The 72,089-nt window shown below is 38.4% G+C and overlaps 1 protein-coding gene across 1 annotated transcript; it reads right to left on the bottom strand.

Moving 5' to 3' along the window:
- Positions 1 to 24,421: 24,421 nt before the first annotated feature.
- On the bottom strand, positions 24,422 to 33,083 carry LOC107803210 (uncharacterized). Its single transcript, XM_016626851.2, has 11 exons — positions 32,530 to 33,083; positions 30,654 to 30,701; positions 30,416 to 30,571; positions 30,212 to 30,258; positions 28,557 to 28,713; positions 28,410 to 28,471; positions 28,075 to 28,264; positions 27,299 to 27,388; positions 26,620 to 26,759; positions 26,403 to 26,529; positions 24,422 to 25,697 (listed from the first exon to the last, which is right to left on the bottom strand). The coding sequence occupies exons 1-11, from the start codon at positions 33,001 to 33,003 to the stop codon at positions 24,687 to 24,689; spliced, it is 2,502 nt and encodes an 833-aa protein (XP_016482337.1). The 5' UTR covers positions 33,004 to 33,083; the 3' UTR covers positions 24,422 to 24,686.
- Between the last annotated feature and the right edge of the window lie 39,006 nt (positions 33,084 to 72,089).

Below are 72,089 nucleotides of genomic sequence, written 5' to 3'. Positions count from 1 at the left end.
GCTTTTGGCCGATTTTGGACTTTTGATTCAAGATTTGATCTTTTTCGATCGGGATTGGTTCCTTTAGCATTGTTTGACGTATTTGAGTTATTTTTGGTTAGTTTCAAGCCGTTCGGAGGTCGGAACGCGCGTGATGGCATCTTTGGAGCACCGCTTGGCTTGCTCGACATTGGTATTGGCTTGTTCGAGGTAAGTAACTCTTCTAATCTTAGTGCTAAGGGTATGAAACCCTGAAATACGTGTTATGTGATTGGTATTGAGGTGACACACATGCAAGGTGACGGGTGTATGGGCGTGCACCATATGAATTGGGACTCTGTTATTTCTATGGCACTATATAGTGGTCCTACTTTGTTGATATCTATGTTTTCATCATGTGATAAAATAGTTAAGATATCAATCATGCTAGATATCATGTTTAGGCATTTTGCCGATATTGTTTGGACCCATAGTGGTCATTTTTTACTGTCATCTTACTGATTTCATTGATATTTCGTACTCAGTCATATTCTTGCATTCATATCATATCTCAGTCTCAGTTATTTATTGATACATCATATCATTGTTGTCGGACTAGTTTCATGGCATTGTGAGCCCGTGAGTGAGACTGGAGAGTGATGACTGAGTAAGGCCGAAGGCCTGAGTGAGATTGATATTTTGCGATCGGGATGCATGCCGCAGCATGTTATATTGCTATTTTGGGATCGGACTGCACGTCGCAGCATGTTATATTGATATTTTGGGATCGGGCTGCACGCTGCAGCATGTTATATAGATTATATTTTATGGGATCGGGATGCACGCCGCAACGATATAGTGCTTGGGCTGAAAGGAGCCTCTCTGGAGTTTGCACACCCCCAGTGATCGCAGTCAACTATAAATATGGACCGGGCTGCATGCCGCAGCGGGTTTGGTACAACGCAGAGTGTTTGAGTGTGCTGAGCATAGTGAGAGAGAATGCGAGACAATGAGATTAGGTACTCTGAGAGTTTGCGTACATAAGCTCATCATCGAGATGCATTGCATTTGACATGCATACTTGAGATACATGCATAGAGGTACATTTCCTTCTGCTACCCAGTTTTGGGGACATTTATGATTTTACCTGTATCTTGACATGTAGGCATAGAGAAGTACCTTCCTCATGCTATCTGAAAATGAAACATCTTACTATTTGTTGAAAGGAGTTTTGGAAAAAATCACAGTTTTCAAACTTACTCGTATATTGGCTTTCCGGTAAAAGATTTGGATTTTCACTGATATACTTGAAAAGAAATGCCTATTTTTCTGGAACTGTGAACGAATTGAGCCTTTTATTTCTGAGATACTCGTTTGTTACTTGAACTATGTTGTTATGAACTATTGTGGAATATTGGTGTTGGACCCGACCCCCTTTTTTGTTAGCTCGTCACTACTTTCAACCTAAGGTTAGGTTTGTTACTTATTGAGTACATGGGGTCGGTTTTACTCATACTACACTTCTGTACGTTGCGTGCAGATGTTGGCTGCTGATGTTGTTGTGTTCGATGGGAGCTGGATTGAAGATGTACCTGCGTCCCGGCTGTAGCTGCCTCTTTTTCGTGGTAGCTTTAGATCTGTAAAACTCTGTGTATGTACTATTCAAATACACTATGTATTTATTTCATTTTCACTTTGTAAACTCTATTCTTAGAAGCTCATGATTTGTACTACCAGTTCTTGGGAGAAATATATAAGATTCAGATAATTCCTTTTGTTCAATTGTCTTATTAATATTATTGAAATTGGATGGTTATTAGTTGGCTTACCTAGCGGGTTGGGTTAGGTACCATCATGACTAGTGGATTTGGGGTTGTGACACTTTCACACATGGAAATTCCCACATTAATTCAGTCATATATGATTTTGACTTCTCAAGCCATGAAATGATATCAAATGTACAATTAAACTTGGAGTATTATCACACACGATTATGCCGAGGTCGTCCAGAATAATATATACACTGCCGATGGTCGAGTGACATGAATCATAAATGCATCTATCTATTGTCGAGGCGTTCGACCCGCTCCACAAGAAGAGAGGATACTTTATAAGCATTTGACTTAAACGTGATTAAAGGCTAATACACAATGTAATATAAATTCCATTAACGATCTTTCACCATTCCTCTAACAAGTTCTAATACAATTTAGGTACTTTAATTAACAAGTAGGGTGCAAACATTTCAAATAATTCCCCCCACCATTAGAAGCAAACATTAATTTAAATCACCTATGGGGTAAATTCCATCTTACAATGTTAGACAAGAGACTTACCTCGTATCAAATCTCACTTTTCGACCTCAAATTCCCTCTAAAGCCTTAAATCGGTGCCAAACAAATCCAAAACTAGCCAAATGTTGTATAAATCAATTAATATATGTTCAAAAGTTCATATTCTAACTATTAGGGTGATTACCCAACCCCAATTAAAAGATTCCTAAAATTCATACTCACATTGGATAAAAATTACTTACCTCCAAATAGCTAGTGAAAACACCTCTCTAAGAGCTCCAAAAATTGCCCAAAGAATGCAATAAATGAACTCAAAATAGCTGAGTCCCGACTTAAATGAAAGTTCTGTCCAACAGGACTTTCGCACCTGCGGTCCCTGGGCCACACATGCGGTACCGCTTCTGAGGAACTAGGTCCGCTTCTACGGAATTTCACAGGCCCAGTATTGGCCGCTTCTTTGGATAGAAACTCGCTTCTGCGGACGCCAAGTGCATCTGCGGCCTTTGCTCACCTGCGTCTCTTCATCGTAGAAGCGAGGCCGCTTCTGCGCACACCTCTTCGCTTCTGCGGACCACTAGCCAAATGTTCCATGTCCGCTTCTGTGGCCAAATGCATGCATCTGCGGGCTCGCATGTGCGTCCAAAAGCTCACAGGTGCGGGCACACCAGATCTGGTGCACCAGCAGTCCTTTTGAGTCCAAGCTCAATCCGCGCATTGCCCGGATGACACCGGAGGCCCCCGAGGCCTCGCCTAAACATACCAACAAGTCCATAAATATGAGACGGACTAGCTCGAACCCTCGGAGTCCGGAAAATAATACCAAAACTAAGAATCACACCCCAAACCAAATTGAATAAACTTGTGAACTTCAAGTTCTTCCAACTTACTCCGAACGTGCCGAAACATACATAAACTACTCAGAATGACTTCAAATTTTGCGTGCAAGTCTCAAATCACCATACGGAACTATTCCCAGGCTCAGAATCCCAAATGGACCTCGATAACACCCAAATCTACTCCAAACCAAATTTAAAGAACTTTTAAACCTTCAAAAGGCAAACTTTCAACCTTAAGCGTTGAAACGCTCCTCGGTAATCCAAAACCCGATCCGAACATACGCCCAACTCCAAAATCATCATACGAACCTATTGGAACCGTCAAATCCCGGTTCTGAGGTCGTTTACTCAAAATGTTGACCAAAGTCAAACTTAACCTTTTAAAAGCCAACTAGGGAACTAAGCATTCTGATTTCAACCCGAACCCTTTTAAATCCCGAACTAACTATCCCCGCAAGTCATAAAATAGTAAAATTACATACGGGGAGTCTTATTTATGGGAACGGGGACCTATGAAGCAAAACGACCGGTCGGGTCATTACATTCTCCACCTCTTAAACAAACATTCGTCCTCGAACGAGTCTAGAATCATACCTGGAGTGCTGAACAAGTGTGGATATATGCTCCGCATGTCCTCCTAGGTCTCCCAAGTCACCTCCTCAACTAGTTTGACCCCTCCACTGAACCTTTACTGTAGAAATTTTCTTGGACCTCAACTGGCAAACCTGTGTGTCAATAATGGCAACTGGCTCCTCCTCATAACCTAGGCTCTCATCTAACTAAACTATGCCATAGTCCAACACATGCGATTGGTCAGTATGATACCTCTGGAGCATAGACACGTGGAAAACCGGGTGAACTCCCGATATACTGGGAGGCAAAGCAAGCTCATAAGCAACCTCCCCAACTCGTCTCAACACCTCGAACGGACTTTTAAACCTTGGGCTCAACTTGCCCTTCTTTACGAACCTCATGATCCCCTTCATTGGCGAGACCTTCAAGAGAATCTTCTCACCCACCATAAAAGATAAATCACGCGCCTTATGATCCACGTAACTCTTTTGTCTGGACTATGCTGTGCGAAATCGCTCTTGGATCAACTTTACCTTTTCCAAGGCATCCCTTACCAAATCAGTACCATATAACTTCGCCTCGTCGGGCTCAAACCATCCGATGGGCGAACGACATTGCCAACCATATAAAGCCTCAAATGGAGCCATCTCGATGTTGAACTGATAACTGTTGTTGTAATCAAACTCGGCCAAAGGCAAGAATCGGTCCCACTGCCCTCCGAAGTCCATCACACATGCTCTGAGCATATCCTCCAAAATCTGAATTGTCCGCTCTGACTGCCCGTTGGTCTGCTGATGAAAGGCTGTGCTAAGCTCTACACGGGTCCCCAACTCACTCTGTACTGCTCTCCAAAAATGCGAAGTAAACTGAGGGCCTCTATCTGATATAATGGAGACAGGCACACCATGTAACCGAACAATCCTCTGAATATATATATGTGGGCTAACCTCTCTAAAGAATACGTGGTCACAACCAGAATGAAGTGTGCTAACTTGGTCCACCTATCGACAATGACCCAAACTGCATCAAACTTCCGCAAGGTCCGTGGCAACCCAACTACAAAATCCATAGTAATGCGCTATCATTTCCACTTAGGTATAGTCATTTGCTGAAGTAGGCCACCCGGCCTCTGGCCTCTGATGCTCATACATGACCTGCTGGCAATTTAGGCACCTCGCCACATACTCAACTATGTCCTTCTTCATTCGCTGCCACCAATAATGCTGTCTCAGGTCGTGATACATCTTCGTAGCACCTGGATGAATAGAATACCAAGAACCGTGTACCTCCTCTAGGATCTTCTCCCTCAAGCCATCAACATTAGGAACACATAGGCGACCCTGGAGTCACAGAACACCATCATCGCCGATAGTAACTTCCTTGGCACCACCCTATAGTACCGTCTCTCTGAGAACCAACAAGTGTGGATCATCAAACTCGCGATTTCTCAAGCCATGAAATTATATCAAATGTACAATTAAACTCCGAGTATTATCACGTACGATTATGTCGAGGTCGTATGGCCCAATCCTGAATAATGTGTACACTGCCGAGGGTTGAGCGGCACGAACCATAGATGCATTTATCTACTGTCGAGGCGTTCGGCTCGCTCCACAAGAAGAGAGGATACTTTATAAGTATTTGACTTAAACGTTATTAAAGGCTAATACACAATGTAATACAAATTCCATTAACGGTCTTACACCATTACTCTAATAGGTTCTAATATAATTTAGACACTTTAATTAAAAAGTAGGGTGCAAACATTTCAAATAATTCATGATTTAAGTCCTAAAACTACCCGGACATAAGCATAATTAGTAGCTACGCACGGACCCTCGTCACCTCGTACGTACGTAGCCCCACCATTAGAAGCAAACATTAATTCAAATCACCTATGTGGTAAATTCTCTCTTACAAGGTTAGACAAGAGACTTACCTCGTCACAAAGCTCACTTTTCGGCATCAAATTTCATCTAAAGCCTCAACTTGGTGCCGAACAAATACGAAACTAGCCAAATATTGTATAAATCAATCAATATATATTCAAAAGTTCATATTCTAACTATTATAGTGATTACCCAACCCCAATTGAAGGATTCCTAAAATTCAGCCCCAGGCCCACGTGCCTGGATTCCAGAAATATTTGAAAAAATTTGTTACTCATAACCTCACGAACTCAAATATATAAGTTTTACTCCATTCCATAACTATTTTCGTGGTTAAGTTCTATTTTTATCAAAACCTAGATTTTTCACCTAAACCCACAATTTTCACAAATTTACATGTTAAAATCTACCCATAATCTATATATTTAACTCACATTTGATAGAAATTACTTACTTCCAAATAGCTAGTGAAAACCCCTCTCTAAGAGCTCCAAATATTGCCCAAAGAATGCAATGAATGAACTCAAAATAGCTAAGTCCTAACTTAAATAAAGGTTCTGCCCAACATGACTTTCGCACATGCGGTCCTTGTGTCGCACCTGCGGTACCGCTTCTGCAAAAATAGGTACGCTTCAACGGAATTCCACAGGCACAGTGTTCGCCGCTTCTGCGGACGGGAACCCGCTTCTGCGGATGCCAAGCACATCTGCGGCATTTGCGCACCTGCGTCTCTTCATCGCAGAAGCGAGGCCGCTTCTGCGCACACCTCTTCGCTTTTGCGGACCACTAGCCAAATGTTCCAAGGCTGCATTACAATTGAGAGTAAATATTATGATTTTCTGTAATGGTTGCTCCTTTAATGCTGCAATCTTTAACTGGTACATGCTTTCAAATTCTCCTCACCGATTTTAATATCTTCGGAACTCATACTATATCGGTCACATGCTTATATACCTTGTTAATTATTTGCTGACTCATATCCTACTCACATTTACCGTCACGTGTCAACTCGATGAGCATCCATCTGTCATTCGTTAATTTTACCCCATACAACTACCTCGACGAGTAGTGTGTGTGTGTGTGTGTGTGTGTGTGTGTGTGTATGTGTGTGTGTGTGTGTTGCAATGTGGTTAAGCCAAGTGACAAGCTAAAAACAAGTCATTGGGTATAGGACAAAGCTAATACTTAAGACTTAGAAAAAGAAACATAATTAATGGAAGTAATTGAATGAAGTTATCTACACTAACAACATTTTAAATTTTAATTGTTAAAAAACTTCATTTATCTGGAGCTAAGTTTGGAGATTAACATTTGGTTAATTATTTGGATTAGAGGTAAAGCATTAAATGGCTTAAAGTTAATCTTAACATAATAAAAAAATATATAAAGAGAAGAATAGAGGTAATGTGAGGGTATTTATATAACATTCAAAATATTATTGATAAATTCAAATAATACCTGAACCTTTTGGCAATAAAATATAAGTGAATAAATTAAATCTTCAGGAGTAAGAAAAATCTACATTGCTCTTTTTTATATTCGTTAAGGATATTTCATCGAATGGTAAAATAATAAAAAGCCACATGAAAATATGAAGAAAAATCTACATTGCTCTTTTTTATATTCGTTAAGGATATTTCATCGAATGGTAAAATAATAAAAAGCCACATGAAAATATGAAATAACTAAGTAAAGAATAATGCAATAATAACAAGTAATGAACAACAAGAGGAAAGAATAAAATTCAATAAAAAAAAATAGAAGGATGAAACTTATTTAAATTAGAGATAAAAAAAAATCAATTATGATGAGAATAGTCATACAATAGATATAAAGTTAATTATTATTGATCAAAAAGAATAATAAGGATATGGATTTTATGGTAAGATAATTAATCCTCAAAACCAAGAAATTATATTTAAGAAGTGCACATTAATGGGACCATACCAATATTAAATTATGGGCTTATTAGTAAAATAATAAAGAGATTCTTTCTGGAATATAGGGGCTGTCCTTATTTGGTGGGTAAAAACGACATAATGAAGAGTAATTGTCTTGTTTTTTGTCAGTATGCTTATTTTTGCAGATTTTAAGGACTGTGAAGAGTCAGAGGAAAGACAGGAACACATTACATAATTCAAAAAAAACATGGGTCAAAATGGATGACACCTGATTAATTGATGAAATTCTATGTTTTTTTTCATGTCTTTCTGAATTCTTAATCCTCTTATAATGGAGTTGTAAGCACATGTCTACTGGGAGCATGGATGTGGGGCCACTTCAAACAAACCCTAATTTTTTTTATAGTCCATAGCCCAGTGGTGAAAATTTAAGAATTGGCCAGCTATATTGTACCGAATTACTATGGATTTTTATTTGACCCAACTAGGAGGGCTCGTCTGAAAATTGATAAATGATATTGTATAGCCGCTTTTAAAATAATAGCCAAAAATTATATATATATATATATATATATATATATATATATATATATTTTTTTTTTTTTTTTTTATTTCTTTGTGTGTATATTTTTGTATGTTATATATAATAAATATATAAATTTTATATACTTTTGTGGCTATCGAATGTAAATAGTTTCGACCGCAACCTAAAAATGATCTTTGTCCCTGAAAATACAGTTGGATTGGAACACAAGCAGTTGAACGAGAAAAATTTGGAACATGTTCATGTTGTCGACCGAGGAACAAGTAAAGTTAGGCACATTCAGCTTAAACTTACAATTGTCTTCTATTATAATTTAAATTTTAAACTGACTGAAAAGAAAAAAACTAAGCGTAATCCTATAGGAAATGAAATGTAATGTAACGACCTGGTCGGTCGTTTTGAGTATTATAGCCCCGTTCCTCTATTTACTGTTCAATTTGTACTTTACAGTTGTTATGTGACTTGCCGGGATAATTGGTTCGTGTCCGGTGAGGTTTCAGAATGAATTGAGACACTTAGTCTCAAGGAAAAACTTAAGTTGAAAAGGTTGACCGGATGTTGACTTATGTATAAACGACCTCCGCAATAGAGTTTTGATGATTTCAATAGCTCCGTATGGTGATTTTGGACTTAGGAGTGTACCCGGAAAATTATTTAGAAGTCCGTAATTAAATTAGGCTTGAAATGGCTAAAATAGAAATTTAAGTTTGGAAGTTTGACCAGGGAGTTGACTTTTTTATATCGGGTTCGGAATCCGATTCTGAAAATTAAAATAGGTATGTTATGTCATTTATGACTTGTGTGCAAAATTTGAGGTCAATCGCACTTGATTTGATAGGTTTCAGCATCGAATGTAGAGGTTGGAATTTCTTAGTTTCATTAAGCTTGATTGGGGTATGATTCGTATTTTTAGCGTTGTGTGATGTGATTTGAGGCTTCAACTAAATTCGTATGATATTTTAGGACTTGTTGGTGTATTTGAGTGGGGTCCCGGGGGCCTCGGGTGAGTTTCGGATGGTTAACAGATTGGGATTTGGTCTTGGAAGATGGCTGAAGTTCAGATATCTGGTGCTTTTGGTTTCCTTCTACGCGTTCGCGAAGGGTTTCGCGCGTTCGCGTAGAGGAGTTGGAGATCACTGGGATTTTTGCCCATGCGTTTGCGATGTTGGTCACGCGTTCGCGAAGCTTTGGAGCACTAGGTCTACGCGTTCGCGAGAGGGTCTACACGTTTGCGTAGAGGGACAAGCAATTGGGGCATCAGGATTTTAGCCTACGCAATCACGTAGTGATGCACGCGTTTGCGAAGGGTCAGGCAGGGAAAGCTCCGCGTTCATGATCGTCCCCTCACGTTCGCGTAAGAGAAATTTTGGGTAGTGATGTTTTGTGCTTTGCGAACGCGAGGAAGCGTCCGCGTTCGCGAAGAAGAAACACATGGACAGAATGTTTAAGTTCTGAAAATGAGATTTGTAACAATTTGGAGCTCGGGGAGAGGCGATTTTCGGGAGATTTTCAAGGAAAACAAGGAGGTAAGTGTTCTTAACTCAATTTTGGTCAAATTACCCGAATCTATTGCTATTTTTAGCATTTAATTGGTGTTTTGAGTTAGGAAGATTGTGAAAACCCTTAAGCTTAGATTGAAGATTTGAGGATCGAGTTGATGTCGGAATTTGGAAAAATATGTATGGTTGGACTTATGGTTGAATGAGCGTTCATATTTTGTAAGTTTTGTCGGGTTCCGAGGCGTGGGCCTCACGGGCGATTTTTGAGTGCAATTTCGAATTTTGTTGGAAAATTAATATTTTTATATGGAATTAATTCCTATAATTTGTATTGACTAAATCGAATTAATTGTGACTAGATTCGAGACATTCAGAGGCCGATTCACGAGGCAAAGGCATAGTGGATTAAAGAATTATACGATTTGAGGTAAGTAATACTTCTAAACTTGGTTCTAAGGGTATAAATCCTTGAATTACGTGGTATGTGAATTGTATGAAGGTGACGCACATGCTAGGTGGCGGGCGTGTGGGCGTGCACCATAGAAATTGTGACTTAAATAAATTCTATGGAGTTGTAAAAATTGAAGAATTATGTCATTATCCGCATATCTTCCACGTGTTAGAGAAATTGAGTTGAGGCTCGTATTAAAGATCATGTTTAGGTTACATGCCGATATTTTGGGACCCATAGGGTCGTATTGCTGTTGAATTAATTATTTTAAAATGTACATTTCATACTCAGTCATGTTCAACTGACAGCCTTATTTATTTATAATTGTGATGAATTCCCTAGACATGAATCTTGTCCGAATCATTCATATTTTGGGATAAATCTATCCCTGGGCTGGATTGGCCTTATACAGTACTGAGTGACTGACTGTCAGTTGATGTGTGTGTGTGTGTATATATATATGGGGGATGGATCTTTCCTGGACTGGATTGGCCCTGGGTTGGATTGGCCATATACAATACTGAGTGACTGCGTAATTTTTGATCGTGAGTACATGAGATTTTTCACTGAGGTACATCACATACAGCACGTACATTGGCATGTAGATATAGAGATGTCATATTCCTCGTATCATTCAGAATTGATCTATTTTACTTGTATTGAGTTTAAATGTTGAACTTGAAAGTATGCCTACATTTCTGTACTGTTATTTCTATACTGGACTGTACCTGTTGAGCTCGTCACTACTTTCAGTCCAAAAGTTAGTCTTGTTACTTATTGAGTTGATTGTACTCATACTACACATTGTACCTCGTGTGCAAATCCAAGTACTTCCGGACACGGCGTTTGCTAGTTTTTCGGAGCTTTATGTGTTGGAGACTATCGAGGTAGCTGTTTGACGTCTGCAGACCTTGACTCCCTTTCCTTTCAGTTATTGTACTGCTCTATATTTTCAGACAATATTTTTATCAGTCATATTTTGTTATCATTTAGATGCTCATGTACTCAGTGACACCAGATTTTGGGAGTGTATTTGAATCAATATTTGTGAGATTTTCTGTCAAATCTAAATATTATATTTTTCAAACTTAAGAGATTTTTGTGATTTATTGAGGTTAACGGCTTGCCTAGTATTGAGATAGGTGACATCACGACAATTTTGGGTCGTGACAGTAAATGAACAGTCCAATCAGCTTAATAGAAATTCACCATCTTTGAAATATTATTTTCTTGATCTGATAAATCAGTTAAATTTGATCCGTATGTCGCTTATATTGGATTAATTACAATGCCAAAATATATAATGATGGTATTTTTGTATCATCATCTGTTATCTACTTCTGTAGATTTGGAAAAGAAAGAAAAGGAATATCATTTTTTGTTGAAATAAGAAGATATGTTAGAATATTTGGTTTTCCGTCATATATATAATATTATCTCCACAGATTTCATCAAAATCATTATAATTAGTAAAATATTTTATTAATCATCATAAAGTTGAATACATAGAGTTTAAATCTTGAGTCTTCCTCCTAAACACGCGGGTTTATCTTCACAACAGAACATGCAATCACAAGTTTGATCACAAATATATATATATATATATATATATATATATATATATATTGTAGCATGATTCCCTTAAATAATAGATGTCTTTTTTGTTGAATTCAATAAGTTTTGCTAGGTGTCTATAAGATTTTCATTAATTAAACACAACAACAACAACAACAACAACAACAACAACAACAACAACAATAACAACAACAACAACAACAACAACAACAACAACAACAGCTTATCCAGGGTATCCTCGGCTCAGGTAAGCACCGTATCAACAGTATTTTTATTAATTAAATAGATCACATAAATGAGTATGAAACTTACCGAGAAGGCGAGAACAGTAAAGAGGGCAAATATAAATAAAGCTATGCTTGAGAAGTGATTCATGATTCCTTATTAAAACATCAAGAAATTCAATACTAAGATTGGGTCAATGGGGCTTTTGATGTCAGGATTAAGCTGTTGTAAACAATATATAGGAACAAATGAGAAACGAATATAAGAAATAAAAGGAAAGAAAATGTAACTTAAAAGGATAATATAGGCAACACGTTAATTTCAGATTAAGTGATGATTAACTTTCCAAGATTATAAATGAACATAAGTTAATTACAAGATTCTTAATTAATTTTTAACTGAATTAGAGATATACTAAAATGGCTAACTGAGATTATGTTACGACCCAATTCTCCCTCCTTAAGACGTCGTGACGGCACCTAATCGCTACAACTAGGTAAGCCTAACAATTTCGGAATAACGGAAATAAAAGCAGTATTTAATAACTAAACTTCAACAGATAACTATATACTGATAAAATTCCGCTCGGCATATTCAAGTAAACCAACACTCGAGTATAAACAATATTCCCAAAACCCGGTAGTCACGAGTCACAAGCTCTAAGAATTTGTCTAACTATTTCTATACATCACTATCTAAAAGAAATAAAGGAGGAAACAACGTGAGGGATAGAGGGAGACTCCGAGGTCTGCGGACACTGGCAAAATATACCTTGAAGTCTCCGGAGCAGCAGCAAGTACGCAATTAATAGCGAGGCTGGTATGAGGTACCTGGATCTGCACACAATATGTGCAGAAGAGTAGCATGAGTACACCACAACGGTACCCAGTATGTGCCAAGCCTAACTTCGGTAGGGTAGTGACGAGATCAGGTCCAGGCCCTACTGGGATAAAATAATAAGACATTTGATATAACAACATGATGAAAGACTGAGAATTTAACAAAAAGAATTCACGGAGAAATATCAACACAGCACATAGAAGTGAACAACAGGGGCGCTATCGAGATAACGTCTCGTAGTCCCAAAAGTAAATATACAAGGGGATCTCCCGAGGTACCGCCTCGTAGTCCCAAAAGTAAATGTGCAGGGGGATCTCCCGAGGTACCGCCTCGTAATCCCAAAAGTAAATATGCAAGGGGATCTCTCGAAGTAACGCCTCGTTGTCCCAAAAGTAAACACACGGCTCGAAATCAATGGCAACAACAATTAACAGCAAGAAATCCTACTGTTAAGACTAAATACGAATTCGGGAAAAATAGGAAAGCAACTAAGCATGCTGCACATATTGCAAATAGGTATTTAAGACATGTAGACATGTGATATTAAGTTAAACAGGATAACTACACATGCTGGGATAACTCATTAAAGACATAACAAGTTACTGCGCAATGTAAAATCGGATTTTTACAACAATTAGCCCGTGTACGCACTCGTCACCTCACGTACACGGCACTCACATATCATAGAAGTGTCACAACAATACCAAATCCTAAGGGAATTTCCCCCACACAAGGTTAGGCAAGCCACTTACCTCGAGCCAAGCTCAATCAACCAACAAGAACGCCATTTTCTCGACTTTCCGACTCTGAATAGCCCAAATCTAGCCAAAAATAATTATATACTATAAATACAACTATAATAAACTAATCTAATTAATGAAATCAAAATTTTAATAAGAATTTTAAAAATCACCTCAAAAAGTTCACCTGGGCCCGCGTCTCGGAATCGGGTAAAAATTATAAAATACGAATACTCATTCAACCACGAGTTTACTCGTACCAAAATTACTCAAATCCGATACCAAAATCTCAATCAAAACCCAAAAGTTTGGTTGAAGAACTTCTTCCACTTTTTTTCCAAATTTCTCAACTCAAACATTAAATTAGAAGGTGAAATTAATGATAGATTAGTGGAATATAACCAAAAACAAGTGAAGAATCATTACCCAATCGATGTCTCTGAAAATTTCTCAAATTATCGCCTCAATCCGAGCTTTCAAAGTCCCAAAGTGAAAATGAGATCAAACCTTCGTAATTTTTCCTTTTTTGCCCAGTGATCTCGCTTCTGCGAGGGATCCACCGTATCTGCAGAAAAATCATCGCAGGTGCGGACTTCACTTAAGCCCTCAAGGTTATCATCTGCGAACAAGGGCCGCACCTGCGTGCCCGCTTCTGCGCTCCATCTTCCGCTCCTGCGAGTCCGCTTCTGTGAGACTCTGACCGCATCTGCGGTCCTAACTGGACAGGCCCATAATCGCTTCTGCGGTGTCGCACTTGCACCCCAAAGTGCACAGGTGCGATTACACCAGATGCAGCAAACTTCAGCCAATCCAACACAACTCCAAATGATCTCTTTACCATCTGAAATCAACCCGAGGCCCCAGGGACCTCAACCAAACATACCAACAAGTCTTAAAACATCATACGAACTTAGTCGAGGTATCAAACAACATCAAAAATACGAATCGCACATAGATTTAAGCCTAATGAACTTTAAAACTTCCAACTTCAACAACCGATGCCGAAACCTATCAAATCACGTCCGATTGACCTCAAATTTTGCACACAAGTCATATTCGACATTACGGACCTACTCCAACTTCCGAAATCAAAATTCGACCCTAATATCAAAAAGTCCACTTTCGGTCAAACTTTCCCAAAAAATTCAACTTTCGTCATTTCAAGCCTAATTCAGCTACAGACCTCTAATACACGATCCGGATATGCTCCTAAGTCCAAAATCACACAATGGGGCTAACGGAACCGACGAAACTCCATTACGGAGTCGTCTTCACACAGTTCCAACTACGGTCAACTTCCTAGAACTTAAGCTTTCATTTCATGGACTAAGTGTCCTATTTCACCCCAAAACAAAAAAAAATCCTCCCGGCAAGTCAGATAAATATAAAATGATACAGGGAAAGCGATAATTAGGGGATCCATGCTACTACTCTCAAAATGACCGGCCGGGTCGTTACAGATTAACTTTCACATGGAAATAAAATGTTAACAAGTAGTAACTAATTTAATTATATATTACATAAGTCATTTTACAGCAGAAAATCATGAAACAAATAAGCGCAAAATAGTTTAGTTTCAAAAAATGCAAGGATGAGATAACCGATGGCTACCTTGACGAGTAGGGTAAAAATTTATATACATAAAAGGAGAGTAGTTTGCAATATGGTTAAGCCAAGTGACAAGCTAAAAATAAGGCACTTGACAATTTTAGGATAAGACTAATACTTAAGCCTTAGAAAAGGAAACATAAATACTTTGAATTTGAATTGTAAAATAGAACCTCATTTTTGCTGGAGCTGAGTTTGGAGATTAACATTCAAAGGTTAATTATTTAAATTAGAGGTAATAGCTTATTTATATATATATATATATATATATATATATATATATATATATATATAGAGAGAGAGAGAGAGTGAGGGTATTAAATAATACTCAAAAATATTATTAATAAATTTAAATAATACCTAAATATTTTGGCAATAAAATCAAAGTGAATAAATCAAATTTTCAGGTGTAAGAAAAAGTTATATTACTCTTTTTTATATTAGTCAGGGACGTTTTGTCGAAAGGTAAACTAATAAAAAGCCAACATGAAAAAGTAAAATAACTAAGTAAAGAATAATGCAATAGCAACAAATAATGAACAAAACAGAAAAAAATAAAATTCAATAAAAAATAGAAGGATGAGACTTATTTAAATTAGAGATGAAAAATTGTGTTTTCAATTGTGATGAGAATAGTAATACAATAGATAATACCATATAACTGAAATTTTAATAAATTAGCAACCATAAAATACTGAACAATAAAATAATTTCAAGTAATGAGTAAATAACCTTACTCACACAAAAAAAAAATTATAATAAAATATATAGATAAGACTTATTTGAATTTGAGATAAGAAAGCATCTTTTGAATGATGATGAGAAAATTCATACAATGAATAATGCAACATAACCAAAATATAATAGACAAAATTAAAATAAAAAAATATAAAACAATGAAAGCATTTCATGTGATAGAGAGCTCTGTGTGTGTTATATTAAATGGAGAACAATTGACAAAAATATTAAGTCAAGTGACAAGCCAATAAAATGTCATAATAGCAAATGAAATAATTAATAGATTATGTAATAAAGAAAAATGAGGAACTAAAAAGTTTTTTAATAACAATATGAATCTTTTTCTAATTTCATAAGATTCTTTTGTTGGGCATGTTTCACGGGCACCCAGAAGGGAATTGGATTTAATTCAAGCAATGTGATATAATATACTCAAACAAGTTAGATCATATAATATGATTAATATTTTTTAATATTTTTCGCGCATCATGCGGGTTCTAATACTAGTTTAATCAAATAAAAAAGATTAGGGTATTCAAATTTTGGCATGGTATAACAATATACCCATATAATTGGGAGAAAATAACCCTAGTTATAGATATTGGCATCAAATAGCCAATAAATGTATATCATAATAATAATATGCATATCACAACTTTTTTTTTCTTCTTTGTCTATATCAACATGTATATTAAAATTTTATTTTCATTCTTTGTATATAAATAATATTATTCTTTGTATATCGATAATATAAAATTATATATATAGTTATTGCTGCCTTTATATCAATGTATATCACAATAAAAATATTGTATTATTTGTATATCACAGTGTATAGCACATCAGACATGTGTATACCAAAATAGATATCATAAGTTTATTTTTCTTCTTTGTGTATATCAAAAATTAATTTTCTTTGTATACCAGAATATTATTTACTCCCGCAATTATATTTATTATTTTTATATTTTAGAACTTGCTTAAACATGCTGTATCAAAAATAATTCCTTTTTTGATCAATAATTAACAATTATATTATTTGTATATCACAGTGTATAACATAATAATAATGTGTATATCAAACAAATTTATTAAAATTTTATTTTTCTTCTTTGTATAACACATTTCAGATTGAAAACTCAAGTTCAAGACGACTCCACATGTGTATCCCCTATTGTAACCCGTGTATATCTCTATGTACATCAGTGATATCTCATGTATATTATGTGTGTCTGTATATATCCATAAAAATTTATGTTATATATACGATATACAATGTGATATACATAGGCGTCCATAAATAAATTGTGTTGTATACACGATATACAAAGTGATATACACAGACGTTCTTAAAAATTTGTGTGTGATATACACTGATGTACACGATATACAACGTGATATACACATGTCGCAGTTGGATTTTTAGGTCTTATTTTTTTACCTGAAACCAGTCTAAATCACTTCTAATCTTGCTCAAATTTTGTATATAGCCTTGTTTAGGAATTTTCAACCAATTTCAATCACACCCACTCATTCAATCCAAACAAAAAAAGGAAGAGAGGAGAAAAACGAAGTTGAAATGTATTTTTTCTCTCTTAGTTTTTGCTAATCTTGCTCAAATTTTGTATATAGACTCGTTTAGGTATTTTTAACTAATTTCAATCACACTCACTCATTCAATCCAACCAAAAAAAGAAGAGAGAAGAAAAAAGAAGTTAAAATATATATTTTTCTCTCTTAGTTTTTGCTTCTGATTTTCTCTGATGTGAGATCAACCTTACCTTTTCATCCCACTGATTTTTTTGCACAATTTGCAAGAATTTTTGCTAAACTATGAGAGAAAAGAGAAGAGATAGAAGAAGAAATACAAGGAGAAAAAAAGGGGTGGGAAGCCAAAATAAGCGTGTAGTGTTTTTTTTAGAGAGAATATAAAAGAGAGTAGTTTTTTTAAGATTTGGCTATATAATACTAATTGTTTGGGGCTATCTTTGCCAAACCTAATATAAGGCTGAAAAATTGTCAATTCTTGTTATGTGTTGTTATAGGATGCTAATTTTTCTTAAATATAATGTAAAAGCCTAGAACAATGGAAAGGGCCTAGGAATTTACTCCCTCCGTCTGATCAAAGTAGATCCTTATCAAATGGCAAATGCACACTTGAGTAGAAATGACATCGGGTAGCCACTTTAATGAGCTGTTATTTAGAAACTAGCTAATACATCCTGAATTTCAGTTCAATTTATAGGGTCACAAATGTCTTGAAATTAAGATTTTTAATTTAAAATTTTAGGATAAAATAAGTACTGGTTAATCTCTAAACAACATCCCTAAGAATGATTGTTTGTACACTATGCCCAACGCACACTCCATGGCCCTTTCTTAACGACTGGAGTGGAGTTTCAAGCAATTATTAGATGAATATAATGAGGAGTTCTGGGGGTAAAGTACACAAATAGCCTCAAAGTACACACTACTTTTAATTTTTGACCTTATCAGCGCGAGTCAAAAGTTAAAGAACACCCCAAAAAGTATCATATTTCTGCCAATTTTTTAAGTTCTGGTGAGGTAACATTTTATGAACTGTATCTTGAGAAGGATGTATGGAAGGAGCAGCAGATAACCTTTATGATTTGAGAAAATGATAAGAAGGTATTGTTCTTCAAACATGAACTACCTTTGTATCCAAAAAAGCCAATTTTTGTGATCTTTCCCATGGACAAAGCGGCAGAGTTATCTTCGTCCTGTCCTAAATTTGCATAATCAAATAATCATTCGTGTGGTTCTGCTTATTCCTATGAGTGTATATCCAAAGTCTTAGCTTGCTGACACTAGAATTAAGTGTTGCAGCTAGTGTTGTAATATGAAAGTACAATTAAATGTGCACTTGCCAAGCACTTATACTGATCAATGAAAGGTAGGATGAAAAGATGGGGTCATAACCTCCATTTTTCGTGCTAAAAATAAGTCATACTCAAAAGAAATCAACCCTTGGTCATTCTTTAATGTGGAAAAAATATGTTAAAAATAACATTCTGACCAAAATAGGAAAAACCTTTGTTAGGATCGGGAACCCGGATAGTGCGGAATATAGGCAAACAACGGTATAATATCAATAGCAAAGACAATGGAAGTTGATAACAACGACAATTAAAGTAGATAAAGAAGACACAAATTTAACGTGGTTCGGTCAAAGTGACATACGTCCACAAGCGGAGAGGAGCAATTTACTATAACAATAAGAGTACAAAAGAGAGTACAAAATTAGAATAAACACTCTAATTAATCCCAAATACCCTAAAAGAATAACCTCACAAGATCACTCCAAAGAAAGGGTTCACACAAGTGCTTCCCAACACTAACTCTCATACAAAACAATCTTAATAAAGGAAGAAAGGAAGAAACAAGAATTGAAGACAAGTCTTGTTGGTGTGTATAAAATAAACTAATTGCCTTCCCTTTTATAGGCAAATAAGCCTTGGCCTCTTAGGTGTAAAAGAAGAGATACAACTTGTGCAAATGATGTCCAACACACAATGCAATATTTTTGGGTCCCAAAGAATATTGCCAACAAAGTCTACACTTTGCAAAGATACTTATGTTTATGTGATATGGACTCCATTAGCCAAAATAATGGCCATATTACAAATCTCTACCTTGCCCTAATTTTGGATGATATAGTAAATTTTTTCCAACTTCTCCGCAAAATCCCCAATGGGCATATGTCAAAATTTAATGCCATCAAAATCAGACAAGTTGTCTGATACCGAAACTATAGTAAGGCCTATAAAAGTGGATCCCAATAAAGTATACAACGAACCAGATCTGTGTGCTTTCATGATCACAAGAGCACCATGAGAAACTTCAGAACTCCACCTTTACCTGTGTACTTGCACCCAGGAGATTCTAGAGTGCCCAAAGAGATGAGATTTTTCTTCAAGTCAGGAACATGTCTAACATCAGTGAGAATTCTCACCACACCATCGTGCATTTTGATTCGGACTGTACCTTTTCCAAAAACTTTGCAGACAGCATTGTTGCCCATCAAGACAACTCCACCTCCAATAGATTCATATGTGGTAAATAAATACCGATTGTGACACATATGATAAGAACAACCCGGATCTAAAATCCACTCATTGTTAGATTTGAAACTATTATTAGTTGCTAAAAAAATAGTTCCCTCAGTCTCATCAGCAGCTATACTTGCTTCGGCAGTGTCAGTATTTTTGTGCTCATTTTTCCTTTCCTTATGCTTTTCTTTATTTTTCAGCTTATAGCATTCAGAGATATTATGACATTTTTTATGACAATAGCGACACTCTAAATTATTGTATCTGGATATGGAGTTGGATTTGCTCCTAACAAACAAGTCAACTTCCGCTTGAGTTCCACTAGCTTCCCCGGTAATATCACTATCTATTTGTTCTTTTAATTTTAAGATAGATTTAATATCCTTATAAGAGATATTATCATTTGTATAAAGCATAGTATCTCTTATATTCTTAAAAGACGGGGGTAGAGAACAAAGCAGTAACACGGCTTGATACTCATCTTTAATTTCAGCATCTATATTACTCAAATCCATAAGAATGGAATCAAATATGTTAAGATGAGAGAGAATAGAGGTACCCTCACCCATACGAATTGTATAAAGCTTTTGCTTCAGGTAAAGTCTATTTTCCATCGTCCTCTTCATATATAAGGTTTTCAATTTTTCCCACATGCCTTTGGCTGTGGTTTCTACATAAACTTCACGTAAAACCTCATTTGAGCGATTTAAAATGATACATGCTTTTGCCCTTTTGTCTATGATGGCAAACTCCTCATCCGTCATTTTATCCGGCTTCTTCTCCTTTTCTTGCAACGCCAAGTCTAAGCCATCCTGAATTAGGATAACTTCCATCTTTAATTGCCACATTTTGAATTTTGCACTTCGGTCAAATTTCTCAACATAGGTCTTTGTTAGAGTCATTTTGTCTATTGAAACTAACCCGGTTAGATCCGGCTCTGATACCAATTTGTTAGGATCGGGAACCCGGGTAGTGCAGAATTTAGCCAAACAACGGTATAATGACAATAACAAAGACAATGGAAGTTGATAACAATGAAAATTAAAGCATATAAATAAGACACCAATTTAACGTGGTTCGGTCAAAGTGACATACGTTCACAAACGGAGAGGAGCAATTTACTATAACAATAAGAGTACAAAAAAAAGTACAAAATTAGAATAAACACTCTAATTAATCCCAAATACCCTAAAAGAATAACCTCACAAGATCACTCCAAAGAAAGGGTTCACACAAGTGCTTCCCAACACTAACTCTCATACAAAACAATCTTAATAAAGGAAAAAACAAGAATTGAAGACAAGTCTTGTTGGTGTGTATAAAATAAACTAATTGCCTTCATTTTTATACGCTAATAAGTCTTGGCCTCTTAGGTGTAAAAGAAGATATACAACTTATGCAAATGATATCCAACACACAATGCAATATTTTTGGGTCCCAAAGAATATTACCAACAAAATCTACACTTTGCAAAGATGCGTATACTTATGTGATATTGACTCCATTAGCCAAAATAATGGCCATATTGCAATCTTTAGCATAATATGTTAGAGTTCAAAGCTTTTACCGTTGAAACTTCAACATAGTATGTGTGAAGGGTAATGTGGCAAATAAGTATAAATAGTTTAGAATAGTCGTAAAAATTAGCTGAGTTCGCTGCTTTTTGGGCTGGCTATTAGAGTTTAGCTATAGTTTAAATTATAATGGCAAAGTAATCATTGGTCCAGTTAAATTGATATTTTTGCCCCCAATTAAAACGCGGAACGCAACTCCAACAATTATTACTGGAGTTCGAAGCTTTGACAAGTGAAACCCAGTCAAATATGTTGAAATACAAAGAATTAATGAATTTTTGAACCTTTACTAGTGCAAAATCCAGAAAAATCCAGGAACGGTTCATTGATTTTGAATTCACATTATACTTCAGCAATTTCTAACCTTTAAATACAAAATGTAGGATAGATTAACCTTTACTAGTATAAAATCCAGAAAAATTTAGGAATAGTTCATGATTTTTGAATTCACATTATATTTCAACAATTGAGAGCTATTGCTTTAGGTCATTCAAACTCTAGGAACAATTCCTGAATTTTAAACTTATAAATATACAATGTCCAGTAGTCATTCATAGAGTTCTTCCGTGATCTAGATAAGGATATTTTTGTCCAGATTTGTATTTCCGCATTAATGAGTGAATATTTTGTTCCCACCATCATTTCTAAAATACTGGATTCATTCGGTATAGAGAGGGCTATTTTGTCCTAACTTTTCAATTTATCTGTCCTAACAACGTTTGAAGCCTAACATCCTTGCAAGCTTTGGATTCTTTCCTATCTCCGGCCGGGAAAGAGGTTACCAAGCAAGTGAAACTGTACTCGCCTCTTCTTCTTCTTGTCCTCTTGTACTTCCATTCTTCTTATTCTCGTATCCGGAACCGGAACAAACTCTTCTTTGCCACTACAATTTGAAGTATGACTTAAACTCTAACGGCCGAACCAAAAAGTTAGTGTTTTTTTCTAGACTGTCATTTCAAGTATTGCTCCCGGCTATGTACTAATATTTCCCTGAATAGACACTCTCAAGCCTCAAATGATAATCAATTTTGAATTGCCAATTGAAAAATGCATCTTACGAGGCCTTGAAGACCCCGACAAATCAGAGTAGTGTTTTGTTAAACTACTTTCTCAGGTGAAATATTGATAATTTAGGGTGTATTTGGTATGAAGGAAAACAAAAAAATATTTTCCAATTTTTTCATGTTTGGTTGAATTAAATATTTTGGAAAATATTTTTCGCACTAACTTATTTTTACCTATCAAGAGAAGGGAAAAATTTTCCAATACTCTTTTTCAACCTTCCCCACCCTATTCCTCATCCCCACCAACCCACCCTCACACTCCCATCTACCCACCCCACCCCACCCCACCCTAAATAAAAATATTATTAATAGTACTTTCTTTTCATGTTATAGATAGATTTTTTTTTCATTTCAACAAATGAGTATTTTTTTTTCATGATATAAAAACGTAATTTTTTTTATTTTAACAAAAAAAATACTACTTTCTTTTCATGATGTAAAAAAAGTATTTTCTTTCATTTCAACAAAATGACGTAGTAAAAAGTATTTTCTTTTATTTCAACAAAAAAAGTATTTCCTTTTCATGATGTGGAAAAAGTATTTTCTTTTATTTCAACAAAATGAGTATTTTCTTTTCATCATGTAAAAAAAGTATTTTCTTTCATTTCAACAAAAAAAGTATTTTCTTTTCATGATGTAAAAAAAGTATTTTTTTCATTTCAACAAAATGAGTATTTTCTTTTCATGATGTAGAAAAAATATTTTTTTTTATTTTAATAAAATGAGTACTTTATTTTCATGTCGTAGAAAGAGTACTTTCTTTTTCAACTAAAAAAAGAGTATTTCCTTTTTAATTATGGAGCATAAATTTCAACATTATTTTTGTATTAAAAAAATAAAGCAGCACATTAGTTCATTTGAGTTTGTGTGAATTTTTTGAAGAATAATTAAATTCTTGAAAAAATAAAGTCCTGAAAATGTTGGATAAAACATCTTTAAATTGAAGTTGACTTTAAAGTCATTGCTCAATGTTTGGGTAAAACATGGAAAGCGGTGTTAACCAATTTCATGAGCAAAAATTGTTGTCTTGTCACTTGAACTCCCATGTCACATTTATCCATCCAGCTACATTGTTTTCTTATGGTGTTTTTGGTACAAAAGAAAATAAGTGATTTTCTTACTTATTTTTTTTGGTGTGTTTGGTTAGATAGCAAAAAATATTTTTCTAAAAAATATATAATTTAGGTAAATACTACGAAGACAAAATGTGTTAGGGTAGGGAAAGTGGCAGTCAGGATGGCGAGGGTAGGAGTGCGTCTGGCAAGGATAGAAGTTGGTTGAGGGGCAGGAGTGGGGGTGGCAGGGGGTGGAAAGTGGTGTTAACCAATTTCATGAGCAAAAGAAGAGCAAAAATTGTTGTCGTCACTTGAACTCCCATGTCACATTTATCCATCCAGCTACATTGTTTTCTTATGGTATTTTTGGTACTGACGAAAAATAAGTGATTTTCTTATTTATTTTTTTTGGTGTGTTTGGTTAGGTAGCAGAGAATATTTTTCTAAAAAATATATAATTTAGATACACACTATGAAAAATGTGTTAGGGTAGGAAAAGTGGCAGACAGGATGGCGAGGGTAAAGGTGCGAGTGGCAAGGGTAGGGGTGCGTCTGGCAAGGGTAGAAGTTGGTTGAGGGGCAGGAGTGAGGGTGGCAGAGGGGTGGCGTAGGATAGCGAGGGAGGTAGGGGTGGAGAATAGGACAGGGAAGGTCAAAAAATAATTTTAGAAAATATTCTCCTTTTAGTAGGAAGTTAGAGAAAAATGAGTTCATTATTAAAATATTTTTCAAAACATTTAAGTCAATCTTCGTACCAAACACACCCTTAAATAGCAATAATTCTGAATAACACAGCTTTGTATAATAACCTTATCAAGAATACTTTTTCGTGTCACGCCAAGCACACTGCAAACGCCACCTCTTGAAAATTGATATGTTCCCTACTAATAACCAAACAATCGAAACCATTAAAACATTATGTGGATTACTAATATTCTTTCTCCCAACTATTACATGCACCCTTTTTGATTTTTCAGTATATCAATATTATTTAACTTGAGTATTAACCATTCACATTAATCATCAAGACAAGTAAATCCCTTATGTTGATAGAACAAAGAAATCAATAGAGTATCTTCAAAAGTGCATAAATAAAAAACGATCTAATAAAGAAAGCAACAAGAAACCAGAAAATCTTAAGCTTTAACATGGGTAGGCTCTTATTGCAACCAGATGCACAAGAGAATGTAAACAAAATTCATGAGCTTAACTTATCTTTGGCAAAGCTCCTCCATCAAAATCCTACTTCATTTCATTTTCCCCAGTTTCCCTTCTTGCCGGCTGCCGCCGAAGCCTTCCCTGAGCCCTTTCCTGTTTGTTTACCCTTTTTCCCTTTGCCCTGCTGCTTCTTCCTGTTCATTCCATGCTTTCTAGCATCTTTTTTCATTCGTGGATCAACAAGGACTTTCCCCTTGCCAACCTTAACCTGAACACCCTTCTTTGCCACCACATATTCCCTTTCTGGTTTTTTTGGTGTTACCGCCTTTTTGTATAGCTGTTCAATCATTTTTCTCTTTGAACGATCATTAATATCAGCTTGGTCTGATATTGAGTTAGCTTTCTTCCGAACCTTCTCTAGCTTTCTATGCGCTGCCCGTTTCTTACGAGCTTTGGCTTCTGCTACCTTCTTTGCAGGCCGAGCATCAATTGCTTTGAATTGAGCTTTCATTGCAGCAATCTCCTCTTTTGTCACGGGTTTCTCTGGCTGGCGATGTCTCATTTCCTCATCAAGGAACCACTTCGGCAACCCCTCATCATGAAACATATATCTGTTGTAACCATCATCAATCATATCTTCCCTAGGCCTTTTCCTCAGCATCCTCTTCGCTGTAGCTAATATTTCAGCTTTTTTGTCAATATCGTCATCTGATTCATCGGATGACGAGTCACTTGAATCAGTAGCAGGAGCAGGAACAATCTCAAAATCCTCTTCTGTCTTGGATGCTGAGACTTGTAAACTGCCATTTGTTTTCCTTGTGAGATCCTTAGTTTCTCCCTGCTGTTTATCATTTGTCAGCTCTTTAGATTTTGGGGCTTTCTTCGCCCCTCCATCTATTTGCATCTCATCTTCACTATCATACTTGTCCAGGATATCTTGCTCTTCCGCTTCATCAAAAACATCTTGCGTAAACCACTTTTTCACAATCTCCTCCTGAGGAGGTGGTGCATCCTCGAGGGGTACGACAAGAGGGTTGACTTCATTATCTTCCTTGTCACTGTCAGAGTCTGGAGCAGAATGAGTCACGCTATCATCATTGCCGTCCTGGAAAAGAAAGAGCAGCACTACCATTAATGCAAAGAAAGAAATAAAAGAAGAAAAAACTTTGGAGAATCTAGTAGAAGGCATGTGAAGAAGCCAAACATTTTTTTTAGATGACTTAGTAAGGCTCTATTTGGAAAGTTTAGGATAAGGGCCAAATTGATTCAGTCCTGCTTTGTAATCTAGTTTTAGGTCAATCTAGATTTAGTTTAATCAATGCGGAAATGATTGGTAAAAACTGGATCTTAACTAAGATTTCGTAAATTCTAATTTAGCAAATTTACAAATCTCAGTTGATTTATATTTGAAATTGGCGTGCCACTAATAAATTGTTGTAATATATAAAAAATATATGTGAATCGTAAAAATTAATGATTTATCAAGTATATAGGAAGGAAATTAAGCTTGTGTTTAGTATTCCCTGGGACACACACAATCCAGATTTGGCGTCTTTTACAAATAAAGGTTGATCCAGAAAAACAGGTCTACACCAAACTCGGGAAAGCATGTACAAGTTAGCTCCCACTAAATCCGAGATCCAGAGCTTCATCATACAAGTACTAAAAGAATGACATCAATCGAATTTCTAAGCAGGTACTTATTGAAGGAAAAAGAGAAACTCACCCCCATAACAAAAAGAAAGAGGAAAAGAACAAAGGCGGATATGCAGATAAGAATTTTATAGTGCAACTTAAACCTAAGTACAACCTGCAGGAGTGGACCATCCTTCAAGTACGCTTGTTTGGTTCGCTTTCTCTGCTTTGATTTTCCTTCCACTCTACCCAAATACCGTTCGTAAGCCTCATCAAACAATGCCTCTATATTTTCATCATGTCTGAAAATGAAGAAAATAACATGCAGCTTCAGAAGTGTACAAGCAACAATCAATTTTAGAAGCAGATGTCCACAAAACTGGCCATAATACCTTCTGCGTTCATCTTCAGAGTCCAGATCACTGGAGGAATGCTCCTCGGCTTCCTCATCACTTCCATCATTTCCGTCGCTTACCTCAGTAGTTCCTTTGTCATTTTCACTGTTATCAACAGCTACGAGATCTTTCTTTCCCTGAAATGTTTTTTCAAATATACATGAATCATATTATTAACAAATTTGTAGCAGACTCCAAAATAGCAGTAAAAATGATTTAAATTGGTGGCGATTACACCATAAGTACATGCCGAAACAAAATTAACTCTCAACTCGCATCACTGAGCACTCAATCCCTTCAAAATTTCATCTATTTCATCTCCATTTCAACCAAAAACACAAAAATGGAGCCATCCTTGACCACTTTTGCATAGCCTCCAAACTGTGTCTATCAACTTTTCATCATTTCTATCAGTGTTTTAGGAAGAACCCACTGAACATTAAGCAAAAAAATATATTAATGTCCACAACTCCATAAATGTGGTCTACATCCTCATGTCTTTTATATATCTCCTCCTCAAATTATCTGCTTTCAAATAGCATCCCACTTGATGCACCCAAAAAAGAAAACCCGCCTTCAACCGGATCAACTTCCAGGAAAACCATTTTCTCTGTAAAGGCTGCATCCAGTACACTAGTACAAACGACAGAACAAGGAAACTGAAGTGTGAACATACCTTGATGGAAGATAGAGAAAACAAATCCTGATCACCATAACCATCCTCTGTTGCATCTACTTGAATCCCAAGTGCCTTGCGTGCTTTCTCCTGCCATCAGAAGAATTAAAGGAAAATAAATATCAGCAAAATAGCTCCCAAGTGACTTAGATAAGAAACAGAAGCTGGTAGAGGGTACATATCAATTCAAGAAACTGTCCCAGGGCTTTGGTCTAGTGATAAGAGCACAACAAGCAATGTATGGATTAGGCGGATGTCATGGGTTCGAGTTTCAAACCGTACACCGCTAGTCTCGGAGATTTCTCGGTTATCAAAAAAAGTACAAGAAACGCCTAGTAATTATCAAGACTTTCAACCAAATAATAATTGGTACCAAGATCTCTCTTTCCAGAGTGCCTAGGTGTAAATTCTAGTAATTGATAGACAGGCAATCAAATAAGTATTAAACCTGCTCTGAACTGCAACTTTTCCCTGGCTCTAGTTCGACTAATAGCTAAAATACCCTGATGAGAATCAGCTTAAGTGTGCATTCAGAAGATGGAGGAGCCACCATAAGCTTTTTCAAACAAAGGAAAGGCATGGAAGCCACTTGCTTTCATAAGGGAAAAGCACGGAATGTCACAATTCGGGTCACTTGTTCGCTCTATTAATTCTTCAAAGCTCAACAGAATAATCACTCCCACATGCTGTCTTATGGCAAACATTCTTAAATTTGTGTAAACAACGGCAAACCAAAATAGAAATTGAAAGAGACTTGGTGGAGCATATGCATAAACCTTGGCCCGTCTTTTTGCTTGAAGTTTCTTCTCTTTTTTCTGCCTTCTCTCCACGATATTGGTTCTCTCCTCTATTTCATTAAGAACTCGTTCATCTTCATCTTCATCTTCTTTGTTCTCACTTTCAACAACAGCTGTTGGGGTCTTAATTTTTTCAGGAGATAAAGCTTTTCTTATCTGCATACGCCACCTTAGCAAAGCAAGATTTGGATTCAATAGATTATAAGAAAAGTATAAGGCACAAGAATAAGAACAAAGGATAATGTAATTAAATTTACTCAAGAACTTTGAGCATCTGTAAACAAATAGGTTCTCAGAAGGTTTCTGTTTCATACTTTAAGAGATGCTTGAAGTCTTGCTTTGCAAGAAGACACAAATCATCACATAGAGCTTTAACCTGGCACAAACATAAGGGTAAGGCTGATGATAGCAAGCAACTATGCCATCTAGCAACAGGCTACAATAGGTCACATGAAATATACCTCCTCTGTTGTAAGAGCATGATCTCTAATGGGCAAACAAGCAGGATCATCAAAGCTCATTGAAGTAAATGAACCAAGGATATGAACAGGGTTATCAGACCAAACAAAATCTGCAACTGAGCAAACCTTCCTTAAAATTGTGGCTCCATCTTCATACCTGCAAGGTTCATTTTATACACAAGTCATATAGAGGTATTAGGCTAAACTCAAACGTCTGAAAATAGAATGAAGAAATCAATTATATCAAATCTTCACCGCACAGATTTAGCTCTAAGAATGACAAACCCAGTAAACTGAATCAAAGATAACATCAATCATTAGAAATTCAAATTTCAAAGTGAGAAGCATTGGAACGACACCATCTATTAATAAAGTGCATAATAAAAAGATAAGTCCCAGACAGTTTCACATGTGCCCCAACAATTATAGGTTCCAAACATATTAGTAGAAGTTGAGGGTGGAAACTTTTAGTGGAGCAAACCAAGCAACCTATGAATTTGAAGACAAGTTATGCTGGGATTAGTTATACTGAGATTAGTTATCCTAGTATTATTTCTTATTGACCGTTTGGTATGTTGTATTAATCCTGGGGATTGTCAATTTTACTGCTTTATCCTGGGTTTACTATTACGCCCCTTGGCATGTATAAGTTATCCCGGTACTATTTTTTTATCCTGGGATAACTTATCCCAGGATTAGTAACCAAACAAGGGATAAGGCGATACCTAATTTTTATCTCAGGATTATGTTCGCTTATCCATCATACCAAACGACCCCCTTACTACATGCAAAGAAAGAGGCAGGAAGTGAAATCTTCAGCATCACATCGAGAAACATAGAATCAGTCATAATCCACTGTCCTGGGAGACAGATTAAGGAAGTAGGTCAAGCATTAGGAAGAATGAAGAAGCAGTCTGTTCATAAATTGAAGGTTTTGGGGAATCCAAAGGCAGCAGCACTACTGAGATGCCTCAGACTCCCAGAACCAAAAATCCTTCAATGGCAAAAGCCAAAGCCTCTCTCTCTCTCTCTCTCTCTCTCTCTCTCTCTCTCTCTCTCTAACTCCTGCCTGGAATCACGGCCTATTGTCAGATGTTTGCTTTTCACTTTGCTAAAACTTGCTCCACAAAAATCTCAAAAGAATTCAAATACCCATGTGAGGAAACCGAAAAGAAAAAGGAAAAAGCAACTTATTTTTCAGAATCTGTTTCTAACTTATATGCGTATATAAATATACACGTCACTGCATCTGTTCAAATGAGTGGCACCTATTATCACAATTTGACACATAAAGCTGTGATCAATGCACACTTGTTGCTGGAAACGAACCCGGTTTCAGCTTCTTCTCATAATACAAGCTTGTACAAGAAGCAGGTCAAGCATTCTCCTAGGATATTACATCTGATCATCTAGTGAATTGTTTGTTTATCAAAAAAGACGAACAGGTCATCCGTTTCACTTCATCATTTCTAGAAGGCCAGATTCTGGAAATATTTAAAGCAGATTGGTTCATTTTACAAAGTTCAGTGTCCCAAAAACCTATGCACAAATACCAAGTTTTGTAGTTTGATTATAGTCAATGGAATGTCCTGTTCTTTCTCATGGACTAGACACAACAATTCAAATGCATAAATACACTGCAAAATAGGATATACCCATCACGATGTCTCTTCTGCTTCGTCCCCCTGAGTACGTCAATCACCTGATCAGGCACACACAAGAAGATCAATTGGATTATAGGAGCGTCTATATGAAATGGGAAAGGAGAGTGTGTGCACCTAGCATGCAAATGAGAGAAAAAGGGGACGAAGGGGGAAGAGAGCATGACAGAGGACCATAATCAAAAGCTTTTCCTGTACCTTGGGCGGTTCTTGACCTCCTTGAAAGAGGTGCTTTACATCAAGAAGTCGTGGATCAATCTTTGCAGGAGCTTTATATTTTAAACCTATAATATAAATTTCTGCAGATGCTGAACGACTTGCCAGAGGTTTGTCCACCTCAACCTTCTCAAAAAGCTGTCGATAAAATTCAAAAGTGATGGATCATTTGATCTTTGTCTACTTGAAAAAGAAACTGGGTATAGAAGTGGAAAATTACCTGTCTTAGACAGTAAAGAACTGCGTTATAATCTTGAGATCTGAAAATCTAAAAGAGGAGATCTTATCAGTCTACTTGACAACTCCGCTTGTATGAGCATGAAAAGAAGCAGTTTCATCACAAGATCTCAATATTCAAATTGGGTGGCAGCACATGCTGGCATGTCACTTTCTACTTGCATCAGAATCGATAGAATGATGAATAAAATCACAAGTGCATGCTCGAGATTCGCAAATACCAAATATTACATGATCATCGCTTCCCACCAAGGAAATGGGGAAAAAAGAACACATGCACATGAACAGAAAAGGATGAACCTAAAAATGCCAATGATCCGATATTCATTCTGGAGAACGGAAATGCACTTAAATATCCTCAAGGAGAAAATAAAAGCCACAAGCACATACCAAGAGTAGTGTTAACCTAAGATGCAGAGAACTCTGGCACAAGACGTAATCAACAATGGAAGAAAGTAAAAGTAAGAGAACCCGCAGAATACAGCCAAATACATTGTTGGCCATCAGAGCTGCACTCGACCAATCAAAGAATGTTCATTGACAAAAACAATGAAGAAATTACACATCAAGAAAAAGGTCACTGAAAGAACATATGACATTGATCAACAAAATTTAGGAAGATTGGGGGCTCCACAACCCTCACTAACCATAACGGAATTCTTCCTTGATTTTATGATAGAGCATATCTCTAGCTCGATTAGACCTGAGGGAATCTACAGAATGGCTACCTGGGGCATAAAACCAAAATCTGCCAAGTTTCTTGGATAAAAGAGGCGACATGAGCATTAAATTGGAATTTGAACAGTCCTAGAAAGATCATCATTTCTACAGGAGATGATGCTCAAAAATACCTCGGAATGCACAAGCGCTGACACAAATGCATTCCACTTATTTTTATTATGTAGAGGGGGGGGGGGGGGCATATCAAAAGTAAGGAAATAATTTCTTTTCTAGTTAAGAATGGTAACATAAAACTAAGGAAAGATTATTTACTTGCAAGACATATAATTTGCAGTACTCTTTACAAGGGCAGGAAAGCGTGATCTAGAGGACCCTCCGCTCCAACCATGAGTTTAGGGATTTACCAAGGCAGTAAAAGCAAAAGCGCCAGGCAGGGTTTGCCATATGAGAGAAAATCAAAGATTAATTACCAACATTGACAAAATGAATTTCCAAGTTTTTGCTACTTGTGCCAGCCAAATTGGCTGGGCTAAAGATAGTTAAAATTCCAACAGTACAGATCAAGGATTATCCTATCTCAAAAATGACAAGTCATATACTATTAGAGCTTTCTAGTATTACTCCAAAAGAGTTATATAGACACAAATAACAATGGAAAAAGACCAGTAACAAGTTTTCATAAAAACAACAGATATTCATAAACTAATTAAAAAACTCATCAGCAAAGATTCGGGCTTTTATCCCATATGGTAAAATCCCAAGCTCATAGTTGGAGATAAGTGGTCCGTTCCATTAGGCTATTCTTCATCAATATTCATAATAACATCATTTACATAACAAGCAAAAAGATTCAATTTTTTGGGGGAGAACTTTAGTAATAAAAGAGCTTTCTAGTATTGCTCTAAAAGAGTAATATCGACACAAATAACAAGGGGAAAAAGACCAGTAACCATTTACATACCAACAACAACAACAGATATTCATAAACTCATCAACAAAGATTCGGGCTTTTTTCACATATGCAAAATCCCCAAGCTCATAGTCGGAGCCAAAGGGTCCGTTCCATTAGGCTATTCCTCACCAGCGTTAGGGCAGTTTTTAACATAGATGAAGCAAAATATACATAATAACATCATCAAGCCAGCATTTGGATACATAACAAGCAAAAAGATTCATACCTTAGTAATAAAAGTGCCTTTAGGAGCCAACAATTCAGTAGCAAGCTTAACAGAATCAATAACCAAAGAATTCTGACTAGTAGCTTCTTTAGCCCAAGCACCACCGACATTAGGAGACCCATCATGAAGTACCAAATCAAAAGCTCTACGTCCATTTTCAGCCATTATTCTTTTAATAGTCGCACGACACTTAGGGGTCGTAATATCCTCTTGAATACATATACCACCACGAAGTGGTTTAATTGGGACTAAATCAACGCCAAGAACAAGACTTCCAACGGGAACATGCTTTAAAGCGACTTGCATCCAACCACCTGGCGCTGCACAAAGATCGAGCACTGCGGAAGATGAACGGAGAAAGGAAAATTTGGAATCGAGTTGGACTAATTTCCATGCTGCTCTTGAACGGTAACCGTGATCTCTGGCTAAGTGGTAGTACTTGTCCAAACGATGCTTTCCTTTCACTTTTCCCATTTGAAGACAGGAAATCTGCTCTCTGTTTCTCTGTTCTCTGTATGTGGGATTCGGGGTTTTGAGAGTTGCTAGGGTTTTGGCGCTGGGAATTTATAGTATTTTCTTTTTGTATACCTTTCTCCCACGTGCTGCTCACGTGACAAAACCTAAAGTTCAATTTGGGAAAAGAGGTCCATGTCAGTTGCAGGTGCAATGATGGCCAATTTTTTGAAGCTTGTTACTCTTTTCTATGACCAAAATAAGTGTCCATTTATATAATTAAGAAATAATTAATATTATTTTTTTAAAAATTTGTCCTTATTTATATATTAAATGTGTCAAGGTAACAATTAATTAAGGTTAATTTAGTAAATATATCTTTTTCTCTAGGAGTTCATATTTTCTTAATGGGTGTGCTAAATATAAAATTGTTACTTATTTTGGACCGGAGTGAGTACCAAATATAGCTCAAAGTAACAATATAAAAATAGATAAAAGATGTAGAAAGGAAAAGGGAGATTTCTTATTCTTCAAGTGTTCCCAAGTATATGCTTACGGAGGTGTGAGAGTTAGAATTTAAGTATTTGAGTAATGGGAGTTATTGAGATAATGGAGAAGAGTAGTTAGTATTACCCCTTTAGGAGTTATAGACATCCACCATAATATAATATTTCATAACGTCCCCCCTTAGATGTCTAAAGATAATGTGTCTCCTTAAAATTTTACTAGGAAAAAACCATGTAAAAAAAAATCCTAGTGAAGAAAAAAGTGCACACATCTAGTAATACGCATTGCTTGTTGCCTCATTAAAAACCTTGCCATGAAAACCCAGTGAAAAACTTTAGCTAAAAAAAAAAAAGAGTACAACGCATATTTAGCTCTCCCTGATAAAAATATCACTTTATTTCTCGGAGATGATGCATTTCAATTTTGTATTTCAACTTCTCAAACGTTGAGGTTGGCAATGCCTTGCTGAACAGGTCAGTCAAATTATTACTTGAATGAATTTATTGAAAATCTATTTCAACATTCTGCTGAAGATTGTGTCTGATAAAGAACTTTGGTGAAATATCCTTTATTTTATTACTTCGATATATTCTTCTTTCAGTTGAGCTATGCAAACATCATTGTCTTTGATATTATTGAAATTTTCTATTCAAAGAAAAAACATACATCTCTTTCATATGCAAATAGATTATTTTAAGAATAAATTTTTGGTAATGTTCTACATTTGCATAACCAACCTTGACAATATTTGTTTGGATAAATAAATCTTTGTCAATGATCTCTTTATTCAATATAATACTAATCGTAATTCAGTATATGCATAAAGAAGTAAATTTAAAACTTACTATCATAATATTATACTCATGATTCTAGCAAGAAGCATAAGTGCACCAATTGCACTAAGATACAAAAATAAATCATATATGTCATATAAAAATTGTTGAAGCTTTTATTTAACAATTTTTCTTGTGAACCTTTATTTGCTTTAGAATAATTTAAATCCTTCAAGGATTTTCACTAGATGCATATCAAGTTTTTCATGTATTCCCAGATTAAAACTTAAAAATAATTTCATCCACCACGGGAGAATATGTCTCCATATAACTAATGCCAGGATGTTTGCGAAAAATCTTGTGCCACAAGTCGTCTTTAAGTCTATCGACTTGATGTTTTCATTTCACTTTTTGTACAAGAACATATTTGTACCTCCACTGGCTTTATACTTTCAAGTGTTGGAACTATCCGTCCAACTTCACATTTCAGGTGAAGTCAATCTTGATTGCGCATTTTTTATTTTGGCCAATCATTTATCTGTCCACTTTTCATGATAGATTTGAGCTCAAGATCCTCGTCAATATTAATAATATTTAGTGTTGCATTATATCAACAATATCGTCGATGATCATTTTATATCGGTTCCATCATCACTCAATAAAGATATAACTTATCAAAATCTCATTATTTTCAAGTACCTGAGCCTCTCCCACGCGTTCTTATAAAGTGTTATGTCGGTGCTCTTATAGAGCACTTGCCTCCTTATATGACCATCTTGATCATTTGCTCCTCTCATTTTTCAAGGAGTTTTATCTTTGGAACTGATTGGTCTATTCCGTTTTATGTGTGCCATAGACTCTGTCCTTCATGGATTTTATTTTATTTTGAGCATTAGCAGCTAAAATATGATATTTAGCTTTGGGTCAATAAATGTGTTTGACAATATTTTGCAAATGAATTATCACTTGAACTCAAGTTCACATTTTCTTATCGAGGATCTAGACGTACTCATAATAATTCATTCCATGTATTACTTTTTCAACTGCCCATTTTCTTTCCCAAATATTGGGATCACCAACACATATCTCCAACTTTTTTGGGGGACCCATCTTTGTGCATCGTGGTGGAACAATTAAATCATATAGCACATCCATATTTTTAGATGAAAATTATTTGGTTCCTGACCCTAAACCAATTGTGATAGGGAGAAATTATTATAACTTATTGGCTAGATGCGTATAAGTATTGATGTATATGAAATAATATATGTCAAAACAAAATTTATTTTGGGAGTTTTGTTCTCATAACCAATGATGTAGTTGTACTTGGAGGCATACAATTTATGCTAAACCAACCAGCATTATTGAAACTATCATAATTTTATAATTTGGAACTGTGCTCAAATATGTGAGCAAGCAACCTTGCAAAAGTCAAATTGCAAGTAAATGAACATGTGACCATAGATGCATCCATTAAAATCATACAATGGTAAATTATATATATATATATATATATATATATATATATATATATATATATATATATATATATATATATATATGTGTGTGTGTGTGTGTGTGTGTGTGTGTGTGTGTGTGTGTGTGTGTGTGTGTGTGTGTGTGTGTGTGTGTGTGTGTGTGTGTGTCAACCTTTGCTGGTACAATTATCAATTTATCATGAGAACAAGCAGCACAAGAGAATTCTTGAAGAATCTTCTATTTCTTCAATATATGCCAATGTGAATTCTCAATTATTTCTGCATCTTATTTGAACCGGGGTGGCCAAACCGGTCATGCCAATTGATATTTATTTCAGTAAACCTCTAGTTTACTATGGCATGTGATTCTATCATCATGCTTATACTTGTGTAGATAAAGTAGGAGGAAAGTCGGGTAAACTTTTTATATTTACCCGATAGCAATATGAAGATATTCAATCTTCACATCGTTTATAGTCTTAATATGCCAATCACTTTGGATAATATCTTTAAAACTCAATAAGTTTCTTTGAGACTTACTAGAATATAATTATTTATTCAAAATCAATTTCATTCCTCCAAAATAGTACTAGATTTGCTCTTCTGGAGCTCTCAAAAAGTTTTATACTATAAGATCTTTCTTCAGACCATCCATATGGTAATATCTCCTCCACAAAGAAAATTATATTATTATTATTATGGTCAAAATCATTATAGACATGACCGTTTTCTTGCTTTTCTTTTGCTTTTAATAATTTTTAAAAGGCTTTGCAAAATATTTTCTAACATACCATAGGTATGGAACAATGTCATTTTCATGCATCCACATAATAAAATTCATTCTCTTTATTTCACTCATACCTCCGTTAGAGGTGAGTTGTGTGATATTCACCCAATCATGCATTGCACGTCTTTATTTATTACTTTTATCACATATTATCAAATTCACCTTCAAGAATAGGTCTTTATTCGCATTGCTTATCATAAGTCATATTATCTTCAAGGAATGGAGTATAATAATCGTGACGTGCTCTATTATTTTTCATACCAATTTGATAGTAAACATTGCCTTCATCTTTTGAAGGATATATTTTGAGAACCATTATTGTTCTCTCGTTTTATAATTACCATAATGACGACGATTATTATTTTTGGCCTTTGCCACGCTAAAGATCATTCGTTAACCACTTGTCTTCATTTAGACTTATTCTATATTGCTACCACATTCGCTTTACATAATGGAGCATATCTGTAACACCCCGAAATTTTTTGAAGTATTTAAGTGTAAGGCCTGGTAAAATTTACAAAGAAAATAATGTTTCATGGTGCCGGACTAGGCTTATGTGTTTGAGGAGGCTCGAACTTTTTGGGTTGAACAATGCACGGGAAAGTAAAGAAAATTTTTTGCCGGAAATGTGCATTTATGCGGTCCATTATGCGGCCCGCAGAGCATAATCACTCTGCGGGCCGCATAATGGCCGCAGAAGTGAGCAGGTGAGGGCTATTCTGGAAGCAGCTATGCGGTCGATTATGCGACCGCATAACTATTATGCGGTACATTATACGACCGTATAATAGTTATGCGGACCGCATAGTGACCGCATACACAGTCAGTTCTTTTGGCTATTTTGTAACCAATTATACTACCGATATGCGGTCTGCATATCGGTTATGCGATCGCATACCTTGTTCCGGAGCTCCATTTTTGGGTTTTTAAAATCCGACTCTATTTCGTTAAATACACTCTTTGGGCTATTTTTCAGGCATAATCTGATATTTTAGAGTGAGAGAGAGTGCCCTAGAGTGAGAAGGTGTTCTTCAATAATTTTTCTTCAATTTTTGCTCAAGTTTTGGAAGATTAAGAAGGGAAGCTCACTAGATCTTCATCCTAGAGGTAAGATTCTACACCCTAAACCCTAATTTCGAAATCTTCTGAAAATGGGTAACTAGCAAGATAATTTTTGGGCATGAGAGTTGTTTATTTTACATGCATGTATTATCAAAGAGTGTAGGAAGATTGTTGAGCTAAAAATGGTAAAGATTGGATTGTGGGATGACAGAATCCTTCATAAAAAGGATATTGAAACCTTATGCACACCTAGTAATTGATAAAATGCTCAAGTGAGCTAGAACCATGGTCATCTTCTTAATTTTGATTCAATTTGTTATATTTCTACAATAGATTGAAGTTGCTGAGAATTTTTGGAACATTTTAGAGTTTAAGGAAGCTCAATTGAGGTATGTTGGCTAAACTCTTCTCTTAGAATTGAATCCCATGATATTCATGTAAATTATGTAAGTCCCGAGTGATTCATTATGAAACTGGCTATTCCGAGTAAGATTGGGTTGAAAGATATATATTCAACAAGCATCCCAAATGTTTTATTCATGTTATGTTACCAATTGAGGATGTGTTAAAATATGGATTATGCATTAATAATGTTTCGACTTTAAGTCAAGTTCAAATGAAGGCTATTATGCCAAAGTTTGTGAAATATCTCTATGTGCCTTAGACTCTAAATTGCTCACATGTATATTACACACCTTGATTTGAATTGTATTTATTGTTGATGATGATAATGATATTTGAAATTGATAAGGCGAGCATGAAATACTGAATATGGCCAACGTGCCAAGAATGATCTTATAATTATGGCCATTAGTGCCAATTAAATGAAAAGATGTGAAAGTAATATGAAATGCGATGATTGATATAAAAAGGTTGATGTCTCAAATAAGACGGCCTAGCTGATCGGGTAGTGATCGGACACCATGCCGCAGACATGGTGGTGATTGTGCTGGAAATTGGTAATGAGAGTAATTGTGGTTGACGTCCCTAATGGATGGCCTAGCCGATCGAGTCGTAATCGGACTCCGTGTTAAAAATGGTGGTATTAATATTAAGAGTAATTGTTGTTGATGTCCCTAATTGATGGCCTAGTTGATTGGGTCGTGATCGGACTCCGTGTTAAAAATGGTGGTATTGATATTGAAAGTAATTGTGGTTGATGTCCCTAATGGATGGCCTAGCCGATCGTGTCGTGATCGGACTCCGTACTAAATTTACGGTAGTATTGGTATTTATGGTAATTGTGGTTGATTCTCTAATGAGATAGCCTAGCCGATCGGGTCGTGATCGGACTCCGTGCTAAAAGTATGGTGGCATTGGTATTGTGAACACTGGTATTGCAGACAATGGTATATCGATACTAAAGATCTCCCAATGTGAGATATGAAAATTAATTTGAACACTGTCTTGATCCTAAATTGAGGTTTGATGTTGATTAAGGCTTTCATTGATATTATGATAATCTTGTTTGTATTAATTGTCATTCTATTGAGAGGGTGTTTAGTTATACATACTAGTACTATTCGACGGTACTAACGTCCCTTTTGCCGGGGGCGCTGCATCTTTCAATGGGTGCAGGTGGTTCCACAACAGGAGATATTGATCAGTGATAGCAGTGCACCTTTTTCCCAACTGACTTGGTGAGCCCCACTTTATTCCGGGGTCATGAATCTTTTGTACTTGTGTATCCTGTTTGAGGTATAGCCGGGGCCTTGTTGCCGGCATTATCATTATACTCTTCTTTATCTATAGAGGCTCCATAGACATAGTGTGGGTTGTGTATTGGTGCTGGGGAAAGACAAACTATGTTATGTTGTGGACGTGTTACTTGTCCATTTGAAACTTTAAAAATGATGAAACTCTTGGAAATGAATTGGTATTGTAGACATGAACACATTTTTGTCTAATTAATGATAATATGTGTTATCTCTATTCATGGATGAATTTGGATAGAATGAAATCTAACCGGCTTGCTCGGTCGGGTTCACTCGGTTAAGCGCTGGTCGCGCTCCTCGGTTTTGGGGCATGACAATATCAAGTGGGACATGCTTCATGATTTTTCACCAAAATTATATTATTTTGCTTTTTTCATCATTATATCATCACTTTGGTGCATTGCGACTCAAACCCAATGTCTTACCCATATAAAAGTGTGTTAGTCCATAATGCGCTGGGACACAGACCCAACTCTTATCATCATGGCACACATGACTTGAACCTGATGTCTTACTATAATGACCCGGCCGGTCATTTTGAGTATTACAATCCCATCCCCCCATTTACTGCTCAATTTATGCTTTATATTTGTTGTATGACTTATCGGGGTAATTGGTTCGGGTCCGGAAGGATTTCGGAATGAATTGAGATACTTAGTCTCATAATGGAAAGCTTAAGTTGGAAAAAGTTGGCCGGATGTTGATTTATGTGTAAACGACCTCGGATTTGAATTATGATGATTCTAATAGCTCCGTATGGTAATATTGGACTTGGGAGCGTGTCCGAAAAATTATTTGGAGGTCCGTAGTGGAATTAGGCTTGAAATGGCGAAAGTTAAATTTTTGGGAAGTTTGACTTGGGGGTTGACTTTTTGATTTTAGAGTCGGAATCCGATTCTGAAAGTTGGAATACGTCTGTTATGTCATTTATGACTTATGTGCAAAATTTGAGGTCAACCGGACGCGATTTGATGGGTTTCGATGTTGTTTGTAGAATTTGAAAAATTCAAAGTTCATTAGGCTTGAATTGGAGTGTGATTTGTGATTTTGACATTGTTTGATGTAATTTGAGGCCTCGAGTAGGTCCGTATTATATTATGGGACTTGTTGGTATATTTGGACGGGGCCCCGAGGGGCTCGAACGTATTTCAGATTGATTTCGGATCATTTTTCTTCATGTTGTTATTGCTGGTTGCTACTGGTTCTGAAGTGACCGCACCTGCGGTTGAATTTGCGCAGGTGCGATGGTTGCAGAAGCGAAAGATAGGGGGCAGAAGGGCTTGCGCAGAAGCGGCTCAACGCGCTCAGAAGCGCGACTGCAAATGCGATTTGCGCACCGCAGAAGCGACCACACTCGCAGGTGCGAGCTTCATCCGCAGAAGCGGATGTCGCATATGCGACTACGCGACCGCAGATGCGGAAGTCGCTGGGCAGAAGTCGGGGTTTCACAATTTTTAGCCATTTTCGAATTTTTGAGCTCGGTTTGGGCGATTTTAGAGAGGAATATTTTCACACAACTTGGGGTAAGTATTCTTGACTCTCTTGTGATTATATTCCATGAATTAATCTTCGTTTTCAACGTTAGATTATTGATTTTCAAGAGAAATCGAAGGAATATTCTACAATTTCATAAAATAAATTTTCAAGATTTGAACATCGAATCGGAGTCGGATTTGAGTAAAATTAGTATGGTTAAACTTGTAATTGGATGGGTTATCGGATTTTGTGAGTTTTGTTAGATTCTGAGACGTGGGCCCCACATGCAATTTTTGGAGTGTAATTTTGATTTTTGTGGGAAAAATTAGTATTTTGTTATGGAATTAATTCCTATAATTGTGTGGACTGAATCAAATTAATTGTGACTAGATTCGAGCCATTCAGGAGTTGATACGCGCAAATGGAATTTTTGAGGCATTGTTTAGCTTGCTCGACATTGGATTCGTCTTGTTCGAGGTAAGTAACTCTTCTAATCTTGGAGTTGAGAGTATGAACCCTGACTATACGTGTTATGTGTTTGGTATTGAGGTGACTCACATGCTAGGTGACGGGCGTGTGGGCGTGCACCGTGTGAACTATGACTTCATTTTTTCTATGGTATTGTGTAGTTACCTGAGCTTATCTGTAATCATGAAATCTCTACGTACTAGAGTTATCGAGCTATGATTCATGTTAGAAGCCATGTCTAGGCAACATGCTTATTCTGTTGGGACCCATTGAGGTCATTACTGCTGTTGAGTTATTTGTTTACATTGCAATGTCATACTCAGTCATATTCATTCATTGCACATCATATCTCCATCTCTGTTATTATTTATTGATGCATCATATCATGGTTTTCGGGCTAGTATCATGACACTGTGAGCCCGTGAGAGAGAGAGAGACTAGAGAGATTGATGACTAAGTGAGGCTGAGTGCCTAATTAAAAGTGACATTTATGGGATTGGACTGCACGCCGCAGCGGTTATACCAATTTATGATAATGTTTGGGCTGAAGGAGCCCCTCCGGAGTCTGCGCACACACCCAGTGAGCGCGATTGATATTATTTAGGGATGGATATTCCCTGGACATGGATCTTGTCTGAAACATTTTATACTTGGAGATGGATCTTCTTCATGGGCTGGATTGGCCCTACTCGGTACTGAGTGACTGATGATTAGTTTATGTGTATATTCCGGGATGGATCTTCTCTGGGCAGGATTGACCATATACAGTACCGAGTGATTGAGCATGATGAGTGGAATGTGTGAGAAAGTGAGATTGAGTATTCTGAGAGTGTGAGTACATGAGTTCATCTCTGAGATACATTGCATTGACATGCACACATGACATATATGCATAAAGATGTATTTTCCTCATGCTGTACGGTATCACGTCATTCATTACTTCTCACACATGTTGATATATGGGCATAGTGATGCATTGGTTTTACACTGGCTATCTGGAAAGGAAATGAAACATCTTATTTATTATTGAAAGAATTTTTGGGAAAATTACTGTTTTTAAACTTATTCATATTTTGGCAACTTCGGTAAACTACTTGGGATTTTCACTGATACACTTGAAAGGCAGAGCTATATTCAGAAATCATGATTTAGCTGAGCATTTATTCTTTGAGTTACTTCTTTTATTACTTGCTTTATGTTGTTATGAAATGTTGTTGGTTATTGGAGCTGGACTCTGACCTTGGTACAAGCTCGTCACTACTTTCAATCTAAGGTTAGGTTTGTTACTTATTGAGTACATGGGGTTGATTGTACTCATACTACACTTCTACACCCTGCGTGCAGATGCTGGCTGCTGATGTTGCTGTGTTCGTTGGGAGATGGATCTAAAGATGTACATGCGTTCCGGTTGTAACTGCCTTTTGTTCATGGTAGCCTTAGATTTATAAAACTCTGTTTATGTACTTTTCAAACAGATGATGTATTTACTTCATACCAGCTTTATATACTCTATTCTTAGAAGCTCATGATTTGTACTACCAGTCCTTAGAGAATGTATCAGATTCAGATATTTCTTTACTTAATTGCTTTGTTATTGGAATTTGGTTAGTGGTTAATTGGCTTACCTAGCGGGTTGGGTTAGGTGCCATCACGACTAGTTGGATTTTGGGTCGTGACAGATTGGTATCAGAGCTCTAGGTTCATAGGTTCTACAAGTCATGAGCAAGTGTCTAGTAGAATCTTGCAGATCAGTATGATGACATCCATACCTATCTTCGAGAGGCTACATGGCATTTAGGATATATGCTTCCCATCTTTCTTTTCTTATCGTGCGGAATTGATTCAGCTTGAGACATAACTTTTTGAATTTCTTCCATGCATTTATATGCGCACATGAGCGCTCGGTATTAGTTGTGCATTGCCGGCTTGTGATTACATGAACGAGGTTCGAAATGTGTATTTTGTGTTTTGGTGATGGGCCAGTCTGGAGGACTTGAGGCCATGGTTAGACCGCAGCTTAAGCTCGGTAGCTTCAGTTGTAACTTGTACATTTGGACTCATATGTCTGGTAATGTCCCTACAAGTGGAAATTTGTGGCTCGATGAGCGGTGGAATGGCTTTGTGATGAGTATGATATAACTGCGGGATGTGTTAAGATGATTTGAATGTGACGAGAAGTGTTTCCTTGAAATGTAAAGGAAAGGCCATTGGGTGCTTGATTTTCGTTTTGATGTGACGTACAGTCTCGAGTATGAATATTTTAAAGATCTTCCACGTTGTTAAATTGTGGGACAAATTAAATTCTCATGTCTTGCTAACGAGTTTGGACTCAGAAAGATTAAGTGATTTCATAGTAATTGTAACTGCGAAAGGGTATAACAAGATACCAATTTGAGGCTAAGCAGGTGGGCTATCCCCTGCAGAGTAATCTACGTATGTGTGTTCCTTATAATGTGAATGAAGAGTTTCTTTTCTGCCAGCGAGGCGTATGTGATGAGATTTGAATTGAATCTGGTTGAGAAAGTTGACTTGAGTGTTAAGAGAATGAATGCGAGCTTAGCGGATGATTGAGGTATTTTTATGGTTGGTGTTGTATGAGCTTGAGAAAAATTTTCATTGTACTAACTGTGGTATTATGACAGTAATAGAGTATGGATATTGTAAGTTATTGAGTGTTTAAATTTATGGCTTTGAGCCAAGTGAGGGAGTCTGCTATTGACAATTCAATTCATGGTTATGTGTCAAAATTTTGTTTTGGTCTGAGGTATACTTGTGAATCAATTATGACTTGCAGAGGTGGAGTTCGAGAATGACTCGAGTAAGGAAATTTCTGGATACGGGTTATAGCACTTTAGAAGTATAGGAAAATCATAGGATGAGTGAGCTGTTATTTCTAATGGATGTAGTGCGCATAGAGTATGAATTTGATCGGTGGTATTAAGGCAGGGTTACTTCTTTGAGTAGTGTTGTGCTATGGGGTACGTGTCTTTTAGCCTGTTTAGGCGGTGCAATTTTCAGATTTGAGCAAAGTGGGTGACTCTCGAGAAGGTGCTAATGGATTAAAAAAAACGTATAAGTGGCAACTGAAAATTTTTCGAATTCGTATATAGCTAGAATCGGTTATTTACATTGGATGGTGTCGGGACTTGCGGTAATTCTATATGACTATGGATTCTACATTTCAGTATAAGAAAAGGGAAGAGGAACAATTTTAAAATTCACATAAGGTCTTTCAGAATGAATGTCTCGGTTGTGGTGCTTTTGGGGTACTTAAGAGGGAATTCAGCGACTTATGGGCCTTAGAGCGTTGTGGTTCTATGCTAGGGTTCGTGGGGTGAGTTGTGGTTAAAGATCGTGGTGTTTTAGCAAGGAGAAGTATCAATCTGAAGACAAATTCGTTAGGGACTCGGAGAAATAGGGCAGCTTGGTAGTAGGTTAAATCAGTATGGTAATGGATATGATCGGTTCTTTGGGTGCTTATAATGTAGGGGTTTTCTACAGGTGCTTTGTGGTAATACTCTTGGGTTTGGAGACCTGCGTGGCTTGGTTGAGTTAGAGAGCTTCAGTTCTGATGGCTTGATTATGTGCAAATGGATTCCAAGGCATTCTTGAGGATTTCTACCACGGTTTGAGATAGATATTTCCTACCGGCCTAAGGAGCATATTGAGTATTGTGATTTTTCTACCGGATGGGATCAAATGAAAGGCTTCTGGCTGATCGGATATGTATTCTATTTGTGACTCAGAATGATTATAAAGTTCTCGTATTTTTCATATGATAGCATGTAGATGCGGTGTGTTGTGTGGGATTAAGGTTTGCGTGTGCAAGGTCACAATTTAGTTTTGAAAGGGAGGTCATAAATTCTTAGAGGGCATGGACGAGTTTCGATGTTTAGATGAATGCTATAACTATTTGGTATTGCGCGAGTAGAGTGTACATTTCAGAAGGCGCACTATGTTTTGGAATTATGGATATTTTATAGGTATAGCGGCACTCTCCTGGTTGATAGACTACTGATATTCGAATTATTGCTACATGGCACGGAAGAATTATAGAAGTAATCCTCATGGGATGATCATGCATGAAAGATGTGTTAGTCATTCGAATGCTAGAATTGGGATCAGAATTGGTGATTCATGTGTTCTATGGATTTGGAAACTAGAGTTTTTAGGAGCAGATTATTTCATGGTTGCGGACTGTGAAGGCATGGCCGAAGCTAGCCAGGTGATAGTATGTATTATGATTCAGCCGATGTGGGTTTTTGGAGGGCTATTTATCTATTTGTGGGTGACCAGAGTTGATTTGGGGGTCCATTGGTAGGCCCAATTAGGATGTGTATTCTATACCGTGTCGGATTGGGTGGCTCCATACTGCTATTGTTGAGGGATGCGCCATTCTGTTGATGTTGAACTTATTTATGTTCTAGAATGATCTGTGAGTTACTCTTCTATGCTACGAGGAGTTGTGATTCATTAGTTATATGCACACATGGTGCGGTTCTATTGGGGTCCTTATGGTGGAATTCGAGCGAGATGAGTATTTGGGTATTGCATGATCAATTGCGTATTGGTTATGTTCTTTCAGGTTTTTTTGTGTGGCATTGTGTCATTTGCCTCTCATTGGTTATTGATTCTGAGCAAGGTGACTCGAGGTATATAATATGGACCAACATTTGGACGGGGTCACGCATTGCAGCGGATTTATGTTAAGGTATGAACCTTGTGTTAGAATCGTGTGATGGTTCTACGGTGTGTGGTGGATTTTTTAGCATTTCGTTGTGGCGGTACTTGTTAATCTTGCGGCATATGTTATCTCATTTGAGTCATTTTTCATGACTGAGTACATTTGAATTGTTACGTATTGGTGTACGGATGGCACGGTTTGTGGCTCTGAGTTATATAGGTGTGAAATGTCTTTGGGATAGTTGTGTTTAATAATATAAGGTCATTGGACCTAGAATGGGTACTATTAGGTTCGATTATGATATATTTGGGAGGATGATATTGAAATTCGACTTAGAAAGTGATTATGGTTCCGACTGGGGCGAGAGAGCTCCATGACTTGTTGATATGATAAGGGGTCATGAGATTTCTGCGTGTTTCTTTCATTATTAGCAGTGTACGAAGGTTTTGGAACGATGTTTTGTTTGATATGGGGTTTAATACTAGTATCAGGATAGTTTGGAGTAGTCACTGTGATCGAGAATGGTGCTGCGAGCATGTGAGTTGTGTGGTACGTTACGTGATTATATCTGGGGTTATAGTTATGGCTCGATGCAGTTCGTTAAGACTTATACAGTGTGTAAATGTAAGATTCGTGTCTTGAAAAGAAATTCTGAAGGTTGGAAATTAAATTCCAAGGTTTATGGGCTAAGGTTAAATTAATGATTTTCAGTTGTATTGTGTTGTCAGGCCTATATAGAATAGGGTGACATGGGATCACCTATGGGTACGTGCGTGGTAAGATAGAATAGTAATTTGGTGGCTTGGAAACAACTCTTGGCACGTTCGAGGACGAACGTATGTTCAAGTGGGGGAGAATGTAACGTCCCGGCCGGTCGTTTTGAGTATTACAGCTCCGTTCCCCCATTTACTGCTCAATTTATGCTTTACAGTTGTTGTATGACTTGTCGGGGTAGTTGGTTTGAGTTCGGAATTATTTCGGAATGAATTGAGACACTTAGTCTCATAATGGAAAGCTTAAGTTGGAAAAAGTCGACCGGATGTTGATTTATGTGTAAACGACCCCGGATTTGAATTCTGATAATTCCAATAGCTCTGTATGATGATTTTGGACTTAGGAGCATGTCCAGAAAATTATTTGGAGATCCGTAGTGGAATTAGGCTTGAAGTGGCGAAAGTTGAATTTTTGGGAAGTTTGACTGGGGGTTGACTCTTTGATATCGGGATCGGAATTCGATTCTGAAAGTTGGAATACGTCCCTTATGTCATTTATGATTTGTGTGCAAAATTTGAGGTCAATCGGACGCGATTTGATGGGTTTCGATGTTGTTTGTAGAATTTGAAAAATTCAAAGTTCATTAGGCTTGAATTGGAGTATGATTTGTGATTTTGACGTTGTTTGATGTAATTTGAGGCCTCGAGTAGGTCCGTATTATGTTATGCGACTTGTTGATATATTCGAACGGGGTCTCGAGGGGCTCGGACGTGTTTTGGATTGATTTCGGATCATTTTTCTTCATGTTGTTATTGCTGGTTGCTGCTGGTTCTGGAGTGACCGCACCTGCGGTTGAATTTACGTAGGTGCGATGGTTGCAGAAGCGAAAGATAGGGCGCAGAAGCAGCTTAACGCGCATAGAAGCGCGACCGCAAATGTGGTTTGCGCGCCGCAGAAGCGACCACACTCGGAGGTGCGAGCTTCGTCCGCAGATGCGGAAGTCGCTGAGTAGAAGCTTTAAATTCGGGGTTTCGCAATTTGTTGCCATTTTTGGATTCTTGAGCTCGGTTTGGGCGATTTTGGAGAGGAATTTTTTCACACAACTTGGGGTAAGTGTTCTTGACTCCCTTGTGATTATATTCCATGAATTAAGCTTCGTTTTCGGCGTTAGATTAATAATTTTTCAAGTGAAATCGGAGGAATTTTCTACAATTTCATAAAATGAATTTTGGAGACTTGAACACCGAATCAGAGTCGGATTTAAGTGAAATTAGTTTGGTTGAACTTGTAATTGGATGAGTTGTCGGATTTTTGAGTTTTGTCGGATTCCGAGACGTGGGCCCCACAGGCGATTTTTGGAGTGTAATTTTGGTTTTTATGGGAAAAATTAGTATTTTGTTATGGAATTAATTCCTATAATTGTGTGGACTGAATCAAATTAATTGTGACTAGATTTGAGCCGTTCAGGAGTTGATACGCGCATAATAGAATTTTTGAGGCATTGTTTAGCTTGCTCGACATTGGATTCGTCTTGTTCGAGGTAAGTAACTCTTCTAATCTTGCAGCTGAGGGTATGAACTATAGGTGTCAAGGGGCTGGCCCGGGACGGTTAGGGGTTGGGGAATAGTAAACCGACTGGTTTCGTTACCGGGCCGGTTCCCGTTATTTTTTATAGGGTTAACCGGTTCCGGGATTTCCCGGTGCAAAAGTTAACCAGAACGGTTCCAGGTGTAATGGGTCGGGCCGGGCCAGGCTCTTTTTTTTTTTTTTTTGTATTTTTATATTTTGTATAACAATCTTAATTTATATTAAGATAAAGTAAAAATGTAAAGCATTAAAAAGACGTATAAAAAGAATGTTTGAATAAATTTCAAAGGCTTTAAAACTCTTATTTTAAAAAATTCATTACGAGTTTAAGATAATACAATGAACATAAAAAAAAATAACTTATAGTATAAATCTTATACTGGACATTGGTAGCTGACAGTAGCCAATTCAGCCAAAAAAAAACACAGTCAATTGAAGAAGTGTAAGATTCCTTAGTATGTTCAAAAACCTTTTTCTAAATTCTCTCGTAATTAGGGAGATTCTAATTCAGTAGCCATAATTAGCAGGCTTTTTGCACTTTCAAGGAAAAAAATAGCTTAAAATACAAGGATAGATGTCAACGCGTGCTTTGTCTTGGATTGGACATATCTTTATGACTTTACGGGGACATGCAACTTTAAAAAAAACTAAGCTTACTAAAGTTTGAACATTATTTTAGTAACAAAGACACTACTTCTTGGACATGACTATTGAGTTTAAAATTATTTTACAAAAACATAATAATATAACACAATATAGTAATTATAGCGTTGTCGATGATTAAATAGTTAAAATAATTAAACAGCCAAACCGGTCCGGGCCGGGCCGGTTAACCGATACCCATATGACTAGACCATAACGGGTCGTACCGATCCGGTTAACCGGTACCAAATATTTACCCGGCAAAGTCCGGTCCCAGTCCCAACCCAGCCCCTTACTACCGGTCCGATGCGATCCATAACCGGTCTAGAATTGGATCAAACCTGCCCGTTAAACACTTTTAGTATGAACCCTGACTATACGTGTTATGTGTTTGGTGTTGAGGTGACGCACATGCTAGGTGACAGGCGTGTGAGCGTGCACCGTGTGAACTGTGACTTCGTTATTTCTGCGGTACTGTGTAGTTACCTGAGCTTATTTGTAATCATGAAATCTCTACATACTAGAGTTATCGAGCTGTGATTCATGTTAGAAGCCATGTCTAGGCTACGTGCTTATTTTGTTGGGACCCATTGAGGTCATTACTGCTGTTGAGTTATTTGTTTACATTACAATGTCATACTCAGTAATATTCATTCAGTGCATATCATATCTCAGTCTCTATTGTTATTTATTGATGCATCATATCATAGTTTTCGAGCTAGTATCATGACACTGTGAGCCCGTGAGAGAGAGACTGGAGAGATTGATGACTGAGTGAGGTTGAGTGCCTGATTATGAGTGACATTTATGGGATCGGGCTGCACGCCGCAGCGGTTATACTGATTTATGATAATGCTTGGGCCGAAGGAGCCCCTTCAGAGTCTGCACACACACCCAGTAAGCACGGTTGAAATTATTGAGGGATGGATCTTCCCTGGATATGGATCTTGTCCGAAGCATTTGATACCTGGAGATGGATCTTCTTCACGGGCTGGATTGGCCCTACTCGGTACTGAGTGACTGATGATTAGTTCATGTGTATATTTCGGGATGGATTTTTCCTGGGCAGGATTGGCCATATACAGTACCGAGTGATTGAGCATGATGAGTGGAATGTGTGAGAAAGTGAGATTGAGTACTGTGAGAGTGTGGGTACATGAGTTCATCTCTGAGATACATTGCATTGACATGCACACATGACATACATGCATAGAGATGTATTTTCCTCATGATGTACGGTATCACATCATTCATGACGTCTCACACATGTTGATATATGGGCATAGTGATGCATCAGTTTTACACTGGCTATCTGTAAAGAAAATAAAATATCTTATTTATTATTGAAAGGATTTTTGGGAAAATTACTGTTTTCAAACTTATTCATATTTTGGCAACTTCGGTAAACGACTTGGGATTTTCACTGATACACTTGAAAGGCAAAGCTATTTTCAGAAATCATGATTTAGCTGAGCATTTATTCGTTGAGTTACTTCTTTTATTACTTGCTTTATGTTGTTATGAAATGTTGTTGGTTATTGGAGTTGGACTCTGACCTTGGTACAAGCTCGTCACTACTTTCAACCTAAGGTTAGGTTTGTTACTTATTGAGTATATGGGGTCGGTTGTACTCATACTACCCTTCTGCACCCTGCGTGCAGATGTTGGCTGTTGATGTTGCTGTGTTCGTTGGGAGCTGGATCTGAAGATGTACCTGCATTCCAGTTGTAGCTTCCTCTTGTTCATGGTAGCCTTAGATTCATAAAACTCTGTTTATGTGCTTTTCAAATAGATGATATATTTTACTTCATACCAGCTTTGTATACTTTATTCTTAGAAGCTCATAATTTGTATTACCAGTCCTTGGGGAATGTATCAGATTCAGATATTTCTTTACTTAATTGCTTTATTAATTGTTATTGGAATTGGTTAGTGGTTAGTTGGCTTACCTAGTGGGTTGGGTTATGTGCCATCACAACTAGTTGGATTTTGGGTCGTGACACTTACCCTCATGGTGCGCTGGGACTGGAACCCATTGTCTTACCCTCAAACTGTCACGACCCAAAATCCAATCAGTCATGATGGCACATAACCCAACCTGCTAGGTAAGCCAATTAACAACAATCCAATTCAAAAGAGATTTACTGAGAGGAATAAAGATAATATAACTGAGCTTTTATATAAAGAATTTCCAAGGACTCGTAGTATAAATCATGAACTTCAAAGATTTAGAGTTTACAAGCTGGTATGAAATAAATACATCATCTGTTTAAAATATACATGAACAAATTAATAATTCTAAAGCTACCAAGAACAAAAAAGCAGATATGACAGGGACGCAAGTACGTCTTCAATGCCAGCTCCCACCATACACATCAACATCATCGTCTAAAATCTGCACGCAAGGTGCAGAAGTGTAGTATGAGTACAACTGGCCTCATATACTCAATAAGTAACAAACCTAATCTTAGGTTGAAAGCAGTGATGAGCTTGGACAATGGTCAGAGTCCAATACCAATAGCCAACAATAACTCATAATAATATACAAAAGTAGTATAGTAAATAACTCAAAGATATGATGCTCAGCTCGTTCACAGTTACAGGAATTAGACATGATTTTCAAGTATAATAGTAAAACTCAAATCTTTCACCGAAATCACCAAAATATGAGTAAGTCAAAAATCTTTGATTTTCCCCAAAAAAAAAACTTTCAACAACAGGTAAGATGTTTAAATCTCAGATAGCATGAGGAAAGTACATGTCAATGTGCGTGCGAAGTCATGAATGTCACAATACCGTGTAGCATGAGGAAATACATCTCTCTGCATGTATGTCAAGTATACATGTCAATTCAATGCATCACAGTGATGAACTCATGTACTCACACTCTCAGAGTATTCAATCTCACTGTCTCGTACTCCCACTCATCATGCTCAATCCCTCAGCACACTTAGTCACTCAGCACTGTACGGTGCCTGTTGCGGCGTGCAACCCGATCCCATCAATAGTAATAAAGCCTGCTACGGCATGCAACCCGATCCACATATAACAATAAGGCCTGCTTGCGACGTGCAACCCGATCCACATATAGCCATAAGGCCTGTTGCGGCGTACAAACCGATCCATATACAGCCATAAGGCCTGTTGCGGCGTGCAACCCAATCCATATATAGCTATAAGACCTATTGCGGCATGCAACCCGATCCACATGTAGACATAAGGCCTGTTGCAGCATGCAACCCGATCCTCATATAGATTACTAATATCCGCTGCGGCATGCAACCTGATCCCATCAATATCACTCACAATCCGGCCCTCAGCCTCAGCTCAGTCATCAATCTCTCCAGTCTCTCAGGATCACAAATCTCATGCTAATCAGCCCAACCAATGATAACATGATGTGACAACGATGATAACAGAGACTGAGATATAATATGCAAATGAATGAATATGACTGAGTATGTAACTACAATTTAAACAAATAACTCAATAACAGAAATAACCTCAGTGGTCCCAACAGAATAAACATGTAGCCTAAACATGGTTTCTAACATGGATCTCAGCTCAATTACTCTAGCACGTAGAATTTTCATGGATAAAGACAAGATTAGATAACTACACAGTACCACAAGATCAACCGAGTCATAATTCACACGGTGCACACCCACATGCTCGTCACCTAGCATGTGCGTCACCTCAACCCCAAACACATAACACGTATATTCAGGGGTTCATACCCTCAACAACAAGTTTAGAAGTGTTACTTATCTCGAAAAAGCTGAATCCAATACCGAGCAAGCCAAATAATACTCTAAAAATGTCATCCCAAGTATACCGACCTTCGAACGGCTGAAAACTAGCCAAAAACAACTCAAATACATCAAATAATGCCTAAGGAAATAATTTCAAATGATAAAGGTCGAATCTTTAATCAAAAGCCCAAAGTCAACCAAAAAGTCAAACCCAGGACCGCACCTCAAAACTCGACAAAACACACAAAATTCGACAATCCATTCAATTACGAGTCCAACCATATTAGTTTCACTCAAATCCGACTTCGAATCGATGTTCAAAACTCAAAAATTCACTTTATGAAATTTTAGACAAAATCCTCAATTTCTTTTTTGCAATCATCAACCAAATGCCAAAAATGAGGATAGATTCATGAAATACAATCAAAACTGAGGAGAGAACACGTACCCCAATCCATATGGTGAAAATCGCCTCAATCCGAGCTCCATAGCTCAAAATATGCTAAAATGAACTCAAAATCCCGAAATTTGATGTTTTAATGCACTGCCAGGGGTCCCTCTTCACGATCGCGGCCCCCAACACCACGATCGCGATTCAAAAAATATTCCAGCCCAATTTTTACCCTTCGCGATTGATAAGTGAGAATTTTGACTACTTATTAGCGCCTTTTAGCTTTCGTTTTAGTCCAAAAGTGTCTAATTGTATTCCCAAAAATTGATGAAATATGCTTACCTGTAGCAGTATTGGAAAATGAGCCACTACGATAAAATCCAACTCAAGGAGGAGTGATCTGAACAAGGATAAAAATCAGGCATAAAAGCTCAAGTGCAGACCGCAGATTTTTATCTGCGGCCGTAGAATATGAAGGGAAATAAACAGAGCCCTAGTGCAAAGTGCGGACCGCACAATTATTGTGCGGCCGCAGAAGCTACGTAAGAGCCAAAGTTCAGAGAGTTTCATTTCAAGCTCAAGAAAAAATGCGGACCGCACAATAATTATGCGGCTACAGAAATAGCTATGCGACCGCACTCAGGAAATGTGCGGTCCGCAGAAGAGCCCGGTGCGGCCGCACCCAGAATTGTGCAGACCGCAGAACATGAGAGATGCGGCCGCAATCCAGAATTGTGCAGCCGCAGAGTCAACTCCTGTCAAGATCTGAAGAGAAGTGCGGACCGCACATATAATTGTGCGGCCGCAAAACCTTCGAAAGGGCAATTAATTCCGAAAATTCCAGCTTTGTATAAATAGACTACTTTGAAAGTACTGTAGTTGTTTTTCTTTACCCCTTTAGGCAACTTTAGCTTTCTTTGGTTATTTAACATTGAGTTTTTATCTTTTAATCTTGCAATATGAGTTTTATCATCTTTTCTTCTCTATTTTCCTCTATACCCATTATGAGTAGCTAGATTATTAGCTAGGGTTGTGACCCAACCCTAGTGTGGGAACCTAATGGGTGTTTGATTTATGGCTTGTTCATGGTTGGGTGTTTATTATTTAACCTTGTTCTTGCCTTTAATTGTAGAATTAATGGTTGCAAATATTAGTTTATGCCTATTTGACTTGGTCTCTACTTGAGAAAGAGAGACTTAGTCTAGGAAAACTTGGCTAACAAGAATTTGGGATAAAATCAAGAGATTGATAGTCCCAATTAAAGGGTTGAACCTAGAGATAGTAAAATCCGACTTGAGCATTTTATCAACTGTTTTGTTCAATACCCATTTGGACTTGAGAAAACCAAATTGGGCAAAATCATTCTCTTACCGAGAGGTATTGAGTGGGTATTTGAGTGTTTATTGCTATAATACACCCGACCAACAAAACAAGCTTTAAAGTTTACAACCCGTTAGGCAAACACCTAGGTGAAGGTCATACCCCTAGAACTTTTTATATATTTAAAAACCATCCAAAAACAATATTCTCTAGTTTTATATCTTTAGAATTGTAATCCTTAGCGTAATTTTAGAAGTAAAAACAAAACCATATTTGTGGAAGTGCAGCCAAGATACTTCACGTGCTTTATCCAAATATATACCACTAATCCCATCTCAACTCCTTGTGGATTCGATCCCGACTCCTTATTGGGTATTATTGTTGCAATCGACCGTTTCACAACCCCGAATAGAGGTGTGACTTGGACGAGATTAATTTTTGGTGCCATTGTCGGGGAGCATAAAACCGGATTTAGCTACATATTTGGTTTTGTGTGTGAATTTTCTTCTTTTCCTTCTGAGTTACTAATCTTTTTGGTGAAACAATTGTAGGTGAAACAATGGCTCTCAACAACAATGATGCTCTCGGAAACATTCCCTTTGGGGATATGGACGTGGAAGATGACCAAGTTGAAGAGGTTCCTCCTGAACCTCAAGCAAATAGACGAGGCCGACCGCCTCAAGACAATGTTCCCGTTCCACCCCCACCTCCACCAAGAGCGGCTCCACACCGGGTGTTGCCGAATTAAGGGTATGCAAGTGCCATAGTCACGACCCGCATTAGGGCGGGCAACTTTAAAATCACAAATGTTATGCTCACATTGATAGAGCAATGGGGATTCTTCACCGGGGCTCCGAATCAAAATGCGTACAAACACTTGAAAGGATTTGTGGACAATTGCTGGGGGAGTAAACAGACAAACATCTCCGAGGATGCTTTAAGGTTGAGGCTATTTCCTTTCTCTCTACGGGGGAAAGCCTTGGATTGGTTAGAAAGGTTGCCAAACCATTCCATCCATACATGGGATGAATTGGCGGAGAAATTCATTTCCAAGTTCTTTTTTCCCGGGCATATGGCTACTCTTAGAGATGAGATTCTAACATTCAAACAAGAACCCAATGAGCCACTGCATTAAATATGAGAGAGGTACCAAACTATGGTGAAAGAATGCCCAAACAATGACATGACAGAGGCTATGATTCAATAAACTTTCTATAGAGGGATCAATACTACCAATCAATGCGAGGTCAACCAACTTGCCGGTGAAAATTTCATGACAATGCCATATTCAGAAGCTTGTGAGATCTTAGATGAAATGGCGGATACTTCATCGGCATGGCAAAGTAGAGCAAATGTTCCTTAAGGTGATCCAAACGTGATTCACCTACATAAAGAATTACATGATCATGTGCAAGCAATTGCCGAGTTGACCACCACAATGAATCAATTAGCCAAGGCTCAAATTCAACAAGTGCAAGGTCCTAAGAAAGTCAATGCAATGGAGGGAGTTAATATGATTGTAAACAAGAGAAGGCAAAATGGTCCTCAAGTGCAAAATCGTGCGGAACATTATGTGCAAGAAGATAGTGGGTTTGATCAAGATGAATCTTACAATGACCAAGAGGAGGAAGTACAATATGTGAACAACTTCCAAGGGCAAATAAATAACTCTCAAGACCCGAATGACCAACAATGGCGACCTCATGGTAATAAAGGGAATTGGAACAATCAAAACAACCAAGGGAATTGGAACGGTCAAAATAGACAAGGCAATTGGAGTGGCAATAGTCAAGGATATTGGGGAGGCAACAACCAAGGGGGATGGAATAATAACCAAGGAAATCGGGGGTCGAGCTTTCAAAGGCCCCCGATGTATCAACAACTGAGCAACCCTTTTCCTTATCCTTCCCATGGTCCAAGCTCTTCCAATAATGAGATGGGCCGAATTGAGAACATGTTCAAATAAATGATGGAGAAGAATGCTGACTTTGATGCCCAACTAGCCTCTCACAACACTTCAATTCGCAATTTGAAAATTCAATTGGGGCAAATCTCGCAAGCTTTAATCACTCGTCCTAAGGGGGCACTACCAAGTGACACGGTAGTGTACCCAAAGAGTGGAAACAACACGGGACATGACATGGCTGTTACTACAAGGAGTGGAAAAGGTGGGGATGCACCCACCTCAAGTCAAAGGAAAATTATGGATGATGAGCAAGTGGTACAAGAAGATGAGATCCCGAACAATGTGGTCCAAGCAAATGATGAAGTAAGAATTTATATTGATGACAATGTGGAGGAGACTCAAGAGGAAGTGAACCCATCTTTAGGGTTGGGTAACCTCTTTAATAGTTGGAATACGAACTCTTGAGCACGTATTGATTAGTTTGTTTATTATTTGATTAGTTTGGATTGATTCGGCACCGACTTGAGGGTGTGAGCGCATTCTTGAACCGGGAAGTAGACTTTGAGATGAGGTAAGTCTCTTTTCTAACCTTGTAAGAGGGAATTAACCCCATAGGTGAACTTAAATCAATATGTACTACTAATTGTGGGGGCTGCGCACGCACGATGTGACGAGAGTCCGTGCGTAGCTACTATTCATGTTTATGTCCGGGGTATATCTAGGCTTACACCATGATTTGTTGATACCGTTGCTTGTTTATGCTTACTAGTTGTTGGATTAAAGTAAAAGTTGAAGGTCTCAATATTTAAAGCCCTAAGTTGAATTTCTTATTTTTAGAAAGGAATTGAGGAATACTACGATAAATTGAAAAGTTATATGTTCAACCGCTTCGCAAATATATTCCGCGAGCGGGGTAAACTTCCACTACTCTCATGGGAGCGAGCCATTCGCCTCAGCAGGATTTATTGATATATTATATGGTTCGGGCCGTTCGACCCTCGACAATGCATAATATATTAATATGTATATTTGGATCGGGCCGTATGTTCTCGGCATAACTCGTGCGTAGTGATACCGAAATCCCTTTTTATATTTAATAATGCTTCACGAACTTGAAAGGTGAAAGGAATAGGTGAGAGACATGGTTTGATTCTTACTTGAAAGAAGGATTTGCTTACTTACTTCTTGTTTTGAGCGCTATTATTTTGTATATTACCTGCTTTATTAGAACTTCACATTATTATGTTTTTGACCCTTAGTAAGTGTCGAAGTCGACCCCTCATCACTACTTCTTCGAGGTTAGACTAGATACTTACTGGGTACACGTTGTTTACGTACTCACGCTACACTTCTGCACTTAATGTGCAGGATTTGAGGTAGGTGCATCTGGTTACTAGTCCGGCACGCATGCTTGACTTCTAGCTCGAGACTACATGGTGAGCTGCCCTTCCGAGCCGTTCAGTAGCAGCTAAAGTCTCTCTTTTGGATTTATATTTCTGTCTATTTCCTTGAGACAGTAGACTAGTATTCTTTTGTATATTCTGCTAGTAGTCCACACACTTGTGACACCAGGTCTTGGCACACACTAGTAGACTTATGATTTTGGATTTATTATTATGACTTTGATTTGCACTCAATTGCTTTTATTTAATTACTTTACAGCAGTAAATTTCTAAAACTTTTATAAATGCAAAAATTTATTCAATTTGCAAACATATTAAAAGTGGAAACCACTAGATCTATCAGTGTTGGATTGCCTAACAATAGTGTTGGACGCCATCACGGCCTATGATGAAATTGGGTCATGATAACATGGTATTAGAGCACTAGGTTCACGTAGGTCTCACAAGTTATGGGCAGTTGATGGTGTACTAAGTTTCTTCCTCTTATTCTCTCACAGATGGTGAGAACGCGCGCAACAGACGTTCCAGACCCGGGAGGGCCTGATCCCCCTGTGGCTAGAGGCTGAGGCAGAGGTCGGGGGAGGGCACTAGCCCGAGGTATGGGACGAGGATGTCCTAGAGTTGCCCTAGTTGTACCACCAGCAGATCTAGTGGAGGATTTCATTGTGAGGAGCAAGGCGGGGTGCTCGTAGCATAGCCAGCCCCGGTAGATTTCACGTCAGCACCGGGCTTTCAAGAGGTCATGGGCTGTATGCTGCGGTTCATGGATTCTATGACCCAGGCTGGTTTATTTCCAGCGGACCCAGCCACATCTCAGGCAGGAGGGGGAGCACAGACCCCTACTACTCAGGCACCTGGGCATGCAGCTACCATATATCAGACCCCGAGTACACTACCCGAGGGCGGGCCCCAGCCAGTTGCAGCGGATGTACCTGAGCCTAGACCAGCTGTGACCGACGAGCCGCAGAAGTTCTTGGATAGATGGACTAGGCTTCACCCTCTGGTCTTTGGGGTGAGCAACATGAGTATCTCCAGTACTTTATTGATAGGTGCAGGGACAGACTGCACAACATGAGCATCTTGGAGTCTCACTGGGCAGATTTCACTACCTTTCAGTTGGAGGGCAGCGCATGTAGGTGGTGGAAGGCTTATCTTCTTGGCAGACCAACAGATTATCCTTCATTACTTGGGACCAGTTCACCCACCTATTTTCGGACAAGTATATCCCACCCTCCCAGAGGGAAGCGTTGCGGTGTCAGTTCGAGCGGCTCGAGCAGGGTCCGATGTCAGTGACCGATTTTGAGGCGAGATTCTCTGAGTTGTCTCGCTATGCACTTATGATACTTCATACTAAGGCGGAGTGAGTGCGGAGGTTTGTTGTTGGGTTGCACTCAGGTATTCATACTACTATGGCCCGGGAGGTTGAGATGAGGACTTCTTATCAGTTGGTAGTAGAGATTGCTCGGAGAATTGAGGGTTACCATAAGAGGGGTAGAGAGAAGATGCAGCGGGACAAGAGGTCCCATTTTTCTAGAGAGTTCAGAGGTGCCCCAGCTAGGGGCAGAGGTTATTTTGGGAGGGGTCAGCCTAGTAGGCCCCCATATCTAGCACCACCACCTCCTCAGGGTGTTCCGACGCGACCCTATTTCAGCATTATGCCGGAGAGTTCTTACCGCCCGCCAGTTATTTAGGGTTCTTTCAGTGGGTACTCCGGTCATCAGGGTTCTTCCAGTGCCTACTTCAGTGCCATGCCAGAGAGTTCATATCGCCCACCAGCTATCCAGGGTCCTTCCGGTGGGTATTCAGGCCATCAGGGTCAGACTTCAGGGCAGTAGTCCACTGCTCCGAGAGGTTATTATGAGTGCGGGGATCATAGTCACATGAAGAGGCATTGCCCCAGACTTCGGGGCAAGGCAGTGCAGCAGGGTCAGCAACCCATGATTACAGCTGTAGTAGCCGCACCAGCCGTCCGGCCGCCCAGAGGCGGAGGGCAGGTGGGTAGGGGCTATCCCAGAGGTGGAGGTCAGGCAGACGGAGGCCAGCCAAGTGGCGCTCCAGCCAGATTTTACGCTTTTCTGGCCCAACCAGATGCAGTGGCCTCAGATGCCATGATCACATATATTATCTCTATCTGCGGAAGGGATGCTTCATTATTATTTGATCCAGGATCTACCTATTCATATGTGTCATCTCTATTTGCTCACTTTCTGGATATTCCTCGTGAGTCCTTGGGTACTCCTTTCTATGTGTCCACTCTTGTGGGCAATTCTGTTGTAGTGGATCGGATCTATCAGTCCTGTGTGGTTACATTTTGTGGTTATGAGACTAGAGCGGATCTTCTGTTGCTTGATATAACCCACTTTGAGGTCATCCTGGGGATGGACTGGCTATCTTCATATCACGCCATCCTGGATTGCCATGCCAAGACTGTTACCTTAGCAATGCCAGAGTTGCCTAGATTGGAGTGGAAGGGTTCGTCTGTTAGTACATCCAATCAGATTATCTCTTTTATGAAGGCTCGACACATGGTCGAGAAGGGATGTTTGGCTTATCTAGCCTATGTTCGGGATACTACTGCAGAGTCTCCGATGATTGATTCAGTACCGGTAGTCCGGGAGTTCTCAAATGTGTTTCCTTCTGATCTTCCAGGCATTCCACCAGATCGTGATATCGACTTCTATATTGATTTGGTTCCAAGTACCCAGCCTATATCTATCCCACCGTACCGTATGGCTTCGAAAGTATTGAAGGAGTTGAAGGAACAACTTGAGGAATTGCTATCCAAGGGGTTCGTCAGACTGAGTGTATCACCTTGGGGTGCACCAGTATTATTTGTGAAGAAAAAAGATGGGACTATGCGGATGTGCATTGATTACCGTCAGTTGAACAAGGTCACCATTAAGAACAAGTACCTGTTGCCGCGTATTGATGATTTGTTAGACCAGTTGCAGGGTGCTAGGGTGTTCTCTAAGATTGACTTGAGATCATGGTACCATCAGTTGAAGATTCGGGACTCAGATGTTCCGAAGACTGCTTTTCGTACTAGATATGGCCATTATGAGTTTCTAGTGATGTCCTTCGGCTTGACTAATGCCCCAGCGACGTTTATGGACTTGATGAACAGGTTGTTCAGGCCTTATATTGATTCGTTTGTCATTGTCTTCATTGATGACATTTTGATTTACTCACGTAGCATGGAGGAGCACGAGCAGCATTTGAGAGTGGTGCTTCGGACTTTGCGGAAACAGAAGGTATATGCTAAGTTCTCCAAGTGTGAGTTTTGGTTAGATTCTGTGGCATTCTTGGGGCATGTTGTATCAGGCGAAGGCATTAAGATGGATCCCAAGAAGATTGAGGCAGTGCAGAGTTGGCCTCGTCCTACTTCGGTGACCGAGATCAGGAGCTTCTTGGGGTTAGCGGGTTATTATCGTTGGTTCGTGAAGGGCTTCTCATCTATTGCAGCACCTTTGACTAGATTGACCCATAAGGGTGCTCAGTTTCGTTGGTCCGATGATTATGAGACGAGCTTCCAGAAGCTCAAGGCAGCTTTGACCACAACACCAGTCCTTGTGTTGCCTTTCGGTTCGGGGATGTATACTGTGTATTGCGATGCTTCATGCATTGGCTTGGGTTGTGTATTGATACAGGAGGGATGAGTTATTGCATATGCTTCACGTCAGCTGAAGCCCCATGAGAAGAATTATCCTGTGCATGATTTGGAGTTGGCCACGATTGTTCATGCAATTAAGATCTGAAGGCATTATCTTTATGGGGTGTCCTGTGAGGTTTACACCGATCATCGCAGTTTGCAGCATTTGTTTAAGCAAAGGGATCTCAATTTGAGGCAGTGTAGATGGCTTGAGTTACTGAAGTATTATGACATCACCATTCTTTATCATCCGGGCAAGGCGAATGTAGTCGCGGATGCCTTGAGCAGGAAGGCAGAGAGTATGGGTAGCTTGGCATTCATTTCAGCAGAGGAGAGGCCACTAGCCTTGGACATTCAGTCCTTGGCTAACAGACTTGTGAGGTTGGATATTTCAGAGCCCAACCGAGTTCTTGCTTGCGTTGTTTCCCAGTCTTCACTTTTGAAGTAGATCAAGGCTCGACAGTTTGATGATCCGCACCTGTTGGTTCTCAGAGAGACGATACTACAGGGTAGTGCCAAGGAGGTTTCTATTGGCGAGGATGGTGTCCTGCGACTTTAGGGTCACCTATGTGTTCCTAATGTCGATGGATTGAGGGAAATTATCCTAGAGGAGGCGCACAGTTCTCGATATTCCATTCACCCAGGTGCTACAAAGATGTACTGCGACTTGAAGCAGCATTATTGGTGGTGGCGGATGAAGAGGGATATAGTTGAGTATGCGGCTAGATGCCTAAATTACCAGCAGATTAAGTATGAGCACCAAAGGCTAGGAGGCCTACTCCAACAAATGACCATACCTGAGTGGAAGTGGGAGCGCATCACTATGGACTTCGTAGTTGGGTTGCCGCAGACTTTGTGGAAGTTTGATGCAGTTTGGGTCATTGTAGATAGATTTACCAAGTCGTCACACTTCATTCCTGTGATGACTACATATACTTCAGAGAGATTGACCCAGATTTATATCCAGGAGATAGTTCGGTTGCATGGTGTGCATGTTTCCATCATTTCAGACAGAAGTCCTCAGTTTACTTCACATTTTTGGAGAGCAGTACAGAGTGAATTGGGGACCCGTGTAGAGATCAACATAGCATTTCATCCACAGACCAACGGGAAGTCGGAGCGGATAATTCAGATATTGGTGGACATGCTCAGAGCATGTGTGATTGACCTTGGAGGACAGTGGGATCGGTTCTTGCCCTTGGCCGAGTTTGCTTAAAACAACAGTTACCAGTCCAGCATCGAGATGGCTCTGTTCGAGGCTTTATATGGTCGGCGACGTCATTCTCCAATTGGGTGGTTTGAGCCTGGCGAGGCTAGGTTGTATGGTACTGATTTGGTGAAGGATGCCTTGAAAAAGGTAAAGTTGATTCAGGAGCGACTCCACACAGCACAGTCCAGACAGAAGAGTTACGCGGATCAGAAGGCGCATGACTTATCATTCATGGTGGGCGAGAAGGTTCTCTTGAAAGTCTCGCCAATGAAGGGGATCATGAGGTTTGGGAAGAAGGGCAAGTCGAGCCCAAGGTTTATAGGCCCATTTGAGGTGTTAAGGCGAGTTGGGGAGGTTGCTTATGAGCTTGCTTTGCCTCCTAGTCTATCAGGAGTTCATCCAATTTTCCACGTGTCTATGCTCCGTAGGTATCATCTCGACTTGTCACATGTGTTAGACTTCAGCACGATTCAGTTAGATGAGAGTCTGGGTTATGAAGAGGATCCAGTTTCCATTGTTGATAGGTAGGATCGCCAATGAGATCCAAGAGGATTTCCGCGGTGAGGGTCCAGTGGAGGGGCCAACCAGTCAAAGAGGCGACTTGGGAGTCTAAGGGAGATATGCGGAGCAGATATCCTCACTTGTTCAGCACTCCAGGTATGATTCTAGACCCGTTCGAGGACGAACATTTGTTAAAGAGGTAGAGAATGTAACGACCCGACCGGCTATTTTGCTTTCTAGAACCCCGTTCCCCTAAATAAGACTTCTGAATGTGCTTTTACTATTTTATGACTTGCGGGGGTGGATAGTTTGAGATTTGAAAGGGTTCGGTTTGAAATCGGAACAATTGGTTCCTTAAGTTGGCCTTAAAAGGCTAAGTTTGACTTCGGTCAACATTTTGAGTAAACGACGTCGGAATCGAGATTTGACGGTTCCAATAGGTTTGTATGATAATTTCGGACTTGGGCGTATGCTCGGTTCGGGCTTTGGATAACCCGGGAGCATTTCGGTGCCTAATATCAAAAGTTGGTTCTTGAAGAATTTTGATGTTCTTTAAATTTGGTTTGGAGGGGGTTTTGGTGTTATCGAGGTCCAAACGGAATTTCGAGACCGGGAATAGTTCCATAATGTAATTTAAGACTTGCACGCAAAATTCGGTGTTGCGCATTTTGAGTGAATAGAAGAACTTGAAGTTCATAAGTTTGATTCAATTGGTTTTGGGGTGCGATTCTCAGTTTTAATGTTGTTTCGAGCGTTCTGGGAGTTCGAGCGAGTCCGCTATATGATTCTAAACTTGTTGGTATGTACGGGCGGGACCCCGGGGCCCCCGAGTGTCAATCGGAAGAGGCTCGAACCAAGTCGGGAGCTTGGAGCAATAGCTGAAGCTCCTAGATCTGTCATAATCGCACCTGTGCTTGGCCAGCCGCAGGTGTGGGCTCGCAGGTGTGAGCCACGAGCCGTAGAAGCGAGAAATTGAGGGCAACCCAGAATTCGCAGATGCGGAAGATTAGGCGCACCTGCGTGAGCGCAGGTGCGAGAGCCATGGTCGCAGGTGCGGCTAGGCTCGTAGAAGCGGCCCTCCTTGTCCGCAGATGCGGAGCCCGGCCAGGTGAGGGAAAGGCACACCTGCAAGGCATTTGCCACAGGTGCGAAAGTCGCTGGGCAGTGAGGGTTCATTTAATACGGGACTTAGGCCATTTTTATCATATTTTCATCCACTCTTGGGCGATTTGAGAGCTTTCAAGTGGGGATTTCGACCTAGCTTTGTAAGGTAAGTAATTTCTACTTAATGAGAGTTTAATACATAGATTATGGGTAGATTTTAACATGAAAATTGGTAAAAATCATGGGTTTAGATGAAAAACCTAGGGTTTAATAAAAATGGGATTTTACCACAAAAATGGTTATGGAACTTAGTGAAAAATCATATATTTATATTTCTAAGATTATGGGTAACAACTTTCTTCGAAAATTTTCAGAATCCGGGCACGTGGGTACGAGGGTGAATTTTTTTGAATCTTGCATTTAGGGTTGGGTAACCACTTTAATAGTTGGAATATGAACTCTTGACCACGTATTGATTAGTTTGTATATTATTTGATTAGTTCGGATTGATTCGGCACCGACTTGAGGGTGTGAGCGCATTCTTGAACCGGGAAGTAGACTTTGAGACGAGGTAAGTCTCTTTTCTAACCTTGTAAGAGGGAATTAACCCCATAGGTGAACTTAAATCAATATGTACTACTAATTGTGGGGGCTGCGCATGCACGATGTGACGAGAGTCCGTGCGTAGCTACTATTCATGTTTATGTCCGGGTAGATCTAGGCTTACACCATGATTTGTTGATACCGTTGCTTGTTTATGCTTACTAGTTGTTGGATTAAAGTAAAAGTTGAAGGTCTCAATATTTAAAGCTCCAAGTTGAATTTCTTATTTTTAGAAAGGAATTGAGGAATACTACGATAAATTGAAAAATTATATGTTCAACCGCTTCGCAAATATATTCCGCGAGCGGGGTAAACTTCCACTACTCTCATGGGAGCGAGCCATTCACCTCAGCAGGATTTATTGATATATTATATGGTTCGGGCCGTTCGACCCTCGACAGTGCACAATATATTATTATGTATATTTGGATCGGGCCGTATGTTCTCGGCATAACTCGTGCGTAGTGATACCGAAATCCCTTTTTATATTTAATAATACTTGACGAACTTGAAAGGTGAAAGGAATAGGTGAGAGAAATGGTTTGATTCTTACTTGAAAGAAGGATTTGCTTACTTACTTCTTGTTTTGAGCGCTATTATTATTGTATATTACCTGCTTTATTAGAACTTCACATTATTATGTTATTGGCCCTTAGTAAGTGTCGAAGTCGACCTCTCGTCACTACTTCTTCGAGGTTAGACTAGATACTTACTGGGTACATGTTGTTTACGTACTCACGCTACACTTCTGCACTTGATGTGCACGATCTGAGGCAGGTGCATCTGGTTACCAGTCTGGCACGCACACTTGACTTCTAGCTCGAGACTACACGGTGAGCTACCCTTCCGAGCCATTCAGCAGCAGCCAGAGTCTCTCTTTTGGAGTTATATTTCTGTCTATTTCCTTGAGACAGCAGTATTAAAAAACTTAAAGTCAGTATAAGAAAAGCCCTTTAAAAACTTACAATAGTTTTATTGATTGAACATTATGAAAATTGCAGCGAAAAATAAGAGAATATGTTACCCTCCAGGTATTACCTATACTAGCTCTAGATAAGGAGTACGAAGGTCTCAGACTAGAAGACCTGATCAAGCCATGTTATACAGATTTTAATTATGTGGATACTGAAAGTCCATGCAAAACGAGGAAATTTTATGAAGCCATCCTCATAGATACAGATTCCATTGAAGTAGAACATACTTCATGTCAAAATAGACCAGGATTTATTAATTATTTCAGGTTTACTATTAAGAAAATTTTATCACCATTTGAGTGGTTTGCAGATCACCTACACACACCAGTAGCACTTACCATGACACATCGTCCCCAGACTTATTGCTGGACCGATTACAAGGCAGCATGGTTTAATTTTATATATCTTAGGCCAGGACATACTTGGTTTGTCAAGTATAGCTTAGATGTTACTAAAGCTATAATTCCTAGATGGTTCTACGAATGGTGGAACTTATTCGGAGGAAATAGAGAAATCCTCCCTCAACAATTCCTCAGCAGGTTTGATGATTTTCAGACCAAAGAGGCCATTTCTACTCTACCAGAGCATATTAAAATGTGCAAGTACTTTGTCCAGAAAAGGATATCCTTTATCATCAGCTGGAATTTCACCATGGCAGAATTTGATAGAATCAAATATCTGTCTAAAGAAGTCAAGATCAAGGGGTGGACTCCTAAACCACAAGTCCCCAAAATTCAGAAACCCGTTTAGCAAAGCTTCCATAAAGCTTCACCTTCCAAGGCAGCCCTCAAAGAAAAGCTGAAACAAGCTTTACAAAATATTGAAGATTATGAAGAAAATCAAATCATGCAATTGATTGAAGACGTTGCTTCTACAGGAGAACTCTATGGCTCTACAAATAGGCTTATAAGATCCTTGGTAAAGGTCGTGACCTAAGAATCTGATAGAGGTTTGGAAGAGTTTGATCTTTTGGGCACTAACTACCAAACCGTTTCTCTTAACAACTTTCAAGAAGGTGTTGAGATGCTTGAAGTGAGAATCTATGTTATCAGAAAATATAAGAACATCATCTATATAAACTATAGACATATAACTATAATCATTAAAGATGGAGTTCATGATATTCTGGAACTCAGATGGGGCATTCTTGAGCCCAAATGGCATTACATTCCATTCGTATTGACCGAAAGGAACATTAAAAGCCGTTTTGTATCTGTCTTTCTCGGCTACTTGAATTTGCCAGAAACCAGATTTCATATCGAACTTACTATAAACGTTGGCTTTGTAAGTGCTTTTCAGGAGATCCCTTTTGTTGGGGATGTGATATCTGATCCATTTAAGGACAGCATTCAATGGTTTGTAGTTTATAACTAATCGTGGGGCACCTCTCTCTTTCTCTGCACTCTTGTTAACATAAAATGCAGAGCAACTCCAAGGAGATTTAGAGGGACGAATAATGTTATTTTTGAGGAGATTTGAAATCTCATTTTTGCAAATTTCCATCATTTGATGATTCATCTGAATAGGTCTTTCCTTGGTAGAGATAACCTATTCATTGAATCCTTCAATATAATGGGCTGATTAGCATGAGATTTGTGATCCTGAGAGACTAGAGAGATTGATGACTGAGCTGAGGCTGAGGGCCGGATTGTGAGTGATATTGATGGGATCGGGTTGCACGCTGTAGCGGATATTAGTAATCTATATGAGGATCGGGTTGCATGCTGCAACAGGTCTTATGTCTACATGTGGATCGGGTTACACGCCGCAATAGGTCTTATAGCTATATATGGATTGGGTTGCACACCGCAACAGGCCTTATGGCTGTATATGGATCGGGTTGTACGCCGCAGGCCTTATGGCTATATGTGGATCGGGTTGCACGTCGCAAGCAGGCCTTATTATTATATGTGGATCGGGTTGCATGCCGTAGCAGGCTTTATTACTATTGATGGGATCGGGTTGCGCGCCGCAACAGACACCGTACAGTGCTGAGTGACTAAGTGTTCTGAGGGATTGAGCATGATGAGTGGGAGTACGAGACAGTGAGATTGAATACTCTGAGAGTGTGAGTACATGAGTTCATCACTGTGATGCATTGAATTGACATGTATACTTGACATACATGCAGAGAGATGTATTTCCTCATGCTACACGGTATTGTGACATTCATGACTTCGCACGCACATTGACATGTGCTTTCCTCATGCTATCTGAGATTTAAACATCTTACCTGTTGTTGAAAGTTTTTTTTTTGGGAAAATCAAAGATTTTTGACTTACTCATATTTTGGTGATTTCGGTGAAAGATTTGAGTTTTACTATTATACTTGAAAATCATGTCTAATTCCTGTAACTGTGAACGAGCTGAGCATCATATCTTTGAGTTATTTACTATACTACTTTTGTATATTATTATGAGTTATTGTTGGCTATTGGTATTGGACTCTGACCATTGTCCAAGCTCGTCACTGCTTTCAACCTAAGATTAGGTTTGTTACTTATTGAGTACATGAGGTCAGTTGTACTCATACTACACTTCTGCACCTTGCGTGCAGATTTTGGACGATGATGTTGATGTGTATGGTGGGAGCTGGCATTGAAGACGTACTTGCATCCCTGTCATATCTGCTTTTTTGTTCTTGGTAGCTTTAGAATGATTAATTTGTTCATGTATATTTTAAACAGATGATGTATTTATTTCATACCAGCTTGTAAACTCTAAATCTTTGAAGTTCATGATTTATACTACGAGTCCTTGAAAATTCTTTATATAAAAGCTCAGTTATATTATCTTTATTCCTCTCAGTAAATCTCTTTTGAATTGGATTGTTGTTAATTGGCTTACCTAGCAGGTTGGGTTATGTGCCATCATGACTGGTTGGATTTTGGGTCGTGACAGTTTGAGGGTAAGACAATGGGTTCCAGTCCCAGCGCACCATGAGGGTAAGTGTCACGACCCAAAATCCAACTAGTTATGATGGCACATAACCCAACCCGCTAGGTAAGCCAACTAACCACTAACCAATTCCAATAACAATTAATAAAGCAATTAAGTAAAGAAATATCTGAATCTGATACATTCCCCAAGGACTGGTAATACAAATTATGAGCTTCTAAGAATAGAGTATACAAAGCTGGTATGAAGTAAATATATCATCTGTTTGAAAAGCACATAAACAGAGTTTTATGAATCTAAGGCTACCATGAACAAGAGAAAGCTACAACTGGAACGCAGGTACATCTTCAGATCCAGCTCCCAACGAACACAACAACATCAACAGCCAACATCTGCACGCAGGGTGCAGAAGTGTAGTATGAGTACAACCGACCCCATGTACTCAATAAGTAACAAACCTAACCTTAGGTTGAAAGTAGTGACGAGCTTGTACCAAGGTCAGAGTCCAGCTCCAATAACCAACAACATTTCATAACAACATAAAGCAAGTAATAAAAGAAGTAACTCAACGAATAAATGCTCAGCTAAATCATGATTTCTGAAAATAGCTTTGCCTTTCAAGTGTATCAGTGAAAATCCCAAGTCGTTTACCGAAGTTGCCAAAATATGAATAAGTTTGAAAACAGTAATTTTCCCAAAAATTCTTTCAATAATAAATAAGATATTTTATTTTCTTTACAGATAGCCAGTGTAAAATTGATGCATCACTATGCCCTTATGTCAACATGTGTGAGACGTCATGAATGATGTGATACCGTACAACATGAGGAAAATACATCTCTATGCATGTATGTCATGTGTGCATGTCAATGCAATGTATCTCAGAGATGAACTCATGTACCCACACTCTCACAGTACTCAATCTCACTTTCTCACACATTCCACTCATCATGCTCAATCACTCGGTACTGTATATGGCCAATCCTGCCCAGGAAAAATCCATCCCGGAATATACACATCAACTAATCATCAGTCACTCAGTACCGAGTAGGGCCAATCCAGCCTGTGAAGAAGATCCATCTCCAGGTATCAAATGCTTCGGACAAGATCCATGTCCAGGGAAGATCCATCCCTCAATAATTTCAACCATGCTTACTGGGTATGTGTGCAGACTCTGAAGGGGCTCCTTCAGCCCAAACATTATCATAAATCAGTATAACCGCTGCGGCGTGCAGCCCGATCCCATAAATGTCACTCATAATCAGGCACTCAACCTCACTCAGTCATCAATCTCTCCAGTCTCTTTATCACGGGCTCACTGTGTCATGATACTAGCTCGAAAACCATGATATGATGCATCAATAAATAACAACAGAGACTGAGATATGATATGCACTGAATGAATATGATTGAGTATGACATTGTAATGTAAACAAATAACTCAACAGCAGTAATGACCTCAATAGGTCCCAACAAAATAAGCACGTAGCCTAGACATGGCTTCTAACATAAATCACAGCTCGATAACTCTAGTATGTAGAGATTTCATGATTATAAATAAGCTCAGGTAACTACACAGTACCGCAGAAATAACGAAATCACAGTTCACATGGTGCACGCCCACACGCCCGTTACCTAGCATGTGCGTCACCTCAACACCAAACAAATAACACGTATAGTCAGGGTTCATACTAAAAGTGTTTAACGGGCAGGTTTGATCCTATTCCAGACCGGTCCAGACTGGTTATGGATCGCATCGGACCGGTAGTAAGGGGCTGGGTTGGGACTGGGACCGGACTTTGTCGGATAAATATTTGGTACCGGTTAACCGGATCGGTACGACCCGTTATGGTCTAGTCATATGGGTATCGGTTAACCGGCCCGGCCCGGACCGGTTTGGCTGTTTAATTATTTTAACTATTTAATCATCGACAACGCTATAATTACTATATTGTGTTATATTATTATGTTTTTGTAAAATAATTTTAAACTCAATAGTCATGTCCAAGAAGTAGTGTCTTTGTTACTAAAATAATGTTCAAACTTTAGTAAGCTTAGTTTTTTTTAAAGTTGCATGTCCCCGTAAAGTCATAAAGATATGTCCAATCCAAGACAAACCACGCGTTGACATCTATCCTTGTATTTTAAGCTATTTTTTTCCTTGAAAGTGAAAAAAGCCTGCTAATTATGGCTACTGAATTAGAATCTCCCTAATTACGAGAGAATTTAGAAAAAGGTTTTTGAACACACTAAGGAATCTTACACTTCTTCAATTGACTGTTTTTTTTGGGCTGAATTGGCTACTGTCAGCTACCAATGTCCAGTATAAGATTTATACTATAAGTTATTTTTTTTCATGTTCATTGTATTATCTTAAACTCGTAATGAATTTTTTAAAATAAGAGCTTTAAAGCCTTTGAAATTTATTCAAACATTCTTTTTATACGTCTTTTTAATGTTTTACATTTTAACTTTATCTTAATATAAATTAAGATTGTTATACAAAATACAAAAAAAAAAAAAGAGCCTAGCCCGGCCCGACCCATTACACCTGGAACCGTTCTGGTTAACTTTTGCACCGGGAAATCCCGGAACCGGTTAACCCTATAAAAAATAACGGGAACCGGCCCGGTAACGAAACCAGTCGGTTTACTATTCCCCAACCCCTAACCGTCCCGGGCCAGCCCCTTGACACCTATAGTTCATACCCTCAGCTGCAAGATTAGAAGAGTTACTTACCTCGAACAAGACGAATCCAATGTCGAGCAAGCTAAACAATGCCTCAAAAATTCCATTATGCGCGTATCAACTCCTGAACGGCTCAAATCTAGTCACAATTAATTTGATTCAATCCACACAATTATAGGAATTAATTTCATAACAAAATAAGTTTTCCCATAAAAATCGAAATTACACTCCAAAAATCGCCTGTGGGGCGCACGTCTCGGAATCCGACAAAACTCAGAAATCCGACAACTCATCCAATTACAAGTTCAACCAAACTAATTTCACTCAAATCCGACTCTGATTCGGTGTTCAAGTCTCCAAAATTCATTTTATGAAATTGTAGAAAATTCCTCCGATTTCACTTGAAAAATTAATAATCTAACGCCGAAAACGAAGCTTAATTCATGGAATATAATCACAAGGGAGTCCAGAACACTTACCCCAAGTTGTGTGGAAAAATTCCTCTCCAAAATCGCCCAAACCGAGCTCAAGAATCCAAAAATGGCTACAAATTGCGAAACCCCGAATTTAAAGCTTCTACTCAGCGACTTCCGCATCTGTGGACGAAGCTCGCACCTGTGAGTGTGGTCGCTTCTACGGCGCACAAACCACATTTGCGATCGCGCTTCTATGCGCGTTAAGCTGCTTCTGTGCCCTATCTTTCGCTTCTGCAACCATCGCACCTAACGCAAATTCAACCGCAGGTGCGGTCACTCCAGAACCAGCAGCAACCAGCAATAACAACATGAAGAAAAATGATCCGAAATCAATCCGAA

Source organism: Nicotiana tabacum, chromosome 4, assembly GCF_000715075.1.
Source record: "Nicotiana tabacum cultivar K326 chromosome 4, ASM71507v2, whole genome shotgun sequence".
Taxonomy (NCBI): domain Eukaryota; kingdom Viridiplantae; phylum Streptophyta; class Magnoliopsida; order Solanales; family Solanaceae; genus Nicotiana; species Nicotiana tabacum.
This window is presented reverse-complemented; position numbering and strand designations above follow the sequence as displayed.

Bases quoted from the DNA above. Each gene is read 5' to 3' on its own strand.
- LOC107803210 (XM_016626851.2), bottom strand. From the start codon at position 33,003: ATGGGAAAAGTGAAAGGAAAGCATCGTTTGGACAAGTACTACCACTTA. The intron at 27,389-28,074 runs GTTTATGCATAT...TTCTGATGGCAG, and splicing joins AAGCAAAAAGACGGGCCAAG to GAGAAAGCACGCAAGGCACT. The intron at 26,760-27,298 runs GTATGTTCACAC...AAAACATTTCAG, and splicing joins TTTCTCTATCTTCCATCAAG to GGAAAGAAAGATCTCGTAGC.